This window comes from Arachis stenosperma, chromosome 4 (genome assembly GCF_014773155.1).
Source record: "Arachis stenosperma cultivar V10309 chromosome 4, arast.V10309.gnm1.PFL2, whole genome shotgun sequence".
Classification (NCBI taxonomy): domain Eukaryota; kingdom Viridiplantae; phylum Streptophyta; class Magnoliopsida; order Fabales; family Fabaceae; genus Arachis; species Arachis stenosperma.
In genome coordinates, this window is record NC_080380.1 from 118,164,446 (window position 1) to 118,236,534 (window position 72,089).

Genomic DNA, 72,089 nt, shown 5'->3' on the forward strand with positions numbered 1-72,089 from the left:
GAATCAAGGGATTCTATTCCAACCTGATTGAGAACCGACAGATGATTAGCCGTGCTGTGACAGAGCATAGGACCATTTTCACTGAGAGGATGGGATGTAGCCATCGACAAAGGTGATGCCTCCAGACGATTAGCCATGCAGTGACAGCGCATAGGACCATTTTTCCGAGAGGATGAAAAGTAGCCATTGACGACGGTGATGCCCTACATACAGCTTGCCATGGAAAGGAGTAAGAAGGATTGGATGAATGTAATAAGAAAATAGAAATACAAGAGGAGCACAGCATCTCCATATGCTTATCTGAAATTCCCACTATTGATTTACATAAGTATTTCTATCCCTTTTTATTTTATTTATCTTTATTTATCCCATCTAATCACATTTGACTTTATGATTCCACTTAACTGGGATTTACAAGGTGACCATAGCTTGCTTCATACCAACAATCTCTGTGGGATCGACCCTTACTCACGTAAGGTATTACTTGGACGACCCAGTGCACTTGCTGGTTAGTTGTGCGGAGTTGTGAATTGAATTTTAGACACCGTGATATTGAGCACTAAGTTTTTGGAGCCATTACCGGGGATTGTTTCGAGTTAGAAAAGAATGAATCACAATTTCGTGCACCACTCCGCCCACTACAAGAAACAGTGTAATTATCGACGCCAAAAATTGACGGCCAAATTTTTCATCAATTTTTTTCGATGGCTTGTCGTCGATAAAATGAAAAAAATAATTAAAAATAAAATATTAAAATTGACGACCATGTCGTCTATTATTTTGATAACCTTTTAAGGCCCTTCCTCTTATCGTCACATTGTAGACGGAGTGGTAGGCTGAAAACTTTTTTCTTTAAAATCGACACACAGGTCGTCTATTTTAATAATTATAATATAAACAGCTTTTGTCGTCGATAATTTTAAACAATCAAAATTTCTTTTTGAAATTAAATGAAGGGTATAGATTTATTAAATAAAATAGATGGCTACATTATTTAATTTTATTTTAATTAAAATCAACGAAGTTACCGTCAATTTTTATCAACAAAAAATTACACCGCCTTTACTTCCCGCGTCTCTTGTTTCACTCAATTCCCCGCTTACATTTTACCTAAAAAATTAACTAACCCCAATTTGGGCCTTTTCCATTTCACCGCTGCCATTTCACCAACCTTCCTTCTTCGCTGCCACTACGCCGTCGTGTCTCCACTACCTCTGCGCTGTCGTCTCTCCGCTGTCGCAGTGCCGGTTGTCGCTTTACTGGCCCTGCGCCCGTTGTTGCTCTACTTCTCCCGTGCTGTTGTCGCTCCGTCACACTAGCGCCGCTGTCGCTCTGTAATCGACGGCAAGGCAGTGGCGCAAACTATCAGATCTGAGATCGTGGAGGAAGTGCGCTCACTCTCTCAAAAGTACGGCAAGGTACTCAATCCCGATCCCAATCCCAATCTAACCTAATCAAAATTGGGAATTAGAATAATGTAATATGATGGTGTTATTGCAGGTTTTGAGGCTGGAGGTGGTGGTAGTAGAGAATAGGAAGGACACACAGAGTTATGTGGGAATGAAGAGAAAGGCATGTGCTGAATTAGGGATTAAGTCCTTTGACATTGACCTTCCCGAACAAGTTTCTGAATCCGATTTGATTAAGCAAGTTCACCAACTCAATGTTAACCCTATGTTCACGGTATTAGATTTATGTTACTTGTTACCATTCCAAGCTTTTGTTTTTAGCTCATGTTTGAGACAAAAAATGTATGCAATCAGGTATATTAGTTCAGCTTCCATTTCCAAAGCATATCAATAAAGAGAAAGTTTTCAGGAAAATAAGTCTTGATGAAGTTCTGTATCGTCAATTACTTGTTCTTTTGCTTTTTCTCTTGTTGTTACTGCTAATATCTTTTTTTCAACTGTAATTTTGATTACTGTTTATAGAATTGAAATTATGAGTTTAGCATTATGGAGATGCTCTAGTTTATAAAAAAATTACTTAATTTTGGTTGATGCTCGTAATTAAAATTTGGTGACATGAATGGTGACTTTATGATTATGTCTTAAAATATGAAGCTTGTAATGATATAATGTGTAGAAAATTTAATGTTCAATTTTTCTATAGCTAATTTAATCTTCAGATAACACAATCTATTATCAAGAATGGTAAATTTATTTTTATTTGCTCGTTTTGTTCTTCATCGGCACGGCTCTGGCATTCTGTGGAAGTACTACAAATTTTCTATTTTCTTACTCACAGAAAGTGCCATAGCGACTATTGAATGGCACAATATTCTCACTTGATTACATTTCAACATGCTAGTGGGGGTTCTTGTAGTCATTGGTAATACTTGTGATCCCTATGACTTTGACATCTTAACCACTTACAGATTTGGTTCCATGGTTAGCATTTTAAAACTCATCATCTGCAACTATTTAAACATGCATATCATGATACGGTTCTGAATATGAAATTACACGATTATTGATTGGACTAAATCTCTGTCTAATGGCTAAGTTACATTTTTGATACTGTTAGACTAATCTACTCCCTGATGTTTTGTTAGCAAATGGCTTATGATACAAAACATTTTCGTGTCCTGGAGATACAATGGCTTGGAACTTATCCTTCAGATGCTGAGAGATATTTTATTTCAAAGCAGTGTCTACTTTCTCTAATTGCTAAAGGTAAAGAATAAGTATATTAATTGTAGTGCATGAGGACATAGTTATACACCTGATCTAATCAATACCATGCCTACAATATACTTGGAAGACAAGAGAAAACTTGAAGCCATGTTGCTTAGATGCTACCTGCAAAGGGATGTACCATAATTTTGAGTCGGTGACTCACTCATTTGCTGTTATTGCCGGCTTTTTGTTAATTTCGAGTTTCAATTTAAAGAATGAGAGTCTTGAGGAAGAAGGCACTTGTGGATATTGGTCTGCAACAGTTCAATCCACTGGTATTGGCTATTGCTTATATGTACATTTTGCTTTCTCAATTTGTTCATATGTGGTAGTGATGCTACTAACCTTGTATAAAGTATCAACAAACTTATAGTAATGTGCATATTTCTATGTCTATGTGTATCTCATATTTAGACGAATATAAGTTTAAATTTAATTATTTATTTTATCTTAAATCTTTAAATTAAAGAATTATTTGTTATTGTTTGGATAAGTTGGTAAATTCATCATCTAATATTTAGTATAAATTTTATTTTTACATTTAAAAGTTTATTTGCATGAATTGTCTATTATTTTTCAAATAAAAAAAATAATAAAAAAATTATGGCTATTAAAATCGACGGCATCGTTGTCGTTTTTAAATTTAAAATAGACAAAAAAAAATAAATAGATGAAGAACTTGTCGATATTTTAATAATTAAATCGACGGCTATCCTATTAATTTTAATGAATCAAATATCAACAGACGTTATGTCGATTTTATATAGTATTATCGACTGCATGTTTGTCGCTTTTACTAAATAGGTAAAAATCTTAAACTCATTTTATCGACGAAAAGGTTGTCGATTTTATTAGATTTTTTAAAAATAGACACGTTTAAAAGTGACATGTCACGCCGTCCATTTTACCGTCGATTTTTAATATTATCGACGACAAATCCGTCAATTTTTCCGTTGATTTTAACAGTGTTTCTTGTAATGGCTCCTGAGGAGTGCAAGAGGTGGATGGTATATTTCTGTGCGATTATCTGAAACATTCGGCTAGAAAGAAATAGAAGAATTTTTCAGAATAAAGGAAAGAGAAATGCTAGGGGTCAACAGAATTTATAATGTATAGCCATCAATTAGCCATCATCAATATTTTTAATGGTGTGAGATGACATCTACTGGTGTAGGATTACTCATTTTCCTTTAGATGGTTAAGTGCTTGCCAAATTTCAATAAAAGTGCTGGTCTTTTAGACTTTCTCTAAAAAAAGGGATTAACGATATTATCCATCAGTCCTTCATGAACTATAAAGAGTGGCTAGATGTAGATCCCTTCTGTTGTTAATTGATGACAATGCCAAATATGACATGGAATATTAATTAGTGTTTTTTGCGTAGCTTACTTCTTTTGACTGGTAGTTATTTCTGTTTGTTGTTTTGTTTACTCCACATGTAGTGTTGAGCTTTTTTTTTAAAAAGAGACATGTATTTTTATTTTTATTTTTATTTTTATATTTTATTTAATTATAAATAAATAATAAATTCAACTTATTATCTATTAATTTTATTTAATTAACACATACATTTAATTATTTTTATATAAAATTAATAATTAAAAATTATTAAATAATAATTTAACTAAATATATTAAATTATTTAATAATGATTAACTATAAACTTTGACCAGTTGGATTGCAATTCTTTTCTAAATTAATAAGTATGGCATTTATGGCTCTCTTATTAGATTTTTGAAAGGGAACACATCATTCTCATTATTTCATATAGTTGATGTTTCTCTATATCGTACGGTTGTCCGAAGAAGAAGGCAGAAGCTGATACCGACGACCCAGTTAACGCGTTGAGGGTCCACTCCGACGCTGAAAAGTGAAAACTGATTGCCTCGCATTTCCCATATTGCCAACGTGATTTAATTCTCATTGCTCAATTAGCTTAAACTTTAAGTTTTACTATAATATTTTTCTTTTTATTTTTAATTTATTTGTTGGTGTTATCTTAATAAAAACAACGAACGTGTCACCCTCAGATACATTGATTAGTCATTAGTGCCCAACCCAGTAACCCGATTGTTCCAAGTGAGGAGGTACGCAAGTGCCGAGTGGGACAAGAAAATATTTATTACGGTATTTTATCATTATTATTATTATTATTATTATTATTATTATTATTATTAAAAAATCAGAAAGATATTGCTATAAAACTCATTCATCTCAATTATTTTCATGTCAAATTTATTATAAAGAATTGTGTATATCTACTATCTATTATTATATTTAAAAAACATTAGCATGAGTTTAGCACACATTTTTTCATATATATATATATACGGAAAAGCTTTGCATACAAGCCATTAGGGCTTGTATGCTTTACAAGCTCATTATACAATAAAATCAAAATACGCGCTACTCCACGTACGTTGATTACACGCGCTATATAACATGCCGCGTATATCTAACTACCAAATTTAAAATATTTGTTTCCTTCTTCGTTTTCGTTATTTTGAGATTTGGTTGTTCTTCTTCTCGCGCGTCTTCCCTCCTTCTTCTCCATCGTTCTTTTCCTCTCGTTTTCTCACTGGTATGTTCTTCGTTTACGTTATCTTTTTCCTTTTTTGCAATTCGAGCTTCGTTTTCTATTTTGATTTGTTGTTTTCTGAAATCAAAGTTTGAACTCGTTTTGAAGATAATGGATCATTCAACCTCAGATTGTCAGCTGAATCCAGGCGAAGTGGATTATGAATTTGAATCTAACGAAGTTCCTGAAGTTTGATTTACATAGGATTAGTATAAATTTTCTTTCAGTAATTTGTATAGCATTGTGTACTTGAAAAATTGCTGAACATTGATTGTGAAAGTAAGACGTCAATGTATTAGTTGTGATTAATTACCTGGAATTTATAGCAGACGCTCGGGTGTAGATCAATTCTTCTTTGGGTGTATTTTAGCTAGAAGTGTGGGTGTATCTACACTACTGGTTTTTTGTTATTTTAATTGAGTTGTTGTTGTTCAGGTGTATTATATCAGACATGATTGGGTGTTTTTTTAGTTTTTGATATGGTGTATTCTGCAGCCTGTGTATTTATAGTTTATGGCTTTAAAGGTCATTCTGTAGTTGAGTTGTTGCGGCTCGGGTGTATCATATTAGACATAATTGGGTGTATTTGAATCATATCTATGGGTGTATTTACAGTTCTGACACGGTGTATTGTGCAGCCTCTCTCGGTTGTTGATGACGAGCTTGTTCCGAAGGTCGGAATGACCTTTACCACCTTTGAAGATGCTGGAAAATTTTACAGGGACTACACCAAGGCTGCAGGTTTCTCTACAAGAGTTCGGTGCACAAATAGGAAGGGAAACGAGATTAAGAATCAACTGATTACATGTAGCAGAGAGGGAAAATGGAAATATAAAATATCTCCGACCGAGAAGACCAATCCGACAGCCGGTCTAAACTGTCCTACAAGAATTTATATACACACATTGAAGGATGTCGGTGCTTGGATCATTTCAAAGGTTGTGCTGGATCATTCACACCCCTGCTGTCCAAGCAAAGCAGAGATGCTCAAACAGCACAGGGAACTAAGCATGTCCATTCGTCGTACGATAAAGAATAACGAGGAGGCCGGTATCAGACCAAGCAAAACCTACCAATCATTTGTTGCGGCTGTCGGGGGTCACCGCGAGTTAAACTTTATCGAAAAGGACATGAGGAATTACATTACCAGGGAAGTGCGGAATGTTTCCGAACAAGAAGATGCAAAGGAATTCGGGAAATATTTTTTAAGAATGAAAGAGAAGAATCCGAATTTCTTTTTTGAGCTCGAACTCGAGGAGGATCAATCGATTAAGCTGGCTTTTTGGGCCGATGCAAGAAGCAGAGCCGCCTTTGAGTATTTCGGAGACGTCATTTCATTCGATACCACCTACAATACAAACAGGTAACAAACTGTCCCTGTTTATGATGCTAAATTAATTTATTTTTACGAATCCACAGCAGAGGTGTATATTGGCTGTTTCATTGGATGTATTCGAAGCATTTGTTGGGGTGTACCTAATGATTTTGCATTCTGGACCATGGTAATTTGTTTCAGGTATAATTTGGTCTGTAGTTCTTTTGTCGGGGTGAATCACCACGGTCAGTCAACACTTCTCGGATGCTCTTTGATAAAGAACGAAGAAATTGAATCATTCAAATGGTTATTTCAATGCTGGCTTCGTTGCATGGGAGGAAACGCTCCGAAAGGGTTTCTCACCGATCAGTGCGCATCAATGAAAAGGGCTTTAGAGGCCTGTATGCCAACAACAGTTCACCGCTGGTGTATTTGGCACATCATGAAGAAGATTCCAAGCAAATTAAACGGGTACAAGGGACATGCCGATATCGAACAAGAAATGAGCCATGTTGTTTGGAACTCTCATAGCAAAGACTCATTCGATAGGAATTGGAACGATTTTCTGCTGAATTTTGGTCTTGCGGACAACAAGTGGCTTTCAGGTAATGTGTTTTTAAAATCTGCATCAGAGGTGTAAATTGTATGTTCTCTCGGGTGTATTTTACAGTCTGTGTTTGGGTGTATTATGCAGATCTGTATGAAGACTGTCACATATGGGTTCCTATCTATCTGGATCACCACTTCTGGGCAGGGATGAGAAGCACACAAAAGAGCGAGAGCATGCATTCATTTTTTAACAAGTACATCACCCGGAACAGCTCGCTTATTCAGTTCGTCAAACAATACGATAATTGCCTCGGAAGCAGGGAGCAAGCAGAGAGAGAATCAGACGCTGCAGATTTTCATACGGTCATACCGTGTACAACCAAATCCTCCATTGAAGCTCAGTTTCAAGATGCGTACACTCATGCAAAGTTTAGGGAAGTCCAAGCGCAATTCAGAGGAAAGGCAAATTGCATCACCAGATTAAAGAATTCCGCTCTAGGCTATTCAATATACGAAGTCGGAGAACAAGTTTCCAGCTCAATATTCAACAAGTTCGCTGTTACCTACGACTCAGTCGCAGCCGAGGTAAAATGCCAATGCTTATTATTCGAGTCGAGAGGGATACTGTGCCGTCACGCACTAAGCGTGTTAAGCTTGGAACAAGTAAGCCAAGTGTCTCCTAGATATATACTGGAACGATGGAGCAAGAAGGTAAAGAGGCGACACACACACATCAAGAGCAGCCACGACGAGCCACTAATGGAGCCAAGAAGCAAGAGGTTCGACCAATTGGTTTTTCGTTCGCAAAATATTTGCGAATTTGCCTCCGAATCGGAGGAGCTGACTGCAATTCTACACCGTGCGTACGATAACGTCATGGCCGAGATGGAAGCATTAAAAGCCAAAAGGAAGGGGATATCTTCTTTATCCCACGAAGATGCCAACTTGGAATCCGTTAACGAGCTTCAAAGCCCGCCAAGGATTCGAACAAGAGGACGTCCAAAAAACAGGATAGGTTCAAAGCTAGAGAAACAGATTGCAAATGCCACAAAGAAGAAGAAGACGAAAGTTTTAAGCGAGGTACAAGGAAATGTTCTTTAAATTTGTGGCAATTGAGTTTATTTTTCTCGTTAATAGTTTAGCTAATGTGTGAGTGTTATATTCAGATAAACGTGTTTGATGCTGCATCAGCGGCGCATTCAAATTCCAACCAATATCAAGGACACGTTATGAATTATCAGCTCAGGGTACCAGCAGCAGGGGATAACTCTTTGGGTGTATAGTTTTATAGAATATGGGTGTAAAAGCACTGTTTCTTTTGGGTGTATTTTTGTTAATTCACAATTTACATATAGACACATATATAGATACATATAGAATAAAAGCTGTAAAAATTCGCAAGTTATGGGTGTATATTTCATTTGATGTTTTTCTTCATATTTTAGTACATGTAATTCATACATTTTGAGTATAGCGCAGACAGTTGGGTGTATAGTTTATGCAATCTTGGGTGTATTATTAGACTTGCGTTGGGTGTAACAGTTTATAATTTGCGTTTACCACCTGTAATACAGTTTTTAAATACATCACAGACAGTTTACCAGCATAGATAGTTTAACTATGGGAAAAAATATACATGGAATAGAAGTTGTTGATAATTGGCAAATATTTACATCATTTGTTTAATTTACAAACTACGCAGCAGTTGGATTACCCAGTTTCTATATCAGCAGAATTAATCTGACAAAACGGACTCAATAATACAGAGGATGGCTTCGACAGCCTTATAGCACTACTCTCTCTAATTGCCCGATCTCTCTGTTTATTCATCTCACTGAATAGTATCCGGGAAGCATACTCCACTCTATAGTGGTCCACCTCCTCCTACAATTAAAAAGTATATTCTGTTTAAACAGCAATATTAATTCAGTAAAGTAATACAGAGTTATATAGTTCTAAAGACAGTTACCTGTGGCCAATTATCCCATTCATACTTCCCCTTTTTGATGTTTTCCGGCTCAATTAACTCAAGCCACTTCATAACGTAGATAGCGCAGTCATAGCTGAAAACGAAGAAAATAAATTACAAATCTCATTTAGGAAAGTTTAATGTTTAGAGTCACAAATTTATACCTTGTTTTTTGGCCTGATATTTTAACATATGATGCTTTAATTTCCTTTTTCTTCTCGCCTTTCTCCAGAGGTTTCCCGCCGGCATATGTTATCAATCTTGAAAATACATATCCCTTAAATACCAAAACAAATCATTAATACACCCGAATGAATACACAGGATACACCCAACTGAATATAGAATATATACCCAACACAACCTTCGAAATAGACCTATCTATTAAAGTAAAGAAGACAGAGGCAACTTACAGTGAATTTATTAATGTCCTTTCTCTCATCGCTTGGAGCTTTTTTGTGTAGCGGGTCAAGTATTTGACATTTCCGCTTTGTTGTATTTATTAGCCATAACCACCAACGTCCCGAGTGGCAAACAGGAGCAAAAATCTGAAGGATTGCCACATTTCAACAGTGTGTTATTTTATTTGGCATATAAGTAAATAAATAAGCGTACTAACAAATTTAGCAAACGAAAACTTACATATGGATGCGAACTTAATTTTTTTCTATCTATGAAGTGAAAGAAACTCGGGTAGGCTTCCACCCTAAATTCCTTTTTCGTTTTCGGGGATATGAATTCCCCCTTTGGTGATCCGAAAGTGCCATGCTCTGCAAGAATTGCGAAACAAGAAATGAAATACTGAAAATACACAACTTACACCCAATCGAACCCAAAAAATACACCCAAATCAATGCAGAAAATACACCCAAAGTTCGTAGAAGTAACACTTACCACAATATCGGGGGGAGACAGTATATTTGTTCCTGAAACCTCTTTTCATTTTTCTGGTTTATGATGAGGCAGATGGCAGATACAATCTAGAAATATATGCCGAAATCAATTTTACATTAATAAACATTGCAGTTTACTTTGGTGTAAAAACATTAATGTTAGTCTAATATTACCTGAGATTCTATATCACTTTTTGCCTGGAGGGATGCAAGGTGCGATCTGATCAAAATGTATTCTCCTTTGCCAATCAGAGTGCAAATCTCCTCATACTCGTTAGTATTGCCATTTGCGTCTTCCTTCAGTCTCGTCCCCCAGATGTAGCACTTTTGTTTCATATCATCTGTAATTTGATTTATTCCCCCTGGAGTTTCAAACTTTGCAGAACTTTCTCCCCCAGTCTCCCTCTGAATTTGTGGACTTTCGTTTGTTCCCTTCGCCGCATTGCTTGCTAATTGTTCTAGCATACTTGCAGTTTCTGGAGATTTTTCCCTTTCTGTCTCCTGCGTTGACGCCCCCTCCTGGCTTGAATCAGTCAGTCCAAGGCTGAATGATGGCATCCCTGAATCTGTTTTAGGAACATAGGTTGCTGTCCGTGCCATCATCAACAGCGCAGCAGCGTCTTCTGCGGCTGGATGACTGCGTCATGATGTATAAGAATAAGAGTAAGAATAATAATATACGGATGATAAGCAAAGATTGATTTTAGTCTGATGAACTTACATTTTAGTTGGAGCTGGGGGAAGCATGGGTGTGGTTTCTTGAAGTTGTTTGGGGAATTCAGGAGTGCTGCACAGTTACACAAAATTAATCATGGCGTAAAAAAAATTGATCAGGAACAATATACACCCAAACCCTAAAGAAATATACACCCAATACTATTTCTTACGTTTCTGTAGTCCCTTCAATCCGTAGCATAGGGGTTGGTTCGAAATCTGTCTCAGGGGTTGTTTGGGATGCCGGCACAAAAACCTGGATCGGGACTCTAAACAAGAAGAAAAATGAAAGGTTAACAACGCCTTTGAAAATAATAAGGTTATAAGGTTGAAATATTCTTGGAAAACTCACATTGCAAGCGCTTCCGATGGTGTTTGTTCCCTCACAACCATCATATTCGAGTCAGTCGGACTCAACCTAAAATAACCCAAAAAAGGTAAAAAATACACCCGAACAATTCAAAAAGAAGACAGGCTTTGTTTTTTGAGAACTTACATAGTTGCAGTTTTTGCTTTTTTTTTGCTGCCTTTTTTTTCTTGAATAAAATAATAAAGGGCTTTTTTTTTCTAAAAAAAATATATACAGAATTAGAAGTAGAAGGTAATAGAAGAACAAAAGTAACGGTTATTTAAAAGAGAAATTACATGCTCTGTGATGGCTGGTTTACGCTACTCTGTTCTGTGCGTTCTTGAGAGGAAGGATCATCACTTCCCAAGTTCACAGCCGGTAGTCTAAACAGATTTCATGTTATTCAGACCAAATAAGATACAGGTATAAAATACACCCAAATGAATGCACAAGATATAACCAACCGAATGGACAATATACACCCAACAAAACAAACGAAATATCCCTAGTAAACAACATACACCCAACTTGATCCACAAAATAAACCCAAATGGTTCCACAAAATACATCAAAATCATGATAACAAGATTTTATTAAATAATAAAGCTTCTTACGTTTCAGAGGACACATAGCGACCTTCTGTCGATCGCAGGTCAGCTTGGTTCTCCCTGCGAAATAAGATACAATTATTAGCAAACAAAACACACCAAAATCTCAAATACACAGCCCCGCAAGACATACCCCTCTGCAGCAGATTTATCAACGTTTCCCCTTAGCCGTTCATCGATTTCGTCACTTGATATTTCATATCTCTCACTACATTCATAAAATAAGATGTTAACAAAAATAATTACGATGATAGATCGTAATATAGCTTACGAGGTACTGTACCCGTCAAAGTATTGATCTTCTTCAGGAGGTGAATCCTCCACAACAACTTTTTTCTTTCTTGTTGTGTTCTGGGTGAAAAAAAAGAATACCAATCAGAAATAAAAAATTAATTTTATCACAGAATATTAATGAAAGAAGTGCTTACTCTTTTGGTGTTGTTTTTGTTTTTTTCTTTTTCTTCTCCTTCTCTGCAGGTGATGATTCTTCGCTCCTATAAGTTAATAATAGACACTTCAATTAATACACGAAATCTTTATAATGAAGCCAAAAGAAAGGAGTAATAATTTCAGGACATTACTCATCACTTGGTTCAGATTCAGATTCTGAATCAGAATCTGACTCCTCTTGCCTCTGCTTTCTTTTTCTGGAGTCCATTCTGGAAGGCAAACAATCATCATTTAGAACATACTAAAAATACACCCAAATGAATTCACGAGATACACCCAATTGAATATTAAATATACACCCAACGCAGCAAACGAAACACACGCTGCTTAATAAACTACATACACCCAACGTGATCAAACAAAATACACCCAACTCGAAAAAGAAATTACACCCAAGTATGGTTCTTACTTTTTCCCCTTTTTGCTGGGGTGTTTTCTTCCTGAATCCTCTGAGTCTTCTTGAGCCTCAGACTCAGAGGTAGAAGTGTCACTGTCAGTAGTTTCTGTCTCCGAAGACGAAGTTGGACTCGCCTTCCTTTTTTTATTTTTTTGATTTCTTGTTTTTTTTTTCTTTTTTTTATTTTTTTTTCATTTTTTCTCTTGTCTCTGCCATCTTCAGAATCCCCTGAAACATGAGATATTTTAGTTAGCAGCATTCAGGTAAATAAAATACACCCAACTTATTATGTTTACTTACCAAAATTTCCTGTCTTTCTGCAGACATTCTTTCCACCAACTGCTCCTTAGTCCAGTTGGCAATCCAGGGCTTTGGTGGTATTTGAATCCTGTTCTTGCCTTTGTTTTTTGAAAGATGAAAGTAGATTATCATGAGGGCAAAGAGGCAGCCATTAATTGATTTCTTCTTCTTCTCCTGGTAGTCTGTGATGCCCTTGACCATGAAGGTCAAAACATGCCCCCCCAGTTTCTCTCTGATATGCCGTCCATCTTAAAAATTGGGGCCAGGTGCACGGGCGATATTTTGTTTATCGTCGTTGGCAAAAGGAACGCCATCTGTATGTAGAGGATGAATATCCTCTTGAACATCAGGCGTTCCTCTTCGTTGCCAACGCCGATTTCCATCATTTCATCAGTAAGACTTTTGAGGGTCTTACCCTGGAATCTTCTATAAATTATTTTGTCATCATCAGAAAGTTTCTTATACTCAACTTTCTCAGGAAATAGATCTCCTACAAAAAGGAAGACAACAAAGTATCCAAGTCGGTTCAAAAATACCCAAGCATCAACTTAAATAGACCCAAGCAACAACTTAATATACACCTATAATTTTAAGCTAGTTACCTGTTGCATTGATGCCAAGTGCATGACCTATTTTTCTTGGTGTTATTTGGAAAGAACCATATCCTGTCTTCAGTCTGTTCTTCCCAAGTTTGAAGTTGTTTGCCAGCTCCCTTAAGAGTTGGTGATCCACCCTTAGTGGTGGGATGTGCATCAACCCACCGAATCCGAGATCCCTCACAATTGCCTTCTTCTCCTCAGTCATGTTTCTGAACTTATCACTCAGGAGATGTGTGGCACACTTAAGGTCTTTTGTTTGGTTTCTTGCTGCCATTTTCTCTGAAACGAAAAATACACCCAAAGATATCAGTAAGATACACCCATATATATATGAGTCAGATACACCCATTAATAACAATAAATTACACCCATTGATAACAGTAAGATACACCCATATATATGAGTCAGATACACCCAAAGATAACAACAAGATACACCCATTGATAACAGTGAGATACACGCATGGATATTATTCAGATACATCCATATATATTAGTCAGATATCACTCAAACATGCTTCAATATCAAGCCACATTACAAGGTCAAGCAGTATACACCCCCCAATCTACGGAATATAGCCCCAAAAATCTAGAACAACAACGTAGAAGAACAGTGTAACAAAGAAACAAGAATAACAGTAAACCCTAGAACAACGACGTAGAAGAAAGGTAAAACGTAGTTTGTAATCTGGAAAATATACACGAATCTTAATGAACTTACGTTGAGTTTTGTTGCTTTGTTTTCTCTTCAGATTCTTGATGGAGAGTTTGATGGTGTTTTGATGGAGGTTTCGAACAACGAGTTGTATATTTTGAACGTCGATTTTCGCTCGAAAATGGAAGGATTTCCTTCTTTTCGAATCGCTTTGGGAAGTGGAAGAAGTGGAAGAAGTGGAAGAGTCTGTCATAACTCGTAGCATACGTAACCGTTTGAGTGTTGAGCGCGTGAATGTGACGCTCTATGTAACCTCTCTTCATGCGCATGAGTTGTATTTGGGCTGGGCTAACTTGTAAGCTTGTAAGCTTGTATGTGTAGCAGGCCCGATATATATAAGAGATCTTTTAATTAGAGTATTAAGTACTTATTATTTAAACTAATTTCATATTTTTTATTATTATACATACACCTTGATAAATAATTTGGTGATAACGAAAAGATAAAAAAAAACCTAAAAAAGTCAGATTTCAAATTCTCGACAAAAAAATTAGTATATTTTTAAAAAATCTTACCAATTGGGATGTAATTAGGTAGGGTATCATTGCATAATTTAAGAACTTTAGACTCAAAATAAAAAAAGGTAACTCTTAATTTCGTAGAAAAACAATCATGTACATATATGAAATGACGTTCTGACCTATCAAGTTGGGAGAAACAGACTATCTCTTCAGGGTCAGCAACCACAATTTTATAATTCGTCTCATCCTCCCAACTCAAACATAATTTATGATGTCTGCGAAAGGTTTTGGCATATTCGTTATCAATAATACGGACAGGAATAAGAACAGATAAATCTACCCATGTCAAGTCGGATGGGACCTTAGAAGATATACTGTGTATAACTGATCGAGACATACAAGCTCTATCTACAATACAACAAAACAAAACAAAAATGTCACAACAAAAAGTCGAAAAGTCGGGTCGTCATCAAAAGATTACAGTTCTTACATTTTCTCATACATACAAACTATCATCACATTATCAGATACAGAAATAGTACCATCTTTTAACAGATAAAGTGGCACTATTTGAGAGCAACACCAGCATGAAAATCTCAATCACCAATAGCAAATAAAGACCAGGACCAACGTAAAATTTACAAGACTGAACCTCATTTTCAAAAATATTTTCTAATATCGATAAAAACAACAATGCCATTTAAGAAATTCAAGAATGAGAAAGTAAACAAATTTTCAATCAACAAACACAAAAGTGGTAAAACAGAACGCAAGAACCAGAACAAGAAAAAGGATAAAAAACCAACCTGAATAGAAGAGTGCTAAAGGAAAAAGAACACTTCAACAGCAAAAATACTACGGTCCAAAGCCTTCAATGAACTAATGAGAACACCCAAAATTCACGATAAAGAAATCTTGAAAGAAGAACAAAGGTTGCAAAAATAATCGAGGGAGACGAAGATGATGCAATACGAAGAAAGTGAAAAAGGAAGAAAAAAAGAAAAATAAAGTATTTATAAGACACTAAAGACAAAAGTTTCACTTTGCACCTCTCATTAATAGTGTACACAGTTACATAGTTACTAAGGTAACTGAAGGAAGAACGTGTGTGATGTTATAAAAAGACTTGACGTTTCAAAAACATGTCGAGTACCCAACTTATCCCAGAAAGACGGTTTACCCAACGTAAAGGAACAAATCAACCCATGCTTAAACCTGACCTCGTAAATACATGAAATCAAGTAAGGAGACTATTTATACATATCCTGACCCAAAAACATAAAGGCAGACCCAATAAGAATAAAAGTTCACCAAAAAGGTGGCTTCATCTACTTATCCGGCCTTATAAAAGTCGAACACCAGAAAGGTAGTTCAATCCTACTTATCTGAATAAGTAACTACCTCCTAAGATATCTCCTGCTTATCTAGAAGGGAGATCTCAACAACTTTCCTATCAAGAGGGAACAGCCATCCATCATCAAAGGTGAAACTACTTTAAAAAGGTAATTATCTATTCTACTATAAATACACTAACACTCTCATGTATATTTTAGACTTAATCTACTAACACTTGCTTAAAGCTCTTACTAACTTAAGTATCGGAGTCTCTTGCAGGTACCACCCCACCTCAGCACCAATATATATAAGTTGAACGTTATCTCAAAAAAAGTCTGGACCTCATGTCTTGGCCCAAGAGCAATCCAGTTTCAGGTAATCAAGAACACTTATTATTATTATTATTATTATTATTATTATTATTATTATTATTATTATTATTATTAGAAAAAATGACAAATAAGTCCTTGACCTTTTGATCGGTAGACATTTAAGTCATCGAGGATTGGAAAATACATTTAAGTTCCTAACATTTTCAAAATCTATCGATCCCTCATATTCACTTGGGTCTGTTAGGATCTGTCAGACTCAACGAAAAAATCAAACGTGACTCCCATGGTACTGACCAGGTTGATACGGATGCACATGTGAGAGAGTTTTTAAAATTGAACAAATTAGACTCAGAGATCGATATGTGCAGATTTTAAAGAGGTCAAAAACTTAAATATATTTTTAAATTCTCAGAAACTTAAATGTTCGTAAACCAAAAAGTCAGGAATCGATTTGTCATTTTTTTTATTATTATTATTAGAAAAAAATCAGAAAGATATTGTTATAAAACTTACTCATCTCAATTATTTTCATGTCAAATTCATTATAAAGAACGTATATATCTGCTATCTATTATTGTATTTAAAAAAGATTAGGATGATTTTAGTACACATTTTTTTTCATATATACTTATATTTATAAAAAGTATATATAAATAAAAGATTTTTTAATTAGGGTATTAAGTAATTTTATTTAAACTAATTTCATATTTTTATTATTATACACCTTGATAAAAAGAAGCAAAAGTGCATATTACTGGTATATGTAAATGTTTTAATAAACTCATTCACTATATGAAAAGTTTCATATGTCACATGTTCCATGATTTTATTCATGGTGTCATTTTTTATAATCACATTGAGTGAGCTTTAGTCAGCATCCCACTAGACCTAGGCAACCTGGAAAATAGGTACATATGCTCAGCCGTGTCAGATCACACACCATTATTATTCATTGAGTCCAATTTTCTTAATTTCCCCCGCTTCTGAATTGACCAAACCAATAACTCAGTTTGAGATAAGAAAGAATATACATGAAAAAGAAGGGGCGGGGGGACATGTGATTTAAACACTCCTTGTACATATATATCATCAACTTAACCCATCATTATCATATAACTTTAGACATCCAATAAGGATAGCAATATATATGTTTCAATTATTTAGATGCAATTAGATCCTAATTGCCATATTTTCACATTTCACATTACATAATATGATTATGATAATAATTATTGTTGGAATAATAATAATCACCTAATTGGGGAAGTCAAAGATTCAACTTGGGCCTTCCCACAAGGTCCATTCATCCTAATATAAAGTCTATATTCATCATACGTCATTGGTTGATAGAGTGCTGGCCTTTCCTTAGTCACAAGCTCTTTGGCAGGTTCAATAAGCAAATCACTTTTTGGGTTGTAAAAGAAGGCTAAGGACACACGATCTTTGTTTGAGTTCACAATAACCCTGTGCTCCACACTCTTGTATATTGCATTGCTCATCACCTGTCATTATATAATATATATTAGTCAATAATTAATTAAGAACTACCCACTCCTTGATGAAAATCTGAACCTCATCAACAATAATACATAATTATGGCAGACCTAGTGGTTGGCTGATTTTTTTTTTTTTTTCAAAATGTGGCTCTTTAATTAATATATGGACATATACAGTGAGTACAGATAATGTTATTACTACTTTTCAGTCTAATTATTGTTATTGTTACCTGAATTTGGTCACCAACGTTGATGATGAAAGCATTTGGGAGAGGCTTGACAGTGATCCAATGATTTCCTTTGCGCACTTGAAGGCCGGACACAAAATCATCAGGCAGAAGGATGGTCATCCCGCCAGGGTCTGAGTGAGCTGAGAGTCCTAAGGTTAGGTCAGGTTGAGGGCATTTTGGGTAGAAATTAACCCTTAAACACCCTCCAATCTCGTTCTCTCCACCAAATGCATTCATAAGGTAATCCTCTTTTAGGCCTAGGTTTCTTGACATCAACTCCAGCATCCTTCCTCCTAGCTTCACCACTTCTTCTCCATATTCCGAGATTACTTTCCTGTTGTCAGTTACCAATTCAACTTAAATGTATGTGCAACTAACCATGATTTAACTAAAGTGAAAACTCAACTGCAATCAATTTTACGTGAAATTAATAACCAAAAACTGTTATATAAAAATCAGTCAAATTATTTAACGATTTTTAACTATCAACTTCACGTGAAGTTGACTATACCTGAATTTTCACCTTTTAACTAATCATTAACATTTTAGTGTAATCAAGTGAAACATTAGCTAATATCGCTTCAAATATAAGGAAAATTAAAAATAAAAAGGTATTTATTATTTAACATTTATTTTTTTTATGATAATAATTATGAGGTAATGAGGTCCCGGTCAACATTGTCCAAAATATAACTATGTTGCTCGTGATCAGCTTAGATGATGAGGTAGTTAAGAGAAAACTATAAATTAAATTAGTGGGTTCCTTTTGTACGTGAAGAGACAGAAAGACAGAGAGATATAAAAGGTGAACCAAGTAGTTTGTACTGGTATATAATTTAAGAAAAGTTCCAAGTATTATTCCAAAAATATCATTATTTCAATGATTTTATATATGAATTTTTTTTAAGCCAAGAGTGAAATTGAACGAAAAATGAAGATTTTTTTTTTCTTTTTACTAAAGATAGGAGACTCGAACCCGCAACCTCTTAATTGAGTATGGGGAGACTATGCCATTTGAGCTATTACTCACTAGCGAAAAATGAAGACTTTTACTTTATTTAAAAAGAACATATGTATTGATAGAGGTATATTTAATATAAATAAAAATTTTTTGAGACAAAATTAAAAGAAAATAAAATTTATGGATATTTCTAAAATTTACTTTTAATTTTATATATATAATTAATTATCTAGAAAAAAGTACTTTTTACTCTTTATCAAAATTTTCATTTTTACTATAGTATTACATTATATATATATATATATATATATATATATATATATATATATATATATATATATATATAATCTGAAATCAACTATTAAAAATATTAAAATATTAATATTTTTGAATACTTAAAAAATTTGTTTATAATTTACTTACAATTGGCCTTTATGTATAGTTTATTGCAATATCCTTGATAAGGAACCCATGCAAAATTATTTTTTATGATAGTAGATCTGGTATTTATTCAGAAAATTAAGTGCTTTAAAGTTTTACAAGTGTTTGATACAATGTAAAAAATACTCTAGCAAATTTACTTTATTATATAAAAAAAAACAGATCATCGCTTTCACTTTTTTAATTGAAAATAAAACAAAAATCACTCTCAGATATTTCATTTTAATTTTTTAAAAAAAAAACACAAATCTTTTCTAACAATTTTATAATTTTTTTGCAAGATGCCCCAATATTTCGGTAAAATTAAAAAAGGCCAATATTTTTTAATTTTACAAAAAAGCTTTCCATATATAAAAATTTTTGCCAACAAACCTAAGGTTTAATTATGTGCAAAAATAAACATTTAATACCTAAGGCATAGCATGATAAACTTGTATCAATCGATATACAAAAAAATTTTCATTAAAATATAAAAGTTTTATTACATTAGATCTACTAAAATATTAAAAAAAATTCTATATTATAGATTTTAGTAAAATTTTCCTCACAAAAGAAAAGCCTGAAGTGTTTTTTTCTTTTTTTATATAGATTTTAGTAATTTGTAAAAGCTGGCTTTGTCAAATGCAAGAGGCCATAGAGATAGAAGAAAGCGCGTCACGTTTTACATGTGGGGTTTGGCCTTTGGAGTGTACATGATGTACCTACATGCTTATTTATGCTTATTCCAAGTTGTTGAAGAAGCGTTAATTACCCAAACCCAACTCACCCAAGTGGTAGGTTTATGAGTCTCCAAAGCTGAACGTGTCAAAAAGCTTCTTTTAACTTCATTTAATTAATTAATTAATTATGAACTATCCACTTCATATGTGACATGACTTTTTCCAACACCCTCAAATTTGACAGGTCCAAACCCTTCCATTTTAATTATGAATAGGATAAGGTTTTTCCTTAGAAAACATGTTAACTTTATCAGTTTGACTAACAAGTGCTCTAAAATTATTTATTCAGGTGTTTGATATAATTTTTTTTATTAAAAATAGTGTAATTTTTAGTACATTATTTAACGAAAAAGATTTAAAAGTTTTTACTGTAAATAAACAAATAATGCTCTACAAAAACATGTGTTAGTGAAATTCTAAAATTATTAAAATAAAAAATTTGTGTTAAAAAATAAAAATATTATGTGTACATAAAAAATTAGCCACTAAATTAATAATTATATATTTTTATATAACTATCTATATTGTTTAATTCGTTTTTAGTGTGAATTTTATGTTTACCATGCATTATATATGAGTCATGATTTGATAGTTATTCTTTTTTTGTACATGTAATATGTTTGGTTAAAAAGATAAGAAAATTATCTATTTAATGCATTTAGTGAATAAGTTTTTTAAGACTACTACTTTCCACAATTAATAACTTTAACGAGTGTTTTTAGTGATTTTTTTAATTTCATACTTAGATAATAATAAGTATCCTATGAAGAAACTTTGCTTTACTAAAATTTTTAATATAAATTCTACTTAAAAATCTTAGAAAGTTTAAATTTGTTATATATAAAACTAAATCTTTATGTACTAATGGTTTATTCATAAAACTAGAATTCGTGATCTAGTCAAAGGGACAGACATATATCCAATCTGTTAAACTTGTGGAACTTTATTTATGCTCTTTTTTCACATGCTCAATTTATGTTACGTATACCTACAACTCCCCAACCTCGTTATAAGAAATTAACATAACTATGAGAAACGCCACCTTATTAATTGGTTGGTAAACAATATTAAATAGAAACAAATATTAAGTATATTTACACTCACATCTATATCATACCAAACAAGGAAAAATTAGTAAATAACTTGCAAGAAAGATAGAGTTTTTAACATACATAAGCATTATTAAAATTATTATTTATTATGTGAAGATGCATTTTCTGAAGATAAACATAATTTTAATATATAAATAACATACTTATATTTGATCGTTGGTTCAAAAGAAAGTAAGGAAGAGAATACAAGGAAAAAGAAAAGTTACCAAACAAAATTATTAACAACTTTAGCTAAATAAATAAATAAACAATTCCATGCATGTTTGGACATAAAAACGTGTTTATCATTCTTAAGGAATTATATATCTACAAGAGAAATAATTATATGGTTATATAGAACACCAAGTTAGATATGTTCTAAACTAATTACAAAAGCTTTTTAATTTTATTTATGCTAGGATACCCCTCAATTATTAACTATAATATCATTCTAGAAATTAAATAGAAGAATAATATTGTACGTCGTCTAACCTAATATTTCATAATCACCCAGCATGTTTTCTTATCTACAATAAATTAAATATGATGACAACTATGATGGTAATATTATTTGCTGTTACAGAAGTCAGAAAGGTGCTAAAGTGATATTTATGTTAGGAATATATGTAATATAATTTTCAGTAACCTACTAAGTATAAAAAAAATAGTTATTCTTATATAATACATATTAAAATAAAAAAATATATTATATATATTAATTTATTTAGTAATTATTTTTTTGTTTTCATGTAACAGTTTTATTTATTGATTTTCAGGCCAAAATAATAATAATAATAATAATAATAATAATAATAATATTATTATTATTATTATTATTATTATTATTATGATGAGACTAGTAAATTTTATAATTTATAGTTATTAATTAATAATTATTAGTGCTTTTAATAGTGTGTAAGTATATTTAATAGTGTAAAATTATTTATTTTTTTGTTGGTTAAATAGGGATTAAATTTTAATAAAAGTGTTAGTATCTTAGTTTATGTGATAATAATAATTAAGAAAAAGAAAGAAATATCATATCATGAACATACATGCATTATTGTCATACCTGAGGGACAACGGAAGTGTAGGCCACTTGTCTTGGTTCCTAAGTGAAGGAGGCATGTAATGGAGGAAGAAGTAGTCACTCCAATCCAAAATGGCACCCTTACTCACACCCAAACGGCTCCCATAACCCTCATAGGTGTTAGGAGAATTGGCATACTCCTCCTTCAGCTCATATGGTTGGTCGAAGAACTCGCGCCACAGCTCCCTTGCGTTCCTCATCAGCTCATGGCTAACGCCATGGTTCACCACCTGGAAGAAACCCCACTCCCGACACGCCTCAGCAACGCGTTGGAGAGTTTCTTCCTGGAGGGCAATATCCTCCCCAGAGGATAGAGACTGAAGGTCGATCACAGGGATATTTATATTTACATCACTGTGATCGTCCTCAGTCTGAGAGACTTGTGGGTAGGCCACAGAAGTTGTGTTGGTATTGGTATTGGTAGTGGTAGGTCTCTGTGAGCGCGGCTTGATGTAACGGGATGGGATAGAGCTTAAGCCACTTTCAGCTAAGGCTTGAACACGAACCACTGGTTCAGGCCATGCTTGGCAACTCATCATCATTTTTGTAAAATAAAACTAATTAAAAAGAAGAACAAAGATAAATAGGGATTAGAGAGGGAGAGTAAGTGATAACTTAAAGTGTGTTGTTATTGCATATAGTATACATATAGTAGTGTGATTGGTAGAGCAAAGTTAGAGGGCTATATATATAGAGAGATAGCCATGATTTTCGGCGCCGTGATGAAATTGAGTTGCTTATGTTGGTTATTGTGGTCATAAACCCATCATATTTTAGACGTCCTTTTTTTTTTCTTTAAAACAAAAAATTAAGCACGTGTTAATTTATTTGTTTTATTATGGTGATAGATTATGTCGACCAGCAGTAATACAGTGATCCAGAAACATTAAACAATTAAGCAAACCGTTTTCGCCGGAAGGCCAGGGTTGGATATATAAATATACAATGGATAGTAGTTTCTACGTATATATATATACGTGTATAATTGATTGATTATTATATTAATTATTGACTAATAATTCGCTCCTTTTTATTGTTTCCTTTTTCCCACAACAAATATATATGTCGTAGTGTCGTACACAAGAGGAAATATTAAAATTAATCTAAATATGTAGAGTTAAAAATATTTAAGTTTTAGATTTTTCATATAAAAATTTTAGTTTAATTATTTTAAAATTTTTTATAATTTTAATTACTAAATTTTCAATTAACTTTTTATTACAGTTTAAAATTTTTAATCAACGTCATTTACATAGTGTAAAACAATTGTAACATTTTTTTAGCTCCATCAACGTGCCATTATATTAAAGTCATAATAAATAAAATATTTTACAGTATGTTAGAAAAATAATAATTTAAAATTATTTTATTTAATTTAATATTTATAATTTTATATATAAAATATTTATATATTACATAAAATATTATTTAATTATTCTATTAACAATTAAAAATATAAAATAATATAATTTTAGATTATTTTAAACTGATTTTTTATTATTTACTAAAATTTTAATCTAATTTAATAATTTAGTATTTATTTACTAAATACTAAATACTTAAATTTTTTATAAACTAATTACTTGATGTGGAGTGTCTTGAATACTTGATGTGTGTGTTGGGTGCCGCAATATTTTATATTTATAATTTTTACTCACATCTTTCTAAATCATAAGGGAGACACACTATATGACAGGCAGAATATAGCGTGCCAAAACTTATTAGCCATTTATCTAACCGTCACAAATAACGAAGATAATAGTAGTTGACATTAGAACACTTTCATGTGCCGCAAAATTTTATTGATTAGCGGTTATTTTATGAAGAATTGCCGCTAGTCATGACACTTTATTATAATTTATTCAATTTTCTATATTTTCTAACTAATAACCTCCACGGCAGAAACCCTCAAACTGAGAGTAGTAGCACGTGAAACCTCTATTGTTTATTCCACCGTGCGCCTCTATTTTTCATCCATCCTTTTCTCTTTGGTGTTGATCTTTTGCTTCTCCTCTACAGTGTGTGAAAACACTACTTCTTCCTTCACGGTGTGTGAAATTTCTATTCTTTGCTCCACCATATCCCTTTATGTTGTCGTGGAGTCGATTGCGTGGCTGCCATCCATCCTTCTTTCACTGACATTGACCTTTTCCCTCTCTTTTACAGTGTATGAAACCCTTACTCCATTCTCCACAGTGTTCGAATTTGAACTATCGTGGTCTCTCCCCTATCATTGGTTCGTTCTTCCACATTCATTATAAGAAAATCGTTGGATACTAACGAATTTATCAAAAAATCGGCCGGTAACCTGTTTACCATCAGATTTAGCGTGGGAATAAATACAACAATATAAACCTCGTTGGTAAATTACCGGCGAATTTTTTGTCCACCGCTAATTACCGATGAATTTAGCGGCGGATATAAACTTTTAATTGTAAAATTCTGGAATTTTTACCTTTGAATTTTTTTTCTCAATAAATCCGATGATAAAATTATATTTTTATTTTTTCTAAATTTGTTTGAAAATTTAATATATAATTTTAAATATTTAAATTTAATAATTTATAAACTAACAAAATCCAAAGTTTTACAATTTCTTATAATAATTTGTCTATAATTTTTCGGTTAAAATTTACAAATAAGTTTAAATATCAAAGTTTATTATTAAAAAAAAGAATTCAATTAAGAAGAAAAATCATATTTAAAATACACTAATTAACTAACAACTAATAATTAACTAATTTATCGTCTACAACATCAACCATGCATTGTCATAATTAAGGCAATATAATAGCCAAATCAAATAGTAATTCATAACCAATAAAAATTTTATTGTCAACTATCATTAATATTAATCATCCGAGACAATTCTAAAGTTGAAAAATAAATAAAGAAATTGAGAACTCGAGGATGGGCCTTGGTTTTCCAGAGATTTTTCAAGTTGGGTCTTCCAAATTCTGCATGTCACTGTTATGCCTTTTTCTTGTGGCTGTGATTGGATAAGGTGGTAAGCACTCTTCACTTTATATTTTGTATTTATGTTGAATTTTCAGTTAAATTTGTCTTCTTGAGCTGGAAAATCAATAGGAAGTACTAGAATCTGTTCTGTTTCAAAGGTTAGGAAAATTTTTCTTACTAGTTGTTGCTTCCATGTTCTGTTTTTCTGATCAACGAGTGTTTTTGCCATGGCTTCGTGATCAAAACTTGAGTAGTTACTCCAAGCCTTGAAGTTGTTTTGATTAGGAAGCCATGAGTCTCTCCAAATTTTCGTATTTTTGCTGGATCCTATCCTCTAAAGCCCCTTTTTTTTTCAACACCCCTTTAGCTCCCCATATGCTCCTCCATGTGTAGATGGAATTGTACCCCGTGTCTGATTATAGAAAATCTTTTTTCTAATATTTTTGCTCTTAGCGTTCTAGTCGCTAAAGACTCTGACTCCTTTTAATTAATCTCCAGCCCTGTTTTACTAAGAGTGTTTGGTTAAAAGCTTCAAAGGTTCTAAATTCCAATGCAAGTCTCCACTAGCTTTGAATTTGTTCAGTTTTTTCTAAATCACCCAATGAATCTTTCTCTCTCTGTTCTTGCTTTTCCAATAAAAACTGCTTATCATGCTCTCTAAGAGGTTGCACAAATTCTTTGAAAGAGAAAAGTAGTTCATAATGTAAGATGGAATTGATTGAACTACTAACTTTATCAAAATCTCTTTCCCAACCTTTGATAGAGTACTTTCTTTCTAACCTTTCAACTTTTTCCATACCCTCTCTTACACAAATTCAGAAACCTGTCTTTTTAGGTCTTCCCACAAAAGTCGGAAGTACTAGGTATTTCGAGTGATTCTCTACTGCCTTTATGTTTGACCAATCTTGGATAAGCATTTGTCTAGTAGAAGGCACGTTTCGGCTGAAGGAGATCTCATATTTATTCAAATTGATTCTCTAGCTTGACGTTAATTGGTTAGAACTTAGAATATCAATCATTTTTGAGATGTTTTGATCTGTAACTCTTAAGAAGATGATGTTGTCATCTGCAAAAAACAAGTGTGAAATTTTCGGGGTTGTTCTTGCTACTTTAATCCCTTAAATTGTCTTCCTTTCTCGTGCTCTTCTCAAAAGACCTAAAAAAATTTTCGCACATAATATGAAGAGGTAAGGTGGTAACGGATCATCTTACCTAATACCTCTGATGGGTTTAAGCTCCTTAGTTGGATTGTGGTGCGATGATTTAACACCCACAGACTAACCAGCAAGTGCACCGGGTCGTAGTAATACCTCAAGTGAGTGATGGTCGATCCCACGAGGATTGATGGATCAAGCAACAATGATTGATTGATTGGCTTATTTAGACAAACAGAAAAGAGTGTTTGAGTGTTCAAAGAGCATTAAACAATCGTTCAGAAAATAAAATAGTAGAGTAAATAAGTTGGGAATAAAATATGGAGACGACAGTTAAGGCTTTAGAGTTATCTATTTTTCCAGATTACTTTTCTTACTAACTATTTTAATTATGTAGGATTTAATTTATGGCAAACTATATGTGACTAGACCTTAATTCCTTAGGCCTTTCTAGTCTCCTCTAAAATTTATTAACTGCCAATTCCTTGGTCAATTAATTCCAATTAGAAGCTGCATGATCAAATTCCAGTTTATATGCCACAAAAACTCTAATTACCCAAAAATAAAAGGATTATATGTCACGTATCCCGTTAAATCTAGATAATTAAAATTTAGGAGAATATGTTTTCAAGCTGTTGTTGAAGTAAAGAGCTTTTTCAAGTTTTACAAGAACTCAAATAGAAAGAGGGTCATACTTCCGTTCTACCTAATTCATAAGATAAAGAGCGAAAACAATTATTAAATTATAAATCCATAAATGAATTAAAATAGAAAAATCAATAAAACCAATCCATACAAATAGACAGAGCTCCCAACCTTAACAATGGAGGTTTAGTTGCTCATGACTCAGAGAGAAAAACTAGGATTCCAGAATGTAAATTTGTATAGAATTGGAAGTTCTCCGGGACCTCTGGGACCTCTTAAATAGAAGAAAAGTCTCTCCTTTTTATAACTAATCCTCATTAATTTAAAATCTAATTTTTAAAATTAAAATAATATATTTTCCAAAAATTAATATTTGAATTTAAATCAGAATAATTAGCAAGTCTTCAGTTGATAGGTGGGAACCACTTGTTTTGTCCATTCTATAGCTTCTAATCTGTATTTTCTGGGCTGGAAACTGGGTCAAAACAGCCCAGAAATCGCTCCCAGCATTTTTCTGCGTTTTTTGCACGTGGCGCATGTCACGCGTACGCATCAGTCACGCGTACGCGTCACTCTTCGCTGCCATCTCCTTTTGTTCTTGTGTTGCAGAAACTCCATCAAATCCAGCCGAATGCTACCTAAAATAAACAAAATTGCAAAAGACTCAATGTAGCATTCATATTGGATAAAAGATAATTAATTCTTTATTAAACTCAACAAATTAGATGCAAATTCACTAGGAAAAGATAGGAAAGATGCTCACGCATCACAACACCAAACTTGAATTGTTGCTTGTCCTCAAGCAACCATAACTAACATAGGTTTAGGATGTGAATTTGTATGAGAAAGAGAGTCCGATTAAGCTCATGTCTCTTCTTATAGTGGGGTTTGCAACTGCAATCCTGAATAGTTTTGGCATCTCACTCTCCTTTGAATCAGAAGGATGTCACTGTCATTCAGAATTAAAATCCGGATAATATTATGAATTCTCTGATCTTTTATAACTTAATTTATTCCTTGAACACATCAATTTTTTCTGGTGCTTTGCACCTTGAGCCTAGCCGTGACTTTAAATTTTTTGTCTCAAGTTTTACTTGACATAGAAACACCACAAGCACTTAACTGGGGAACTCTCCTTAAGTTCTAAATATTTTTTTTTATCCCCTGACAGTGGTGCTCAAAGCCTTTGGCGTACTCTGCAATTGATCTCGACTCTAAATGTTTTGTCTCAAGGATTACTTGACACAATAACACCACAAGCATGTGACTAGGAAAACAACTCTTTGAGCTTTTAATCATGTCTGACCTCCCTAGTCATTGATGCTCAGAGCCTTGGACCTTGCTTTTATTTTTCTTTTGCTGTTTCTTTTTCTTCAAGGATTAAACTTTTCATTAATTTCAGAGAAATCATAATAATTCTCTAAATTCCTGTTCTTTGTACATCAACACTCTTTGATTCAAATTTAAATATGCACTGTTCATGTCATGCATTCAGAATTATAATTAATACCACCACATTTAAGTAAATAAGACTACTCTTAAAATTAACTCAATTTCTCATGCAATACATCACTTATGTATTTTTTATTTGAATTCAAGCTCAGTGAGTAATACATAAGACATATTTTCAGAATTAAAGCAATTAAGAGAAAAATAAACTAGTCCTAGGATTCTAACTAATAAATGATCATGCAACAAACAAAGCAAAGTAGCAGAAAGTCGGAACATAACATAGAAAAAGAGGGGAGGAATAAAAATGAAAGGAACTCAACCACCTTAGTTATCCTAGTGGTCGCTTTATTCTTTAGGTTGTGCTCCTCGGTGAAAATGATTCGCCTCCCTTTCGGTGCCATAGGAATAAACATAAAATGCTTAAGCAAAGCGTCAACACCAAACTTAAAGGTTTGCTTGTCCTCAAGCAAAGAAGAACTGAAAATAGAAAGAGACAAATATTATGATGAAAGAAAAAGAAAAGGATGAAAGAACAAGAGAGAATTAGGATTGGGAAAGGGGAAAAGAAAATTAAAACTGGGCGGCGAACTAGTGTAGTTGTGCGGCGCAGGCGACGCGTACGCGTGGAGCACGCGTACGCTTGGGGCGCGAAAATTTCATAATGATGCGTAAGCATCAGGCACGCATCCGCGTGCCCTTGGTTTGTGCGGATCGCGCAAAGCCAACCGCGTGCTCGCACAACTCTCTGTTCGCGTGGCATGGGAATCAATATTTTCATACGACGCATGCGCATCATGCACGCAGACGCGTGGATGGTCATTTGTGCAACGGACGCGCAGGCATCAGCAACGCGTATGCGTGATCAAGTTTTGTGCTTCTAGCACACTTCCAGTCCCAAGCTAGCACAACTCTATGCCAAAACACTTATTTACGTCGATTTTTAAGGTCACGCGTACGCGTGGAGTGCCAAAATCACCAATGACGCGCACGCGTGGGTTACGCGTACGCATGGGCTTTTTTGTGCGAAAGGCATCATTCCTGCGCCACTCCCGTGTAACTCTCTGTTCATTTTTATTTTTCATGCACACCCATCTGACGCGTACGCGTCAGTGACGCTTGCACGTCGGGTGCTCTTCTTCTCTTTTTTTTAAATCCGGTTCCTGTTCAAAAATAGCTGCATGATCGGAAAATTAGTAAAAATTCAATAAAAAATAAAATAAGTAAGAAAACTACTACTACAAAAAACAACTAAGAATGAAAAGGAGCGATCATACCACTGTGGGTTGTCTCCCACCAAGCACTTTTAGTTAAAGTCCTTAAGTTGGACATGTGGTGAGCTCCTTGTCATGGTGGCTTGTGCTTGTACTGATCCAGGAATCTCCACCAATGTTTGTAATTCCAATGGGCACCAGGATTCCAAACTAGGCGCATAACGCCTTCGAGCAAGTTGAAGAAAGTGACAAGCCCCCATGAGTGTTGATTGCGGGAATGAATTCCAGGGTCCCAAACCTTACTTTTATACCCGTCTCCTTGTGGATCACCATTGTTCCCACCGGGTGGCAAGCGATCTGAATTCTCACAGAGACATCCAAATAACCTTCTAGACCCATTCAATTGAGCTCTACACCAATCCTTGCACTTCAATTTGGAGCATGCAACCATATTGAACCTTGCATGACAACTCTTACCACTAACCATCTTCCTCTTACTCTTAATGCCACAAAGAGATCTAAGTTGACCATCTATCTCCAGTAGCCCATATTCAAGTGGGAACGTAAAGGTTAAGGATAGAAATTTTACCCACTTGAATGTTGTATTGGATAGTGATGGCCTTGGGAGAGGTCTTGCAAGCTCCACTCCCTTGTGTTCTTCTTTGAATTCTTCCACTTCTTTGCAAGCTTCCTCAATTTCAACCTCTTCCTCTTGGTAGCTGTCTTCTAATTCAATCTCTTCTTCATTGCTTACCAAGGGCATGGGAGGCTGTGCATCTTCCTCCTTTGTGGGTGCATCTTCCTCCTTTGTTTTTGCATCTTCCTTTTCTTCCATATGTGAGGATGAAAAGTTGTCTAGTTCACTAGAGTGTGAACTCCTTTGATTGATTTCCTCACTTTCTTCTATAGGATCTTGTATTATATCTCTTGGGAAGGAATTTGCTTGCTCCTCTTCCTGTGGTTTGATAATCGACTGCACATGTTTCTCTACATTTTTGACACTCGTCTTTATATCATGTAAGAATTCTTTCATGAGAAGCTCAAGATCTAATGGTATTTGAGATGAATAAGGAGGGGGTGATGGTTCTTGGTATGAATAGGGAGATAGTGGCTCTTGATATGGATAGAAAGTTGATGGTTCTTGATATGGATAGAGAGGTGGTGGTTCTTGGTATGGATATGAAGATGGTGGTTCTTGATATGAATATGGAGATGGTGGTTCTTGATAGTTGGAACATAGAGCATTGAAGTTTCTTTGGTTTTGACTTTGCCAACGAAAATTGGGGTAGTTCCTCCATCCACAATCATATGAATTACTACTTGGGTGGGAGTAGTAACCCATGTGATCTCTCTTCATTATTTTTTCTTAGCACAACACACCAAACAGAATTAAACGCACCATGTGGTAAATAGGAAAGCAAAGAAGACAGAACAGAATTCTAAAAATTAAAATAAGAAAAATTAAAATAAAACTAACTAGAAAACACCAAACTTAATTTCAGAAATTAAGAAAAATATTAGTGCTATTTATTTATTTAAAATATTTTTTTCGAAAATAATAAAATAAAATTTAAATAAAATTAAAATTAAAATGCCTAATCTAAGCAATCAAACAACTGAGAGTTGTTAATCACTATCAATCCCCAGCAACGGCGCAAAAAACTTGGTGCAGTGATTTAACACCTACAGACTAACCGGCAAGTGCACCGGGTCGTACAAAGTAATACCTCAGGTGAGTGAGGGTCGATCCCACATGGATTGATGGATCAAGCAACAATAATTGATTGATTGGCTTAGTTAGACAAACAGAAAAGAGTGTTTGAGTGTTCAAAGAGCATTAAACAATCGTTCAGAAAATAAAATAGTAGAGTAAATAAGTTGGGAATAAAATATGGAGACGACAGTTAAGGCTTTAGAGTTATCTATTTTTCCGGATTAATTTTCTTACTAACTATTTTAATTATGTAGGATTTAATTTATGACAAACTATATGTGACTAGACCTTAATTCCTTAGACCTTTCTAGTCTCCTCTAAAATTTATTAACTGCCAATTCCTTGGTCAATTAATTCTAATTAGAAGCTGCATGATCAAATTCCAGTTTATATGCCAGAAAAACTCTAATTACCCAAAAATAAAAGGATTATATGTCACATATCCTGTTAAATCCAGATAATTAAAATTTTGGAGAATATGTTTTCAAGTTGTTGTTCAAGTAAAGAGTTTTTTCAAGTTTTACAAGAACTCAAATAGAAAGAGGGTCATACTTCCGTTCCACCCAATTCATAAGATAAAGAGCGAAAATAATTCTTAAAAATTATAAATCCATACATTAATTAAAATAGAAAAAGCAATAAAATCAATCCATACAAATAAACAGAGCTCCTAACCTTAACAATGGAGGTTTAGTTGCTCATGACTCAGAGAGAAAAACTAGGATTCCGGAATGTAAATTTGTATAGAATTGGAAGTTCTCCAGGACCTCTGGGACCTCTCAAATAGAAGAAAAGTCTCTCCTTTTTATAACTAATCCTCATTAATTTAAAATCTAATTTTTAAAATTGAAATAATATCTTTTCCTAAAACTAATATTTGAATTTAAATCAAAATAATCAGCAAGTCTTCAGTTGATGGGTGGGGACCACTTGTTTTGTCCATTCTGCAGCTTCTAATATGTGTTTTCTGGGCTGAAAATTGGGTCAAAACAACCCAGAAATCGCCCCCAGCATTTTTTTACGTTTTCTGCACGTGGCGCATGTCACGCGTACGCGTCAGTCACGCGTACGCGTCGATGGTCTTTTTTGCAAGTCACGCGGACGCGTCAGTCACGCGAACGCATCCCTGAGCAAATCTTCAAATCATGCGTAGTGTCAGTCACGCACATGCGTCGCCATGGAAAGCTCCAAATCACGCGCTCCCGTTAGTCACGTGTACGCGTCGCTCATCGCTGCCATCTCCTTTTGTTCTTGTGCTGCAGAAACTCCATCAAATCCAGTCGAATGCTACCTAAAATAAACAAAATAGCAAAAGACTCAAAGTAGCATCCATATTGGCTAGAAGATAATTAATCCTTTATTAAACTTAACAAATTAGATGCAAATTCACTAGGAAAAGATAGGAAAGATGGTCATGCATCAGATTGCCATTTACGAAAATTTGGAAAGACATAGTGCTTTTACACCCCCAAATGAGCTCAATCCACCTTTGAGGAAACCCCATTCATCTCAAAACCACTACAAGAAACTTTCATTATATTCTATCGTAAGCTTTAACCATGTCAATTTCCATACCCATATAGCCCTTATTTCCCCTTTTTTTTCTCATGTAATGAAAGGTTTCAAAGGCAACTAACCCATTATCGGTGATCAATCTATCCGGTACAAAAGCGCTTTGGTATTCTCTCACTATATCCGGTAGGATGAGCTTTAATCTATTTGTAATAGTCTTAGTTATAATCTTGAATAGCATATTGCATAGAGATATGGATCTAAATTTTCTAGTATGGTTTGGATCTTTGACCTTTGGAATTAGACAGATGAAGATTTTATTGTGTTCGGTTGGATCACCACCATTGTTGAGGATATTTAGGGCCCACTTTGTTGTCTTGTCCCCCACTATGTTTCATATGCTTTGGTAGAATAAGGTTGGTATTCCATCCCACCCTGGAGCCTTTGTTGGGTGCATTTGGTCAAGGGTTGTCTTCACTTCCTCCTTAGTAAAATTTGTTACTATTGTATCCATCCTCTCATGATTTATTCTCTCCTTAACCACTTATGCTACTGCTTCTTTATTTTCAGTGCTTTCTGATCTGAATAGCTCTTCCAAAAAATTCACTACAACCTTTTCAATCTTCTCTTCTTCTTTATGGATCACACCGGTATTGTCCATAATCCTTGAAATATTGTGTCTTTTATTTCTTTACGTTGCTTTTCGATGAAAAAAAATTGTATTATGATCTCCCGCTCTGAGCCAATTGACTCACGATCTTTAAGCCCACCGAATCTCCTCTTACTTCAAAATCTCGTCCAATTTTACTTGATTTTTTGTAGTTTCTGTCATAACTTCTTCTGTTTGCAGGGAGGAATGTAGGTTGTCCAGTTTTTTCAACTTATCTTGGACTACTATGGATATGCTGCCAACTTCATTTTGATCCAATTCTCTAAGAACCTTTCTGTAGTTTTCAGTGCTTCCATTAATCTCTTGGTTCTCTGGAAGCCACACCCTTTTCACAATATCCTTGCACTCTCCATTTCTGAGCCACGCTTCTTCAAACCTGAATAGGTGTTTCCTTTTCTTCCTTAAGTTTTTGAGTCAATTTGTATCTAGAAGAATCGGACAGTGATTTGACCTACAGTTTTGAAGGTGTTGAATAACTACATCCGGGAAAACTTTTCTCCAATCGATGTTTGACATTGTCTTGTCGAGCCTCTCTTGAATGTTTGTGTCACCAGTTTGGTTATTTGACCAAGTAAAATTTTTTCCCATAAAACCTAAGTCCAACAACTCGTTTTGTTGTATAGACTCTCTAAAACCTCTCTTTTGAGTGAAAGTCACCGGAAGTTCCCCTATCTTCTCTTTCTACTCAAGTACTTGGTTGAAATCCCTGAATATCATCCACAACATGTTGTTTGATTGGCCAAGAGATTTTAGCAGTTCCCATGATTTTTCTTTATTTTCTGCTTCTGGGAAACTATAAAATCCCGTAACATGCCATGGATGTTCATCATCTTCTTTCTTAATCACCATGTCTATGTGGTTTGGTGACATAGAAATAATATCTATAGTTATAGACTTTTTTCATAATATAGATAGTCCACCCGCTCTACCTCTTCCTTCGCCCACGCAATCCACCCATACTGCATTGTTCAAATTCCCTCTCCTTCTTGATTTGCTGATATCATCTGCCTTTCTCATTGTTTCCATGAGAAAAATGAGGTTGAAAACTTTTTCACTAGTGAGCTTGTTTAAATCTCTAACTGTCTATGGGGTCCCAAGTCCAAATTCCAACTTATAAGTCTCATTGATCTTGATAGAGCTGCCCTGCAGCCTCTACCTCTTGTTAGGTTGGTTCTGTTAGGTACCTCTTGGTTCTGGTCTCCTCTTCATACTCCTTCATTTGGGTGTCTTCATATTGCTTTCTCCTAGCCTTAAGAATATTTTCCAGCTCTGTTTCTTCGCTTGCACTTGCTCTTTCTCTCGCTATTCTTTTCCATTTCCACCTTACCCTCACTTTTGTCCCTCCTCCTTCTGCCCCTTCTTCTTGTGCCTCTCTGGATTCAGTCTTTTGCGTAGTTGGCATGAGATTTTTTGTTTGGTGATTCTCCTCCTCCGATCCTGAACATTTTTGTTTACATTTCTCCTTTTCTTGCTGTTCCAGCTCTCCGATTTAACGTCTGCCTCTATTCCTCTCTGGCTTTCCATCAAATCCTCTGCTGCATTCTTATTATTCAGTGCTCCTTTATGTTTTACTATGCTTCCGCAATTCCTTAATAGGTTTGTTAGTTGTTTCAAGAGTTTTTCTTGTCTTTTCTGGTTCCCTCTCCGGTCTCTTCCTCCCTTTACTGCTTCTTCTTATGTTCCCTCTTCTGTACTTATATCTTTCACCTTTGTACCCATGGTCTCTGCTCGAATCCATGCTCCCAGTTCTTTAGACTTCCTTTGATTCCATGCTTTCTCTTCATCTACCTTTTCACACAAATTTTCATCATAGCCTATGAGCCCACAAAAGTAGTAAAGAGTAGGGAGCATCTCATATCTGAAATCAACCCAAGTTATTCCATCTACTGCACTTCCAATATTTGCTCCTTTCCTTACTAGTTGATATATTTTCATCATCACTAAGGCTTTAATGAACTTTTCTTTCTCACTGCCTCCTTCAAAAAGGTTGCAGTCTCTAAGCTCTCTTACCAGATTTGTAAGCTTTTTCCCAAGCTTTATTGTTTTGCAATGTTCAGGTAGATTCCATATCTGTATTTTCACTTTCACTTGTGAGAAGTTCATGTGTTCTGCGTCTATGTTTCTCTCCCACTGTTTCACAATCAACCAAGAGTTCCTAAATAACCATGGGTTACCTTTTAGGGCCTTTTTCATGTCCTTCTCTTTGTTGAAAAAGAATTGGCACTTTTTGGTTTGTATTTTTTTCATCTGAAAACTCTCAAATTTTTTCATATGTTGCACATTGCGCTTTACACCCAATTAGGTTGATAGATTTTTTCATGATTAACTTTTCTATGAGACTATGTTTGCATTTTAAGATTCCTTCTTCAACATCTTCTTCAACATAAACAATCAGTGCTTCCTCTTCTTCTTCTAAATTTGTGTATGGATGGATCTTTCATGTTGTTGGATGTGTTCTCTTCCATTTCAGGACTCAAGAAGAGCAGATCTATGGCAATACATACAGGCATTTTGGCGTGATGAAAACGGATTGGACACTACATTTTAAAATACCGTTGGGGTCAAAATTCTAGCAGAGACGTTAGAGAGAGGCATAACAAAAAAGATTATTTTGATATAGAATATACTCTTGTACTCTTCTTTTTTCGTCTTTTAGACCTATTTGAATGAACTTAAATATTAAATCATTTAGTCATACACTACAAAAAATTTTGGTAAAAACGGCGGTTTTTTTTGGTATTTACGGCAGTTTGAACCGTCATTATTACCAAGAATGGCGGTTTTATAAAGTGATGTAATTCTGGGCGCCATTATGGTTATTACGGCGGTTTTTTAAAAACCGCCACAATTTCCTGAGTTAAAACGGCGGTTCAAACCGCCGTTATTTCCAGGGTTAAAACGGCGGTTTTTGGATAGGTTAAAACGGCGGTTCAAACCGCCGTTATTTCCAGGGTTAAAATGGCGGTTTTTGAAGGTTAAAATGGCGGTTTGAACCGCTATTATTACCCTGACAGAATGACGTTTTGGTTGATTAAAACGGCGTTTTTAAACCGCCATTTTTACCTTGACAGTAACGTTTTGGTTGGTTAAAATGGCATTTTGAATCGCCGTTTTACTCTGACATTGGCATTTTTATACCAGTTTAAACGGTATTATTACCAGGTAAAAATGACATTTTTTATCGTTTAAAAAAGCAGTTTTTATCAACATTTTTATCGCATTAAATAATTTTGTGATTAAAATTTCACAATAACAAAAGATCATAATCCATAAATGAAATATTATAACTCATAAACAAAGTATTAATATAATATATAAGTTTTTTATTATTAGAAATCAAAAGTAATAATTCTTATACAAAAATTTGTCTTATTAAACTTACCAAAATACAAGCATTGCAATAAGCACTAATTATTCCAATCTACCATCCAGTTCCCTAAACTATGTTAATATCTAATAATGTATTTAAACCATCTAATAAGTGCTGTTTTTACTTCTTAAAATATAAATATTCAAGAAAATAATAAGTGCCTTAGTTTCTTGGTCTCTTGTGTGAATTCCATCCCAGGACTTGCTCCAACATATTTGTTTCTTGCTCCAATACTCCAACTTCATTATCCAAACTCATCTCTTACATTCAAATTAAAATAATCAGTTTTCATTCAATCATTGATCACCCCAATAATTATAAGTATACCTTAAAATACAAAGGAGAAAGTAAGAAGTGCTGAATTACATAGAAAATAAATACCACTTAACACATTCAATTTAACTTCAAAGAAAACTTACTTGATTCATGTCTATGGTCTGCAAGGCTTCACCACGAGTGAATATAATGGCATGGTTTTGATTTTCAGGTTTCCCTTCACCAATCTCAACTGATAAACCCGAAAACTTGATGCGATATACTTCCTGTTAATTCAACATAAAACCATTTCTTAACCAGAAGCTTGTGCAAACATTTTTCAACTAGATCCTTTTATCTAACTTAGTTTATCCTTTTCTTAGAAAATTTAGGTGAATCATAATTGGAAAATGAGACTTCAAACTTGGAACATTTGTCCATACCTCATCATACTTTTCACCTCCTTTGACAAGAACTGAGTAATAAACTTTCCGTAATTTCTGTTCCTTTGCCTCTTCAACTTCATCTATGTAGGCGACACGAAGCGCTGAATTCCTACACAGATATTCCATTACTTCTTTGAGAATTACTTTGTTATATTAAGTACATCTATATAGTTTGGAAAATGGTATAGTTGACTCACTCTAACATCAGGCCAAGAATGTTCCAATCATAGTAGCATCAATTAAAAATAAACAAACATTATGTGCCTTTAATATTTAAGAACTTAAGAGAGTTGGCACTTGCCATTTTTCAATATTCATTCTATTTTTTTCACTTTCATGTCATTAAATCAGTTAATCATAATGACTAACCTGAAGGACAACATGTTTCAAACTTTGAGAGCCTTCGGCATATTCATGAATAAGGAATTTGCAAAGAATGTGATACGGCGGTGAGCATCCAGATTTTGAGGAACATTTATGGCTGACTCCTTTACTGTTAAAAGCAAATGAAGCCTAATAACCTACATAAAAGAAACAAAGACTTAGTAAACAAAATCACAAAGAATAATGCAGCGAATCAACCGGAGTTTATTTGTGAAGACTACCTTCTCTTTCACTGATTTGTTGACAGAAAAATCGGTGTCTATGTTGACAAATCTCTGTCCTCTTTCTTTGGTGTTGAGACGAAGATTTTCCATGACTCTGGAGAAAGCAAAACCAGATCAACATCATAATGCAGCACTTATTGTGATGTTTAATATATATAAAGTTTTGAACATAGAAATGGCCATCAAGCATAACATCTTGTAAGATAATTTCTACAATATCTTGCAAAACATTGACTATTTGGGGCTTCAGTGTCTCGAGTTTGTCGTCTTCAGCTCGCTGCCAATGAGAATGAAAAGCCAGTGTTATAAAGACTTCAAAGGGTCTATATAGGAAACTGAGATATTCTGAGAGGAAAGAGTTACCAATAGAGTTAGGAATTTCTCCAATTTCTCACTAAGTGAAGGCAAACCACTCATCTTGAATTCCTTGACAAATGTGTGTTCTTATATGCTCCATTCAACTTTATCACAAATATGGCTTACAAACCTATCACAATACATGGAAGACCTTGAATAATCAAGAGGATTCCGGTAAAAGCAGAAAGAAAGTTACTGTTTGGTTTATGTTTTCACATTTTCAGAAGAAAAAAGTTGAAAACAATAAAATCATGTTTTCTGATTTCACAAAATCCTAACAGAGAATACTAAAAATGAAATCAGAAAATAAAAATAGATACTAAATATGTAAGCATACAAGATAGTGATATCTTTTTTTTCCTTACATCTTATCTTCCTCATCTTGCAGGAGGTTATAAATGATATCCTTGAGAGTTTCATAGCATTCGACTACTGCTGAATACATGTAGCTATCATTCAAGCTAATAAAAGAATTTGTTGATATATCTGAAAAAGAGATATATCGCATACAACAATGATTAAATAAATGCATAGACAAAAAAAAAAGATTTTCAAGTTCAGCATTATTTTCTCTTTAAATCAAATATCTTTAAAACTTAAAAGTACCTGCTGATATATGTAACAAAACCTAGAAGGCAAGCAGCTTCCTTGAGCGGTTCCCGGTATGCAAACGCCGCCCCAGCTTCCGATGGATCAACACCGCAGAACACCGGCACAACCTTCTGACCCTTGCTTGCTGCTACGACACTCCATTATCTTCTCCGATTCCTTCAATCACCACGTCGAATTCCCATAGCTTTTGGAGAAAACCACATCGAAATTCTAGAATCTTCGATTGCCTTGGAACAAAAAAGATAAGCATTCAAACAATTCATCAAACACGTGCTATGCGAATCAGTAAATCACCAACCAAAAGCATATTTACAAATCAAAACCGCGAAACGAATGCAAATTTGTATACATGCATGTAAGAAAAAAATCGAAGGGATTTCATGAAGACCTTACCCCCAATTTCTGCTAACAAAGAGAAAATCAAAACCTAGCATTAAAGATATAGAAGTAGTAACAATTAGCAAATACAAAATATGAGTAATTAAAAGAAGAGAATGTGGATTTGTATATAAACCTAGTTCAACGAAGATGGAGAAGGAGAAGCTTCACAGAGCACAACACGATGGAGCAGGAAACTTTGATGGAGGAGATCGCAGCTGGAAGAAAAGCGTTGATGGAGGAGCTTGCCGCCAGAGGAGAGCGTCGTGGATGAGATCGCAGATCTCACGCTGCGATGGAGTTTCTTCCTGGTTCTCTGCCACAGAGTTTCGATAGATTGAGTAGCACAGCGTTTATTAGTAAAATAAGAATTAGGCCCTAATATAAAAACCTGAGATACTGGCATTTAAAACCGCCAAATTCACTAAAAAACCGTTGCTTTTCACCAGTAAATTATGGCAGCCACACAAACTGCCTTAATTTATGAATATAACGGCAGTATTTTAAAAATGTCATTTTGTTGATGCCATTTTATACCAATTTTTTTGTAGTGATATAACAATATTGTTTAAATTATGCATGCTAAATTAAATATTGTGTGAGATTAAGACTAATTTTTTTTAATATGAAAAAGTTTTTGGTGTAATATTTTATGGTATTTTTTAAAATTTTAGAAAAAAAATAATACGATTTTTACATATTCTATATTTTAATTAATAAATATATATACAGAAAGTGTATTATTTTGTCCCAAAATTTTAAAAAATATCATAAAATTTAATAATTGAATATTGTATCAAAATTTTACCGATATATATATATATAGAAAAAATAAACTTGAGATTAACACTAAATTTATTGACTTACTATTATTTAACCTTTTTTGTTGATCGTTTTTGCAAGGCCGTCTCATCAGTCATCGCATTTAAATCGTCAAAACTCTATCCGCACCGTTTCCGTGCTTTGAGTTATTGTCTGGTTACAGTAGTTCAGCTTTATCTGTATCTAAAAAATTTCCCCCTTAAACATGACTGCGTCGCATTCTAGATTTGTCACTTTCTGACATTTAAAAGAGAGAAGGAAAAAAAAAAAAGAGAGAGGGAGAGGCTCGTATGTTGGATAAGCACTTGATTAGCTAATTTAATTAATAGTAATAATATTATATATTTTGGAAAAGTTTTGTATACAAGTTTAAATGTTAGTCAACACTCACCACTTAAAAGTTGATTTAATTAATTGTATATCAAATTAATGAAATCTATTTTTATTATGTATATTTAAAGAAACTGCATTAAATTTGACCTTTTATTTGTGTAAACTTTAAAACCAATAAAATCAACATAGTAGCCATTCAGGATACAAAGTCATTGGTTCACTATTAAATATAATTATTTATGTATTTTTATTTATTAGTTTAAATTTTTTTAAAAAATAATTTTATAATATGATATATAAATTAAACGAAAAATTCTTGCATGACAAAACATATTAAAGATATAATTATTTACGTACATTTTCTATTAATTTATGCTTTAAAACGAAATGATTTCATAACATTAACATATTTTGTTGTCTAACAATTATTTTCTCACACCAAGTATATATGTATTATCACTACAAAAAAAAGTTTTTGCTACACTTTTAAAGTGTACCAAAAAGTAAGAAAAAGCATAGCCACAACTTGTGGCCACACTTTTGCAGGAGTGACATGCGTAGCGTGTGGTTGCTCTATCAGTACATTTTTATTAAGCTATGGACATGCTTACTTTATTGCCACACTGTTACCTATTGTCACACTTTAAAAATGTGGCTTTATGTATAACTTTATAGCCACGTTTTTTAAGCATATTCTCTGGTGGACATATACCCACGCTTGAAAAGCGTATCAATAGTTGAAAATATGACTACGTGTTTGAAGCGTACCGATAGTTGAAGATATGGTCATGCTTTTAAAGCGTGCTAATATTTAAAGATATGATTATGCTTTTGAAGCGTGTCAATTGTTTGGTTATAGCGACATTTTTTTAGTGTGGCTGTTGACGACTACTGTACAATATGATCACTCTTTTTAAACGTGGCTATAAATTAACTCAAAAAATCTATTATTCTTCTTTTTTATTAATCTTCCTAATAAAACCTTTCAAAATTCATATATAATTTTAAATCATAGTTTAAAAGAGTAATTCAAATTATGACAAAAAAATTATATATATAATTTTAAATCAATCAATCCAACATACATAAACTTGTCACAAAAAAAAGACTTTAATCACATGACAGCATTCTAACAAAGTACTAGAAATCAAAATCATAACAACTACTCTTAAATTTTTAATATATGAATATGAATTACAATTTCAACAACTATCACATATCTATTTTCTTTACATATTTTATTATAAAATATCAAAATTCATGATTAATGTGATCATCCATTATGAACATTAGGTGTTGCCAAATAAAAAAAAAAATTAATGATGAATGGTTTAATACTCTCCAGTTTAGCAATTATATCAATAATTTGGTTAATTCAGTTAAATAAAGGATAATAAACTATTCATAAAATTAAGGTATTGAATAATACATCAAACAGAACACCAATGTTCTCTCTAATATATCTAAATCAAGTTGTAAGGTTTATTATTTCTATTGATGCAGGTACCTAAAAACTGACTTCATCTTTAATTTTCTTGGATATATGTCTTGGGATATCATATTCAAGCATGACAATAAAATAGAATATTTGAAATAAAAAATTTGTATCAAAATCAAAATTGTTATAAATTATAATTTTTTTGTAACAATAATTAGTTATTGTTGCAGAATAAAAATATTTTTTAATAATAAAAAAATTTGTTACAAAATATTTTAATATTTTGTAATAACATGATTTTTTTGTTACAAATTATATTGGCTTTTGTATTGAATTGTTATTTTGTTATGAAATGTTATAATATTGTTGCAAAAATTTAAAATATTTTATAACAAAATATCTATTTGTTTCAAAAACTCTAAATATTTTGTCACAAAAAATTAATTTGTCACAAAATACAATATTTTTGTAACAAGTTATTTATGTACAAAATTTAAAGATTTTTTTGTAACTAATAAGAAATTTTGTTTTAAGATATTAAATGTAAGTTTCCGAATTTTTGAAAATTAAAATAATGATGAGTTATTTATGATTTATTATATTTGTTTAGAATTTTATATTCAAAAAATTATATCACTAAAAATATTTAAGTCAAATTGATGATACTTTGAGTTTAAAATTATTTTGGACTCATAAATTCCATAATAATTAAGTATTTTTTATTTAAAATTTTAGAAATTAAGAAATAATGAGGATTTGATAATTTAATTTGAAAAATTAGAATTTAAAATTTAATTTATGAACTAAAAACACTAATTAAATTATCTCTAATTTAAAATTAAAGTAGTTATTTGAAACCAATTAGTAAGTTGATAAATAAATAGTGTTCTTAAAGTAGAAAACAAAGAAAAAAGAAGAAAACAAAGAAGAGAAAGTGAACGAGGGTGAATGAAGAAGAAGGGAGGAAGGAGGGGAAGGCGCCATCGTGTTTGGTTTTCCGCGTTCACACTGCTTCGGCATCATCGCCAAGCATCTGTTCGGCCCTTGTTTGTCGTGCTTCTGCCTCTGTTTTGCCGAGCTTCCGCCTTTGTTTTGCTATGCATCCACCGCCGTTTCGCAGTGCTTCTTCTACCGCTTCTCCAGTCTCTGCTCAGTCTCTATTCCGTCACGTGTTCGAACTTCTGTTCAATCTTTGTTTTGCTATTGTTCAACCTCTCTTCTGCTGTTGTTCAGTCATTTGTTAAGCCATCTCCTTCGCGTGTTGAAGTTCAAACTCCTTCTCCCTCTTCTGTTAAATTTCAGAAATATGAAACCCTCTTGTAATTTTAAATTTTCTAAATTTTTAGTGTTTCTCATTGTTAATTCTTTAGAGCTTTTTTTTAATTTGTTTTTTTTATTATGATTTTGGTTCTAATTATTTGATTTTAATTTTTTTTAGCATATTTCTACAATTTGGTAAGTAGAATTCTTTTAATTTTTTTTTATTTTATTATCTCTTTTAGTTTTATTCTATTACAGCATTGAAGCAGCATGTGCTGCTTATCTTATCTTATTGCTGACGTGTTCATCAATTTTGCATCATTTAAAAGGTAAGTAGTGTTGTTGTTTTAAAATTTCAACATATAAAGTAGCATTTTATCATTCTGATTTAGGTAGTTAGGGTTTATGATTTATTGATTTAAGATTTTTGTATTGATTTTAGTAGCACGAGCACAAGGTGACAATGGGGCACCAGAAGCACGCTCTTTTCTATATATGTAGTGTAGGATCAAATAACTTCTTGACTGCTCCCTACATGCCTTGACGAACTCCAAGCTTAGCAATTTCTCAGGGTATGCCCATATCTTCGTGGTGAAACAATAATACTTCACATGCAGTCAGCTGGTCATCTTTTCTTGATTTAACTATTCCGCACATGTAAAATATATGCAAATAAGTTTTATTGTCTATATAAGAATGCAATAAATGAGTATGCAAAATTTAAATAAGTCTTTGGCATCCCATGTAATAAACCCTACCTTGACAAAAATAATGTTCTACAAAATTTCTCTGATTGAGTCACTACTGGATTGTAAATTTAGATAGAACACTTTTTCATAACATAAGGCCGTGTCTAAGTTAACTATTGGAATGAGTAAATTTAAAAGTTGAACCGTGGAGAGGAAAATTTTGGAATATGCAAGTTTAGTAAGACACATAAGTTAGCAATATCCGGGAAGTGTAAACTGGGATTACATCATACAAGTTGAATGGTCGATTTAAGACAACACCTACTACATGCCCTATGATTGTTAATAATGGACAGTCTAATTTGATAAATACCAGATAGGAGCCAATAAATGAAAAAGGTATATGATGATATTATTCACACCTTGGAATGATATCACTAATTCAAACAAAGAAGAAGAGAAAGCAATGCAAGAAAATGTAGAGAAAAAGAAACTCTTCAACGTAACTTTAGAGAGGCTCTGTCTGTCCCAAAAGACTAATAATTATTCTAGCTTGATAAACCTTCCTCATAGATCCCCCGTTCTACATATAGACTCACAAGTCATAAGAACCTGGGTTTGTTTTTTGTTTTTTGTTTTTTTTTTATCTTCATATGAGAGATCCAAACTGATATATACTTTGATTATGTTTCTAATTGTAATTTGTGCTATTTTATGTTTTTAATTTTTAGTTTAGTTTTTCATATTTACAGAAGTGTCAAAATGATGACAACATGCTAACTACATGACTCAAAAATATTTTGATTCGTGAAAACATTAATCTATATAGAATTTTTGTATTGTGGTTGAACTTGTAGAACTAACTTTAATGCAATTTTGCTTTAAAATAATCTTAATTAAATGAAAGATGTTTGAATTATCTATGTTATTATATATTATATAAATATTGAAGCCCATACCGGTGATTCTATCCAAACCTAAGCTTCCAACTTAGTCTCTAACTAAGTGAATTAATTCCCATTTCATTTGAAAAATTCACCACACCACCAAAAGCCAAATCTTCTCTTCTCTCTCTTCTCTTTTATTACATCACATCACTCTCTGAAACAAGAAAAAAAAAAGAAAATTCTAAAATTAGGGCAAAGGGAAGAACGAAAAGCAAGCTAACGTTCTCAAGCAAGAAAAGAAAGAAGAAGGGCTACAACAAAAGGGAATATCTCATTAGAAAAGAAAATCACAAAAAGGTGATTTCTCTATTTGTGCTTCATCAAAGAATGTTGAAGAAATCTTCTATGTGCCAAGCACTGTTCTGGAAACTATAAAGAAAGTGAAGTCAATGGTGCTCTGCTGGATATCTACGGTCAAGAAACAAACTTGGGACCAAAGTAAAGATGCACGACCCATATTCAAGAAGCATGAAGAAAAAAGATGAAAGAAAAAGATACGGTTGCATGTCACTACTTCTGTCTTCTCTCTCATCTGTGAACACCGCTGCTGATTTTGATTGATTGGAGAAGAAGACAAACAAAGTGATGAAGATGGTTCAAGTCTTGAAAGCTTCACTCCTCTATAGTAGGGGTGAACGACCAAGGATTAAGCAAGAGAGAAAGAGCACTAGTTTTTGTTTCCATAGCTCCCTGAGCTATTATGTTCTTCTCCTTTATGGTATTCATTTTGTAATTCTTTTTCTCAGTTTAGTCTGTCTCAGTTTCAATGGTAAAAGACAAATGGTGAGATTTGTTTGTAAAAGCTATTGAGTGGAAAAAGGTAGTGAGCTATACTTGGAGAAAAAGCCTAAGTTGTCTCAAAAATTCTTTGTAAGTTTTTCTATTTTGTGGTCATGATCCTCAAGGAATTCCCTTGCAAGTTGGGTTAGCATTTTGCAGTTAAAAACTAGGGTGAGTCCTAGTCAAGTTCAGGTTGGGTTAGAATCTGAATTTGTCCTAGATAAGATTGGATAGATCCTAGGGAGAATTGGTGATTGTACTCTATTGAAAAGATAGTGAAATTCCATCATTGTTGTGATGGAGACTGGATGTAGGCTACATTGCACTCGGTAACCAAACCAGGATATATCTGTGTGTCATTCTCTATTCTCTTCTTTGTTTTTGGTTCTTTAGTATAGGAGACAAAAATAAAATATCTTCTAATTTCTCTACTCTGCAACATTTTACTTTAAGACTTCTTGCAAGCAACTCTGCTCTGGATCCTTCCTCATTAGGAGACAAAACCAAAGTCGCTCCTGTATTCTAATCACAGTCTCAATAGAACATAAGGTTACAAGCAGAAGTACAAAGGAGGCAAGATTCAACTCCCATTCTCTTAGTCATTGATAACCATCATATATTAAAATAATTTGTTACAAAATATTACTTATATTGTAACAGTTTTATTTTTTGTTACAAAATTTTTTGTAACGGGACATACTACAACAACTTTATAACAATTTTTTTGTTATAAATTTCTTTCATTTCAAAATTTTGATTTTTTGTAACAATTTTTTTTGTTACAAATACTGCTTTTTCTTATTGTGAAGGTTCTAGTTCTTCTCCCAACCCAATTTACCTTAGTTAGCTTCAGCAGGAAAAGACAAGCCCCTTAATTATGTCTAAATTCCTAAAAATGATAAAGATGAATGGCATCGCACGTTTATTTGGTTAAACAATTTATCTCCTAATAGCAATGTTTCAATTTCATAGAGTAATTAATTTTAGCATATCAATTTTTGCAAATTTTGTAGGGCCAAAGTGTATGTAACACAACAAACAAATTTGCATACATTGAAACAAAGAAACAAAGAATAAAAATGAGTACCTTGTGTTATAGTGAGGGTCGAGTGGTAATAAGAGTTACGAGAGACAACGACAAGTGCTGATGACGGAGGAGCCTTGGCGGGAGGAGCGACGATTGAGGGAGAGGCAGTGACCGATTACAAGTTGTTAAGGGAGGAGCAAAACAGAGTAAGTGTCGATAGAGGTAGGGTTTGCAAGAGAGAGTGAACTTTGAGGGAGACCTTGCAAGCGAGAGGGCATACCGATGAAGGGTGCGCCAACGGAGGCAGCTCCGATGGAAGGTTTCGAGGGTTGCAAGAGAGGGTTATAAGGATGATCAAGCTCTGGGTTTTTTTTCTCTGGGTTTCGATGATGAAGAGGCCATGGTTGCGAGGGTATTTTATCTGAGGTTTTTCAGGGTTCTCTTTAGTGAAAAAAAAAATAGAAGTGTATTGGATAAAAAATTGGTGGAAAATATAATTTTTTTGTGGGAACTTTGTTGCCATGCTTTTTTAGGGTGCCCAAATAATTAGAGGATATGGTCATGCTTGAAAATTGTGACGGAAAGAAAACAAACTAGCCACACTTCAAAAGCGTGCCTGTTTCTTTCTATGGCCACCCTTTGGCTAGCGTATATCTAAAATGTGGCCAAATCACTAATCAATCACCACCCTTATAAAAGTGTGGCCATTAATCTCTTTTGACCATGCTTTTGAAGCATGGCAAGAAAAGCATGTGACGACATGATTTTTTTTTGCAGCATGTACATTTTTTTTACGAAGGCAAGATATTGTATTCCATTCATTGATGAAATCGACTACAAGATTGGTCCAACAAAGGACAACAACAAGGATAATCTAGTCCAAAAGAGGACATTAATAGGCTAAAATAGAAAAACTAAAAAACAATACAATTTCTAAGAACCAAATAAATTAAATCAACTCTATCAACTTTGGTGAGAGAAAAAAATGAGCTTTTTCTTCGGTGAGATTGACTATAGAACTTGCGACCTCCATGGGCGAAAGGCGTTTATCTTCAAAAACAAAAAGTTCCTAGCCTTCCATAACTACCACACAAGACAAGTCACAAGATGCAGTTTCTTCTTTGCATTAATACTTCTGCACAAAAGACCAGTGAGATTTTCAAGAGGTTCCGGAATGGGTAATTCGGCCAAACTTCAAGCTGCAGTTGAGTCTGGACAAGATACTAGTAGGTAAGTCATTGATTTATCTGATTGTTGGTATTTTGGGCATACCGAAGTTATTCCATAAATTTTCTTATGGAGCTTTTGTTGAAATAAGATCCCTTCATGTATAGAAAATTTTTTTTCAGTTAACATCTTAGATTTTAGAGGGATATCTACAGAAATTTTTGCTTACACATATCTGGGAGCTTTTCTACTACCGCAGAAAATTGCTAGTATACCAGTGGATAAGTTGAAGACACTGAATATTAAAGATTTTCTCTCTATGATGATGTGTGGAAAACGATCCAACACAAAATTCACCGCCAAGTGTACCGGGTCGCATCAAGTAGTAATTACTCACATGAGTGAGGTCGATCCCACAGGGATTGAAGGAATGAGCAATTTTAGTTAAGTGGTTAGTGGTGCGCGAAATTGTGAACAATACTTTTTCACAACTCAAATAATCCCCGGTAATGGCTCCAAGAACTTGGTGGCTCAATACCATGGCATTACACAACTTCGCACAACTAACCAGCAAGTGCACTGGGTCGTCCAAGTAATAAACCTTACGTGAGTAAGGGTCGATCCCACGGAGATTGTTAGTATTGAAGCAAGCTATGGTCATCTTGTAAATCTTAGTCAGGCAAACTCAGATGTATATGGTGATGAACGAAAATAACATAAAAGATAAGGATAGAAATACTTATGTATATCATTGGTGTAAGAGCTTCAGACAAGTGTATGAAGATGCCTTCCCTTCCGTCTCTCTGCTTTCCTAATGCCTTCATCCAATCCTTTCTTACTCCTTTCCATGGCAAGCTCGTGTAAGGTTTCACTGTTGTCAGCAGCTACCTCCCATCCGCGCAGTGAAAGCTAATGCACACACTCTGTCACAGTGCTGCCAATCACCGGTTTGGTTCCCTCCCCTACCGGAATAGAATAACTCTTTTGCGTCTGTCACTAACGCCCAGTAGGTTACAGGTTTGAAGCACGTCACAGTCATTCAATCATTGAATCCTACTCAGAATACCACAGACAAGGTTAGACCTTCCGGATTCTCTTGAATGCTGCCATCAGTTCTTGCCTATACCACGAAGACTCTGATCTCACGGAATGGTTGGCTCGTTTGTCAGGCGAGCACTCGGTTGTCAGGCGATCAACCATGCATCGTGCAATCAGGAATCCAAGAGATATTCACTAAGCCTCAGATGCTTGTAGAACAAGAATGGTTGTCAGTCACCTTGTTCATGGGTGAGAATGGTGATGGGCGTCAATCATCACCTTCATCATGTTGAAGAACAAGTGATATCTTGGATAAAGAACAAGCGAAATTGAATGGAAGAACAATAGTAATTGCATTAATACTCGAGGTACAGCAGAGCTCCACACCTTAATCTATGGTGTGTAGAAACTCCACCGTTGAAAATACATAAGCATAAGGTCTAGGCATGGCCGAATGGCCAGCCTCCCAATGATCTAAGATAGCATAAAACTCAAAGATAGCTACCAAGATGTCCTAATACAATAGTAAAAGGTCCTACTTATAGAAAACTAGTACATAGATGAGTAAATGACATAAAAATCCACTTCCGGGCCCACTTGGTGTGTGCTTGGGCTGAGCAATGAAGCTTTTTTCGTGTAGAGACTCTCCTTGGAGTTAAACGCCAGCTTTAGTGCCAGTTTGGGCGTTTAACTCCCAATTAGGTGCCAGTTCTGGCGTTTAACGCTGGAATTTCTTGAGGTGACTTTGAACGCCAGTTTGGGCCATCAAATCTTGGGCAAAGTATGGACTATTATATATTGCTGGAAAGCCCAGGATGTCTACTTTCCAACGCCGTTGAGAGCGCGCCAATTGGGCTTCTGTAGCTCCAGAAAATCCGCTTCGAGTGTAGGGAGGTCAGAATCCAACAGCATTTGCAGTCCTTTTGAGTCTCTGGATCAGATTTTTGCTCAGGTCCCTCAATTTCAGCCAGAAAATACCTGAAATCACAGAAAAACACACAAACTCATAGTAAAGTCCAGAAAAGTGAAATTTAATTAAAAACTAATAAAAATATAATAAAAACTAACTAAATCATATAAAAAACATACTAAAAACAATGCCAAAAAGTATACAAATCATCCGCTCATCAGTTAGTTTAGTTAAGCGAACGGTTGATGATTTGAGTGAATCGTAACCAACAGAAGCTAAATTGCATGAAAATAAAAGGGAGAGGGGAAATTGACAGTAAAGTAGAGTGCAGAAGAGATAAGAGAGCTGAAACTTAAATTGTAAGAAAAGTAAATTGCAGAAACTTAAATTGCAAGAAATGTAAATGGTTGAAGCTTAGAGTGCAAGAAATGTAAATTGTTTGAATCATAAAGGGTTTTAGGAGCTAGGATTTCAGAAATTAAACAAGAGAAAGTAAATGACAATCAACAGAGAAGTAGAGGATGAATTAAACTGCAGTAGATCTAAATAGAAAAGAAAAATTGCTTGAAGAAGCAAAACAGAAAGTAAATTCAGTTCAATTGCAATAACTATAAAAGAGAAGTTGAAGATCTCAGGGGTTGAATGAGACTAGAGAACAAGTCTAGATCTCAATTCCTTCCTTGATCCAACAGAGAACAATTGCAGAAGAAGTAGAGATGAAAACAGTAAAGGACACTTAGATCCAAATCACAATTCTTTGAAATTATGCAGAAAGTAAACAAATAGAGATCTCAGATCAAGAATAAAACAGAATTTCTTCAATTCTCAATCCAAGATTCAAAATAAAGCAAGAAATGTATAAGGATGAACTAGGAAGAAGAGAATTCAGCTCTCAATCCCAATTTAAAGCTAAAATATCAAAGTGAGCTAAAATAAAACTAAAAACAAAAGAGAGTTCAAAAGTAAGCAAAAAGGTCCTCTACAAATCAAACTAACTCCTATTTATACACTTTCTATTTTTGATCTTCGAGCCTTGAATTGGGCTTTTGACCTTGATGGAATTGGGTTGAGGATCGCTCCAATTAGTTGCCCTTGGTGTTGAGAAGAGATCTGTGCAAAATTTGAATACTGATGCTTCAAGTTTGAGTCAACGTCTGAGGACCAACGTTGACTCAAACGCCACTTTGAATCAAATCAGCAAAAACCAGAAAGGTTTGCTGTCATTGGCGTTTGACTCAACGTTGGAGGGCCAACGTCAGCGAATCCATGCGTACGCGTACCGCGCGCTTAAGCGCCCATTGCTTTTATTGTATCCACGCGTGCGCGGCATTGACGCGTGCACGTCGATTCTAATTTTTCCATTCTCAATTCTAGGCTGAGCATCGCGGATGTTGGAGGTAGCGTTTGAGGTAACGTTGGACCTCCAACGTTCAGTTGTGGCACGTACGCACACCGTACGCTTCCGCGCGGATGCCAAAATTTGCTGCTTTTGCGCGTACGCAGAATGTATGCACGCGCGCAACTCAAAATTCCTTCATCCCCAGAAATGATCATTTCCTTATTACGTTGGGGTTAACGTTGGACCCCCAACGTCACCTCCAACGTGAGCATCAGCCATGTTTACAACGTTTGAGGCAACGTTGGTGGTCCAACTTGGCCACCAACGTTGCTTCCTCTTCATCCTTTCCATGCTCTTTCTTCAACCTTCCTCCATGCTTCCCTTCACCTATCTTCAACCAATAAATGCTTCAAAGCCTTGCCAAAGTCATGAGAATTCTAATCATTCTTAGCATACAGATAATTATAGCATAATTCTCATGAAATTGTATCAAATTACTCATGGTTGAATGAATATAGGCATACATGAATTTCTATCCAAATGGCTTACTTATGACTCAAGAAAGTGCATAAAAGCTATCAAAAACAAAAAAAAAGGCTCCCTGACATCATATGCTAGGTTAGTTTATCTTCCTCTTGAGTAATTATGGTCTGCAATATGGCATGTGACAAATTCTATTCAAATGTCTATTAAATCAATTCATAATGCTATTGTCTATTTTCTATGATTAGTTCTAAAACCCATCTAATTTGTTGATTTAGGGTTGGAAAAAAGTGATCACTAATAGGTTTAAGCTATTTGATTCAAGGGTTTTCAAGGATTCTAACTTAATTTCCTCCACCTATATTTCATAAGATATTTTTTTTTCAGGTACTATTCTACCTTCTAAATGGTTTCTCTACCCCCAGAAAAATTTGCATGAATTTTAGCTTTTAGGAAGGCTAAGTACTTGAAGTACTTACTTTTATAGACTTTGTGAATTAGTGAATATTCTTTTGTCTATAATCTCCATCTTTGCTTACCAAGAAGAGCTAAATTAAAGGCTTTTTGGTCTTTGAAATTTATACCCCATTGATGTTTTGGTCTGTGATGTGGAATTTTTCAAAATCACAATTCGGTAAGTGCACTGAATTGTATCAAGTAATATCACGGTGAGTGAATTTTCATTTCCACGAGGATTAAAGTACTAAGCTACAATAATTAATTGATTTTTCTAATTACATGAATCAAATAAACAAAGGAATGAATATGAAAGTAAGGCAAACATGTAACAGAGGCAATAAAAGTAGCAAACAGTGAAATGTGTAGACAATAACGGTGAGAATGTTAAGGTTTCAGAGATGTTTACTTTCTAGGGGAAAACAATCGTTGTATTCATTTATTTGAGGCATGCAAAAATTAATCATGACAAATGACAATTAATAAAATTCCAATTCTTTGGTAATTCAATTTATCTTTAACCTAATTAATCGCTAATTCCTTAGTCAAATATTTTAGAAAAGAGGTGAAGCACAATTCTGATTAAATTTCAGATAAGATTCAAGAATAGTCCTTAGGTTGAATTATATGTCACTTATCCAAGTTAGTCCTAAATAATTAAATCTTACTAAGTGTTGCACATTCTTTGAAAGTCCTAGTTAAGCCAAAAAATTGTGAGAAAGAGTTTTCAAGCTAATTCCAATATTATTTTTACCAAAACAATATTTAGAATTCAAAACGGAGTTAGAATATTTTCCAATAATTCTAAATCTTTAAGGATGAAGAACAAAAACTCAATCATGAAATAGATTAAAGCATATACCTCAAATAAAGTAAACACTTAAATTAATAATCCATAAAAAGATGAATAGTGCTCCTAACCTTAACAAAAGAGATTAGTTGCTCATAATGCACTAAAATAAAAACTATGAATTCTGAAAATGGCTAGAGGAGAAGAGAAACCCACATGAGTGTCTCACTCCTCTTTAAATACTAACCCTAAACCTAATCACTTTAGAATTCAAACCAAATCAAATTAAAAAAAATCAAATCTAAACTAATTAATATTCCTTTAATAGTTTTCCATCTCAAGTCAAGCTGTAGATAATTCTTCATAATGGTCCATCAATACTCTAAATCACGAGCCTTGTACTCTTGCTTCAATCATCAATTAAAGTTCTTGAATAATTGAAGGATTAGTGAAGGAACCAAAGCCTTGGAGGCGTGAAGCGCAACCCAAGCTAGAAGGAATTGAAGGCCTCTGTGAAGCATACGTGAGGCACACCAAGCCATGTGTGAGGTGCATGCCTTGTGCTTGAGGCGTAAGGCAAGGATGGCAGCCCTTGGAGCTCTCTGGATACATACGTGAAGCACATGGAACCACAAGTGAGGTGGATGGCCATGTGTGAGGTGTAAGGAGAGGGACGTGAGGCACATGGCTTGAGGTGTCCTCTGGGAGTGGACTTGGATGCTCCTTCTATCCTTGTCTTGCTTATTTCTTGTGCTTGCTTCTCCTTCTTCTTATTTTTGCTTGACTTCTTTTAAGATATCCTGTAACAAAAGAAATTCACACATTTCAAAGTAATATGCACTAAACCATGAATTGATTACTTGAAATAACAAGAATCATTCGCTTATGGAATAAAATTAAGAGGGAAAACTAATAAAGATGCAGATGCATTAGTCTACTAACAATATTCCAACTAATACACTGTATCTTCTTCTTCGGACCACATTATCATCCCTACCAAAAGTATAGAATCGCTCGTTGGATTTTACTAATTAAAGTCTCTGGGAGCTTGAAACAAACAGTCGTACCGATGATGTTGATGAGAACTTCCTTCCCACTATTAGACAGTAGAGATTTCTTCCTGTGTTAAAGCTTTTAAGTTACTTTGTTCTTATTGTAACTAAAAGTTACTATTTTGAATTTTGTACCGTTGATAGGAGTCCGAGATATCTATCCTGATTTTTAACATGAGAGATTTGTAAAATTTTAGCAAGCATTTTTTTAATAAAAATAGGAGTGTTTTTGCTTAAAAAGTATAAGATTATCTAAATTCATCATTCGATTACTGATATTTGTAGTAATATTTTCATAAAAGTATAGTATTCTACCTCTTTGACTTTTCAAAACAAAATAAAATCATCTGCAAACACTACAAGAAAAACACACTAGTACCATTAGATTTATCGTCAGATTTAGTGTCGCACATTAGTGTCGGCTTTACTGACGGATTCACTGACAGTTTTGATGTCGAATTCGTTAAGTCAAATCGTTACTGGTGAAATTCAGTATTCGACAGTAAATTCGCCGGTAATACTTGGAGGGAAAATGGAGAAAATAGGTACAAAATGTTGTGTGGGATTTACCGTCGGAGAAATCCGCTGGTAAACCCATTTTAGTGAAGCGCTGCATTTTGGTCATCCACAACGAGTTACCGTCGGATTTATCCGCCAGTAAATTTGACAGTAATAAGCGCTAAAATTTAAAGCGCGAACCCCTCTCCCCCTTCAATTCAAAACTACTCTCTCTAACTTCTCTTCTCCCTTTCTTTCTCTAGCCGCTGAACCCTGCCAATGCCGTTAGTCCCACTGCTGCCGCCGTTACCGACGCCTCCTTCCTCTCCTTGCATCTCATATTCGCCATGACATCTTTATTGCAGCCGCCGTTGTAGCCGCCACGCTTCTCACCATTGACAAGCGCCGTTCTTCGCATCGCCAACTTTGTCATCCGTTGCCAAGTCCAGCTTCGTCGTCGTCCGCTATTTCCAGGTTAATTTTTTTTCTTGCTTAACTTTTGTTCTATTTTTAACCTGTTTTTCAAAAAAAGAAATGTGATTTGGTTAACTTATCTTTTTTGGGAGTGTTGGAGATGCAATATGCTTTAGCAAATCACAGCTTGTAAGTCACACATACCTTTTGGTCAATATATGAACATTTTTAATTTCATATAGTCTTCATTAATCATTTAGCTAAGTTAAACAAAATTATCAAAGCATGACAAAAAAAATACAAGATTGTCAAATAGGATAACTCTAAGTGTATGTCACATAAAATTGTTTTAGAAGTTCATAAATTGGAATTGGAACACTACTAAATCTCGGTTGCTCATATACTACTATGTAGGCAAGCTTCTTCCATTTTTAATGGTTTTTGAATAATAAAGCATATATACATCAGGTTGCAAGGTTTAGAATAGAGAATATTGTGATGAAAATATTTGTATATGTTAATGCATATATGATTTTTTTTACTTTGAGTGGTGGAGCTTTGATCAAAGGAAATGGGCATACAAAATGAATAAATTAGTAAGGTTCCTTAGTTGGTTCTAAGTAAATGGTTTAGTACTTTAGTAGTCCAAGCTAAGCTTGTAGTTCCCACTCCTCAAACTTAATAAAAATAGTTAGAGAAGGTGATGGACAAAAAGATGAAAGCAGTGAGCTCAATATTAATCACATTTTGCATCATTGCAGCCTTGTTAAAAGCAAAGGCAGCAACTAGACTAAATGGATCACTCTTCGTACTATATTTCTTATTTTGTTTTCCCTTTTATAATAGATTTTTGTTTGCCTGATCTATTCTCTGTTCTTTCCAAGATGCATTGTCTTTACTTTTTGTCTGTTTTATGGGTTATGGATAATTTTGTCATATTATATTTCCTAAGGTTATGGGAAGAATAACTGAAGACGGAAATAGAAACAACTGATGCACACTTATATTAGATAGTTTTAATTCATAAGCTTTTATTCAATTCTCTAATTATCTATGGTATAGGATCTGTTAATATTCAATAATTAGTGTCATGGTTTGATTAATCATTCAATAATAAGTTCTGCTTTTGTGAATCTACTTCAAGTTTTGCATATTGCTTTGCATTGATTTATGCATGTCAAATCTTATTGCCTTGGATTTGAATCATGAAAACTCTTTTTTTAGTTGAGTTTAATTCTTATAAAATTTATTGTGTGTTGACTGATGCTGTGGGTTGAGATTGGTTGGATTTGTCGAAACCGTAAAGGTGGTTATATGTCCAATTTTAGGGAAGATTATGTTCAATTTTTTCGGGGAGTTTTGTTGACTGATTTGTGTAGTTAATATGTGGCTGATTAGTGTTAATAATACATTATTTTGGCAGAAATGTTGACACGTAGCAGAGGTAGACCGTGTGAATCTCATGGTCATGGTAGAAGGAGAGTTTTCACCAGATCTCCTTGGACTGTTCAGTCATCGCCCTCTACCCCGACTAGCTTGTCGACTCTGTGACATCACAGGCTAGACCAGCAGACCAGTAGATCAGTAGTTCATCATGGTCCCAAACCTGAATTATGTTCATCCTTCTACTATGCCCCCTGCAGATCCAACGACAAAGCCTGCGGTGGGTGAATCCTTCAGTGCCCCCAACAAGATGTCCCTCCACCACCGTCCATCATCCGACTGAGGATTTGGCCTGATGGCATGCAGGCGTGAGTACATACAATTTTTTAATCTTAAGTTTATGCATTTCTATATGTTTGTTAATATTAGGTTTTTTTCTCTGATAAGTTTGCACCAAATCCCAATACTTGTATACAGAAGATCTCCGAGGTCGCTAAGTCGATGTACGGCCACTTGTGGCCAACTTACACGCAGATCTCGGTTGAGACCTGAGATCAATGATTTCAGAAGTGGGCGGTAAGAACCCAATAATATTGAATTAATTAACTGTATTTAAATTGTATTTTATTCCGACTAACTAATGTTGTTAAATTACTTTGTGCAGTTGAAATTCATATGGGATGTGGAGTATAATCTCATGATCAGGAAGATCTACGACTACCAGGCAACTAAACGACTTCAGCAGATGATGAGCGATGTTCGTAAGGGGTGCGACCACCTAACGTCGTGGATCCGTCCAGCCATCAAGAAGGAACTGGTGGCCTATTTTAGGAATGATGAGGGGTTCAAGTGTCACCTTCTGATGAACGCTGCTAATAGGGCTTTGCCCAGTCGTCGAAGTATACGGGTGGGTCGGCGACCTTCATGAAGACGAAGAGCAGCCTGGTAAGAATTTTCTCATTGTTTAATTTTTTTAGTAGTTACTTGAATTAGTTGATTAATTTGTTCATTTATTTTGTTGGTTGATATATTAATTTGTAGTCTAAGTCGTTGGACTATGAGTGACACTGGCGGAGACCTTCAAGTATACCCATATTTTAAAGGCCAACAAGGAGAGATTTGCTGATGAGCAGTCTGCTCCCATTATGTGAGTTTAAATTAATAATAAGTTTCGAATTTATTTAGTTTAAAGTCAATTAACTGTTATCTTAATTACAACGTGTGTGACATAGGAGGATTATACGTAGAGGTTGGAGGCCGCAACCCAACAATCTTAGCTGCCTAGTGGAAACAACGAAGCCAGCACCAAGACCTTAGTGGTAGATCTTGATAGGATTTGACGCGAGACTGCATCTGAACCCTACAAGAATTGCCGCTTTGGGTTGGGGTCGTTCTTCGCAGTGACCTTCGCTCCTCTGCGTTGGCAGCTTCTTTTATCTCTGCCTCTGTCACCAGTCCTGCCGATCATCAGGAGGCTGTCAACTTGAGGGAGGAGGTGCAAAAACTGACACAGGAGCTTCACCAGCAAGTGGAGCTGTTTGAGCAGAGGTACGGCCTTTTTGCATGCGAGAGAGTTGTTGCAATCAGCTCGGACCTGACGGAGAAGCTATTTCGATTGTAAGAGCAGATGAAGACGTACAACCAACAAATGCACGCTAGAACCAGCGGCGCTGGAGGCAACGACACTGCTGGTTCCAGCGGCAACGCTGCTGGTAGGGCACCAACATCATCACCTACTCCGCCGCCACAACAGGGAGACCATGACGATGACGACAACGATGACAAACCGGGATCTATAAGGGTTAGGGTTTTATTTTTGTGTTTGTCTACTTCATTGTATTATACTTCTATGATTTTTTATTGTATTCAGATAATTTATTTTTAATAAAATAATTTGTTAATTTCTGCTAATTTTATATTTCTGTTAATAATTTTGTTAACAAGAGTTTTAATTTGACTATTAATTGTGGCTTAATTATGCCAAAAAAAAAACTATTGACGGATTTACCAATGGATAAATCCGACGGTAACTTGGTGCCTAAACATGTAAAATGGCGCCAAAGTTACCGTTAGATTAATCCGACGGTAATTATCAACTCAGTCACGATAAATTCTTTTTAAAAAATTGACGTAAAATCCGTTAGTAATTACCGTCAGACAAAAATAATCCGTCGGTAAATAGTTTTTGGTGCCATTTATACCGTCAATCTACGACGAGATGATAAATTAATTATTGGCAGATTTATTTAATGAATTCAACAATAAATTTGACAGTATTCAACTTTTTTTTATAGTGAAAGAACAAATGACTAATTTTAGACCATCTATGATTAAGTAAAGGAATTAGTTGGGTAAGATGGTTATAACTTTGTTTCATAGCATGCATAACAGTGTAATACTAGGATGATTATATCCAAATAAAGGAATTAGATTAATCAACTTGATAATTGATTTCCAATCAAACTATAGTAGCTATAGCTCGATGATTAGATGATATTTATATACTTCGGCTGGTTTTGTTGATGGAACTTGGAAGGAAAATGGACGAAAATACTGTGTCCTGCGCCGAAGGAAGTGCGGCAAACACAATATGCGTTGAAGGGTCCACTAATCGCGTCTGTGCTTACCTACATCGACCTATTTTTATCCAATTAATTATAGTCTCTCCTCGTCATATAAAATGTGAAAAATAATGTTCAATTACAGTATACAACTTACATGCAATCATGTTGTGCTGAAATAAAATAATTATTGATAATATAAAAAAGTAAAATAAAATAGAATATTCTAGTGATTCCAAAAAATTTTAACAACTAAATTAATCCTCAAATTTTTATTTCTTAAACAAATTGGTTTTTAATCATTTTAAATTTTTTTAAAGATTTTTACATCGTTGTCAAAATAAGAATTGAGGTTGATTTGTCTAGCTAATTTTTTTAAGCAAAATTTGTCATGAGGCGAACTTGTTTTTTAACAAAAGAAAAGGTTGATGGCTAATTTAGTAATTAAATTTTGTTGAGAACTAATCAAGTGATTGACCAAAATTTTTAAAGAATAATTTAGGTATTATCTTTAAAAAGTTTAATTTTAAAATACTGTTAATGTAAAATAAATTTATACATATATTTAATTACTTAGTACATAATAAAAATAATTATTTTTTATATTAATTATATAAATAATTATTTAAAAAATAAATATAATTAGATAATTATTTAAAATATTTTATATTATTAATGAATTAAAATTAAACTCTTAATCTAAAATAAATTATTGGAGAGGATGGTTCTTCTAAATTAATAATATAACAATAATGATATCAATAATCATTATTTTATATTTTGAGTGATGTTGCTGGGATTTGATAATTTAAAATTAATAACAAAATGCCTGAGTCACCCTATATGTACTCTGTGGAAAACCAAGTTTTTTGCCAAGTGGAGAGATATGGCGGCGGTTTTGGTGAATGGTGATTGATGGAAATGCCGAAATGCAAATTGCTCATATGGCTGCCAGAATAATAGTATCACATTCAGCAATCATGCATGCATCGTATATATACATCTTTTAGCCAATATAGGAACAGTCTATTTCCCACTCAGTAGTGACACCCATTAGCCCATGTGATTCATTATATTATTCGTATATATCGTTCTAATTATTTTTTCAAATAGCAATTTAACTTTTCCTTTATATATATATATCACAGTCATTTCAAGGATTCGTTTAAAGATAAATACATGGTTAAGTATAATTTTAGTTTTTATCATAGAGATCGAAAATTTATTTTGTTTTTGGTCTTTTTTTATTACAAAATTATCCCGAAAATTCTAATTTATGTTTTAAAATCGTCTTTTTTTTACTAAAATTTTAATTTTTATTCCAAAAATACCTCTAACTAAAAAAGAAAAAAAAAACGTAAATAAGGGGGAAAGGGGGAAGGGAATCACAGATGCTGGCGGGCGGGCGGGCGGGCGGCCGGGGGGAGGGGGGAGGGGGGAGTTGGTTCAGAAGAGGGGAAAGGAAAGGTGGGGAAAGGAAGGAGAAGAGCCACCGCCACTGATCCTCGCCGTCGCTGCTGATCCTTGTCGCTGTTGCCGCTGCTCCTCTCCCCTCTTTCTTCCTCGTCCTTCTTTCTTTCTTCTGATCTTCTTTCTCTTTTCCCTCTCCCTTTTTCTGTGCCCTTGCCGCAGCCAGTCCGTCGTCGCCATGCCGCCGGTGAACCCATCACATTCCTATTCTCTTTTCTTTCTGCATTTCATCTCTGCCCTACTTCTGTTTGGCCACTCCCAGTTCTTCGTGGCTTTGACAAGTGAAACAGGGCGCAGCCTCTATTTTTAGTTCTCTAGCCACTCACAGTCGCCTCTGGGCCAGCCACCTCTTCTGTTTTGGCTAGCACATTCTTTGGCCACCTTCAGCTCCTTCCTGTCGTGTCCTGACCGCCGGTGCTCCACCACTGTCTCCTCTATCCCCACTTTTCTGTTTTCTATTTTCATAATTCAGATTACCATTTTGTTTTCAATTTCTGTTTTTAATTAGTGTTAGTTTCTTGATTTGATTCTGGATTTGTTTAGCTGAATTTTGATTTTCTGTTAGTTGATTTTAGGTGGGTATTTAATTGCTGAAAGTTACTGTTGAATTGTTGTTGTTGTTGAATTATTTTAGATTTGATAGAATTAGCTTAGGTTATTGAATTTCTGTTAATAGTTAACTGTATACATGATTCATTGTTGTTGTTATTTTTCTGCGTCTGGTTGTTGTTGTTGTTGCTTTTGCTATTCTTTCGCTTCTGGTTCAGTTTCAGCTTCAGCTTCTGCTTTTGTTTTTTGTTGATTTTGAGAAAGAAGGAGAAGGGTATTTTCATCCAAAGGGCAATTTTAAAATAAATTGAAACTTTTGAGATTATTTTGTAGTAAAAAAAGGCCAAAAACAAAATAAATTTTTGACCTTTATATTAGGGGCTAAAATTGTACTTAACCCATAAATATAATATAACAAAGAAAATGTTACAAGATGATGATGATGATATTAATCATAATAATAATAATGATAAAATACTCATAAAGATAGATAATTTAATTGGACTCTTATTGAATAATCTGAAGTTGACAGGCGATACAAATTAAAAGAAGTTTTAAGAGATTACAAAAAAAAACTCAAAGAAAATACAAATAAAAAATAAGAGAGAATAAGACGGTCGAATGTCTACAATTGAAATATAGCTCTTTTTATAGAAAAATATTACTATTATTTGAAGGTTTTCAATGATTTAAAAAAGGGGTTACGTATGATTTTTTTTAATATTTTTTAAATTTTAACACCAAAAATTATTTTTGTTGAGTATGCAAAAAGAATTATGTAGGAGTCAAAATATTTTTGTCTCATAACAATCAAAAGAAAAACAAAGCAGAAAAAAGAGAAGTACATAATTATATATTTTGATTCATCTATCTTGTGCAATGTGATTTATATTTAGTCTCCATCACAACTATGATAGAATTTTCACTATCTTTCTAAAGATTTACATTCACCAATTCCCTAAGATTCTTCTTAATCCTATATGGGATAAACCAAACTTCCAACTAAACTTGATTTGGCTTGATTCACTTCCTAAACTTTCAACTACTAGGTACTTACCCAACTTAATAAAAGATGCTTTTTAGATACAAGAAACAAAACAAAAATAGATTATAAAAGAGATTGATACAATTATTTGGCTTTTCTCCAAGCTAACTCTCTTTGTCTTTTTTCTCCGTGACTTTTTCTTAATACTTTACTTAAATACATTTTTTCATTGATACAATGAAAGATAAAACTGAAAAAAATAGATTATTCAATAATGAACCATGAAAGAAAAGAAAATATAGTTCAAAAGCTATGAAAATCTAAACAATGTGCTCACTCTCCTTGCTTGCTTCAATTTTTGGCCGTTTACCCTTTTAAATAAGAGTTGATGTGAATTTTTACAAACCACAAACTATCAGCAAGTGCACCAAGTCGTATCAAATAATACTACAGAAGTGGGTTATCGTTCTCATGAGGATTAACTGTAATACCTCATTAACCTAAGTCTTACCTCTAGCCGTAAAGTAAAGGATAACAAAGTGCCACGACAATTCTAAAGCTTATATTATATAATATATGTCCAAGAATTTATATAACTAGAAGCCGGATGAAAGAATAAAGCTCAAAGTCGTATAAAGCGGAATCACAAAACGCGAAGAGTTCACACACGATAACTAAACGCATAAGCCCAGACTGAACAAAACATAATATATATAAAACCTTATAGATAGCTCCAGGATACACAAGGTAATATGTAAATTAACCATATATATATATATATCAAAACCTAAGGTTCACAAAACAACTAAACACAAGGATTTAGTGAAATCTTACTTTACCCAATGATATTAGGGGCAAAATCCAACAATATCCCAATTCTATATCACCCCTAAACAACCAAAACCATGAAAATCTCAATCTAACAAAGCCACAACCCGAATTTGTTAAAGAACAGAAAATCGGAGCTTGGGATTCGAGTTGCTTACCACTTTGTTTAGATAGAATTAAAGAGCTTGACGAGAGTTTTGCGTGACCGCAAAGGACTCGTCAATCAGAACTCCGTAACTTAAGTTATGGCTAGAACAAGGAGAAGGTGAATAGTGTCATCGCTCTTCTCCTTTCTTCACCATCAGCGTCCCCACTCTCTCTTTAGGTCAAAATGAGCTGAATGCTCATTAAATGGCCTTATATATGTTGAGCCTTGGGTCTGGTTTAGGTCAGGTCCAACCCATTAGCGTTTTTTGGTTTGTTTGGCTTACTTTGGGCCAAAACCTTTAAGATTAGCGCCCAGTTTTCGATTCTAAATTATTTTTGTCCTTTCAAAACAATAAATTCAATTTTCAAAATCTTATTTTTTCTTAAAACACGGTACCGAACATATTAGAGCCGGTACTGCTGGTTTAAGTGCCGATATGCATTTTTACAAAAATTTGCCGCAAAAGATACATTTTACCACTCAGAAAAATTCATTGAAATCAAATTTTACCTTTTTATTTCAAAGTATCATTTCTATATTTTTAAACCTATTTCAGGCAATTAAATTATTACTTTATTAAAGCGGTTAAGTCGGTTCTTACATTCTCTCCTCCTAATTAGGAATTTTCTCCGTGATATTTTAACCATATATATCAAAATCAAAATCTAAGGTTCACAAAATAACTAAATACAAGGATTTAGTAAAATCTTACCTTACCCAATGATATTAAGGGCAAAATCCAGTAATATCCTAATGCTAGATCACCCCTAAACAACCAAAACCATGAAAATCTCAATCTAACAAAGCCACAACCCGAATTTGTCAAAGAACAGAAAATTGGAGCTTGGAATTCGAGTTGTTTACCACTTTGTTTAGATAGAATTACAAAGCTTGGCAAGAGCTTTGCGTGGTCACAAACAGCTCGTCAATCGGAGCTCTGTAGCTTAAGTTATGGCTAGAACAAGAAGAAAGTGAATAGTGTCATACCTCTTTTCCTCTCTTCACCATCACCGCCCCCACTCTCTCTTTAGGTCAAAATAAGCTCAATGTTCATTAAATGACCTTATATATGTTAGGCATTGGGCCCGATTTGGGTCCGATCCAACCCGTTAGCATTTTTTGGTCCGCTTGACCCACTTTAGGCTAAAACCTTTAAGATTAGTGTCCGGTTTTTTATTCTAAATTATTTTTGTCCTTTCAAAACAATAAATTCAATTTTTAAAATCTTATTTTTTTTTTCAAAATACGGTACCAGACGATTAGAGACAGTACTGACGGTTTAAGTGCCAGTACGCATTTTTACAAAAATTTGCCGTAAAAGATACATTTTACCACTCAGAAAAATTTATTGAAATCAAATTTTACCTTTTTATTTTCAAAATATTATTTCTATATTTTTGAACCTATTTTGGGCAATTAAATTATTATTTTATTAAAGCTGTTAAGCCGGTTCTTACATCAACGGATTAAGCAAGCAATGGTCAATTCATTATTCTAGTTAGACAATAAAAAAACTAGGGTTTCAGAGGCAATTTTGCATGAAAATAATAAATTAAACAAAAGCAAATCGTAAATGGGTTGAAAGGTAATATGATTAAAAGAGTTAAGGTTTCAAAGATGTTAATACTTCAAGAATAATATTTTTCATGCTCCACGTTGATCACACATAATGTATCTTAAGGCAAATCATAAGTAACCAAACCCCAATTTCTTGGTAATTCAATTTTTCTTTTCTTAATAAACTTTTAATTCCTTGAGCAATTGATTATGATAAGAGGTGAGGAACATGCACTGATTCAAAGCCACACAATTCTTAATTACTAAACCTAGTTGATTCGATGTCATTTATTAATTTTAGTTTTAAAACTTAGAGAACCATGAGAAGGAGTTTTTAAGTTTAATTCCAAAAACTAAAATTTTCAAGATGTTAAGAGAAATCAGGTTAGACTAGAATTGTTCTCCAACACATACATTCAAAACCTTTATGATGGAGAATGAAAACTTTTTCTTAAGATAACATCAATGCATTAATCAAAAGTAAAATAACTATAACATTAATACATTGAAGTCAACAAAACTCCTAACCTTAACTGAGGAGATTAGTGACCCATAGTATGCTTGAAAATCCAAAATTACGAATTGAAAACGGCTACCAAAAGAGAGCCACATGAGTGTCTCTCCCCCTTTAAATACTAACCCTAATTTAAGATTCAAAACAAATCAAAATTAAAATAGAATCAAATCTAAACTAATTAATGTTTTTTAAATAGTTTTTCCTCCTAAGTCAAGTTGTGAATAATTCTTTTTAATTGTCAATTAATGTTTAAATCATGAGCCTTGTGCTCAAGCTTTAATCACCCATTCAAATGCCTTAAAGGATTGCGGATGAACAGAGGTTTAATAAGAAATCACAAGTCCCTAGAGGTATCCCAACTTGGTGCGTAAGGCGCATGAGGCCTTGCATGAAGCGCATGTCCAACAAAGAGGAAGCGGAGGCCTCTATTTTCAAGCGTAAAGCTCACCATCACATGCGTGATGTGCATGGTTGGATGGCAGCCCCTGGAAGTGAATAATTACCATGCGTGAAGCTCATGGATGCAAGCGTGAAGCGTATGTCCATCAAAAAGGAAGTGGAGGCTTTTGTTTCCAAGTGTGAAATGCACCATCACCTGAAATGATGCTGATGAGCAGATAATTTATACGGTTTTTGGCATTATTTTTAGGTAGTTTTTAGTATGATCTAGTTACTTTTAGGGATGTTTTCATTAGTTTTTATGCTAAATTCATATTTCTGGACTTTACTATGAGTTTGTGTGTTTTTCTATAATTTTAGGTATTTTCTGGCTGAATTTGAGGGACCTGAGCAAAACTCTGATAAGAAGGCTGACAAAGGACTGCTGATGCTGTTGGAATCTGACCTCCCTGTACTCGAAATGGATTCTCTGGAGTTACAGAACTTCAAATGGCGCTCTCTTAATGGCGTTGGAAAGTAGACATCCAGAGCTTTCCAGCAATATATAATAGTCCATACTTTATTCGAGCTTTGACGACGTAAACTGGCGCTCAACGCCAGTTCCATGCTATATTCTGGAGTCAAACGCCAGAAACACGTCACGAACCAGAGTTGAACGCCCAAAACACGTCACAACTTGGCATTCAACTCCAAGAAAAGCCTCAGCTCGTGGATAGATCAAGTTCAGCCCAAGCACACATCAAGTGGGCCCCGGAAGTGGATTTATGCATCAATTACTTACTTCTGTAAACCTTAGTAGCTAGTTTAGTATAAATAGAACTTTTTACTAGTGTATTAGACGTCTTTGGATTGTTTAGTCTTCCTGGATTGTATTATTCGGCCTACTGACCACGTTTGAGGGGGGCTGGCCATTCGGCCATGCCTGGACCTTCATCACTTATGTATTTTCAACAGTGGAGTTTCTACACACCATATATTAAGGGTGTGGAGCTCTGTTGTACCTCAAGTTTCAATGCAATTACTATTACTTTCTATTTAATTCCGCTTGTTCTTATTCTAAGATATTCGTTGCACTTCAACATGATGAATGTGATGATCTGTGACACTCATCATCATTCTCACCTATGAACGCGTGACTGACAACCACTTCCGTTCTACCTTAGACCGGGCGCATATCTCTTGGATTCCTTAATCAGAATCTTCGTGGTATAAGCTAGAATTGATGGCGGCATTCATGGGAATCCGGAAAGTCTAACCTTGTCTGTGGTATTCCGAGTAGGATTCCGGGATTGAATGATTGTAACGAGCTTCAAACTCGCGATTGCTAGGCGTGATGACAAACGCAAAAGAATCAAGGGATTCTATTCCAACATGATCGAGAACCGACAAATGATTAGCCGTGCTGTGACAGAGCATTTGGACCATTTTCACTGAGAGGATGGGATGTAGCCATTGACAACGGTGATGCCCTACATACAGCTTGCCATGGAAAGGAGTAAGAAGGATTGGATGAAAGCAGTAGGAAAGCAGAGATTCAGAAGGAACACAGCACCTCCATGCACTTATCTGAAATTCCCACCATTGAATTACATGAGTAACTCTATCTTTATTTTCTGTTAAATTTATTACTATTATTCGAAAAACCAATAATCTCTTAATATAGTTAAATCCACCTGACTGGGATTTACAAGATGACCATAGCTTGCTTCATACCAACAATCTCTGTGGGATCGACCCTTACTCAAGTAAGGTATTACTTGGACGACCCAATACACTTGCTGGTTAGTTGTGCGGAGTTGTGACAAAGTGTGATTTATGTTTGAGAGCACCAAATCTTTGGAGCCATTGTTGATGATCACAATTTCGTCCACCAAGTTTTTGGCGCCGTTGCCAGGGATTGTTCGAGTATGGACAACTAACGGTTCATCTTGTTGCTCATATCAGGTAATTTTCTTTTTGTTTTAATTTCAAAAATTTTTCAAAAAAAAATCTTTCAAAAATTTTTTCTTTATTTTCGTTTTTCTAAAGAATATTTTCGAAAAAAATTAAAGAAAATACAAAAAAATTAGAAAATCATAAAAACCAAAAATATTTTGTGTTTCTTGTTTGAGTTTTGAGTCAATTTTCAAGTTTGGTGTCAATTACATGCTTTAAAAATCTCTTGCATTTTTCGAAAATTCATGCATTCATAGTGTTCTTCATGATCTTCAAGTTGTTCTTGGTAAGTCTTCTTGTTTGATCTTGATGTTTTCTTGTTTTGTGTCTTTTGTTGTTTTTCATATGCATTTTTCATTTGTTAGAGTCCAAGCATTAAAGAATTCTAAGTTTGGTGTCTTGCATGTTTTCTTTGTATAAAAAATTTTTCAAAAATATGTTATTGATATTCATCATGATCTTCAAAGTGTTCTTGGTGTTCATCTTGACATTCATAGTGTTCTTGCATGCATAATGTGTTTTGATTCATAATTTTCATGTTGTGAGTTATTTTTTTATGTTTTTCTCTCTCATAATTAAAAATTCAAAAATAAAAAATATCTTTTCCTTAATTTTCTCATAATTTTAGAAAATTTGAGTTGACTTAGTCAAAAATTTTTAAAATTAGTTGTTTCTTACAAGTCAAGTCAAATTTTCAATTTTAAAAATTTTATCTTTTCAAAACTTTTTCAAAAATCAAATCTTTTTCATTTTTCTTATTAATTTTTGAAATTTTCTATTTAAAAATATTTTTCAAAAATCTTTTTCTTAATTTTATCTTTATTTTCGAAAATCATGATAACAATTAATGTGATTGATTCAAAAATTTGAAGTTTGTTACTTTCTTGTTAAGAAAGGTTCAATCTTTAAATTCTAGAATCATATCTTTTAGTTTCTTGTTAGTCAAGTAATTAATTTTAATTTTAAAAATTAAATCTATCTTATCTTATCTTTTATATCATATCTTTTTCAAAATTTTATCTTTTTCAAAAATTTGATTTTAAAATATCTTTTCTAACTTCTTATCTTCTTATCTTTTCAAATTTGATTTTAATATCTTTTTTCAACTAACTAATTAACTTTTTGTTTGTTTCTTATCTTTTTCAAAACCACCTAACTACTTCTCCCTCTCTAATTTTCGAAAATATCTCATCCCTTTTTCAAAATTCTTTTTAAATTAATTGATTGTTTTAAATTTTAATTTTAATTCTATCTCATCTTTAATTTTCGAAAATCACTAACTCCTTTTCAAAATTAATTTTCGAATTCTCTCTCTCATCTTCTTCTATTTATTTATTTATTTACTAACACTTCCTTCACCTCTCTTCATCTCCAATCACTTCCTCTATCCTTACCCTTGTGTTTGGATTATTCCTTCTTCTTAATCCTTATCCCCTTTCTTCTTCTACTAATAATAAGGATCCTCTTTACTGTGACATAGAGGATTCCTCTTCCTTTTCTTTTTCTCTTCTCTTTCATATGAGCAGGAACAAGGAAAAAGACACTCTTGTTGAAGCTGATCCTGAACCTGAAAGGACTCTGAAGAGGAAACTAAGAGAAGCTAAATTACAACAATCCAGAGGAAACCTTTCTGAAATTTTCGAACAAGAGAAGGAGATGGAAGCCGAACCCAACAACAACAATGCAAGGAGAATGCTTGGTGACTTTACTAAACCCACGTCCAAGTTTGATGGAAGAAGCATCTCAATTTCTGCTATTGGAGCAAACAATTTTGAGCTGAAACCTTAATTAGTTGCTCTAATGCAACAGAACTGCAAGTTTCATGGACTTCCATCTGAAGATCCTTACCAGTTTTTAACTGAGTTCTTGCAGATTTGTGAGACTGTTAAGACGAATGGAGTAGATCCTGAAGTCTACAGGCTCATGCTTTTTCCTTTTGCTGTAAGAGATAGAGCTAGAACATGGTTGGACTCACAACCTAAAGATAGCCTGGACTCCTGGGATAAGCTGGTCACGGCCTTCTTGGATAAATTCTTTCCTCCTCAAAGCTTAGCAAGCTTAGAGTGGATGTTCAGACCTTCAAGCAAAAAGATGGTGAATCCCTCTATGAAGTTTGGAAAAGATACAAGCAGATGACCAAAAAGTGTTCTTCTGACATGTTTTCAAAGTGGACCATATTAGATATATTCTATTATGGTCTATCTGAGTTTTCCAATATGTCATTGGACCACTCTGTAGGTGGATCCATTCACCTAAAAAAAATGCCTGCAGAAGCTCAGGAACTTATTAACATGGTTGCAAATAACCAATTCATGTACACTTCTGAGAGGAATTCCGTGAATAATGGGACGCCTCAAAGGAAGGGAGTTCTTGAAATTGATGCTCTGAATGCCATATTGGCTCAGAACAAAGTGTTGACTCAGCAAGTCAACATGATTTCTCAAAGTCTGAATGGATGGCAAAATGCATCCAACAGTACTAAAGAGGCATCTTCTGAAGAAGAAGCTTATGATCCTGAGAACCCTGCAATGGCAGAGGTAAATTACATGGGTGAACCTTATGGAAACACCTATAATTCATCATGGAAAAATCATCCAAATTTCTCATGGAAGGATCAACAAAAGCCTCAACAAGGCTTTAATAATGGTGGAAGAAACAGGTTTAGCAATAGCAAGCCTTTTCCATCATCTTCTCAGCAACAGATAGAGAATTCTGAGCAGAGCTCCTCTAATTTAGCAAATATAGTCTCTGATCTGTCTAAGGCCACTTTAAGTTTCATGAGTGAAACAAGGTCCTCCATCAGAAATTTGGAGGCACAAGTGGGCCAGCTGAGTAAGAAAGTAACTGAAACTCCTCCTAGTACTCTCCCAAGCAATACAGAAGAGAATCCAAAGAGAGAGTGCAAGGCCATTGATATAGTCAATATGGCCGAATGCAGAGAGGGAGGAAAGGACAAAAATCCTAGTGAGGAAAACCTCCTGGGACGTCCTCTGAGCAAGAAGGAGTCCCCTATTGAGGACCTAAAGGAATCTGAGGCTCATATAGAGACCATAGAGATTCCATTAAACCTCCTTCTGCCATTCATGAGCTCTGAAGACTATGCTTCCTCTGAAGAGGATGAAGATGTAACTGGAGAGCAAGTTGCTCAATATTTAGGAGCTATCATGAAGCTGAATGCCAAGTTGTTTGGTAATGAGACTTGGGAAGGTGAACCTCCCTTACTCATTAGTGAACTAGATACATGGGTTCAGCAAACATTACCTCAAAAGAGACAAGATCCTGACAAATTCTTAATACCTTGTACCATAGGCACCATGACCTTTAACAAGGCTCTATGTGACCTGGGGTCAAGCATAAATCTTATGCCACTCTTTGTAATGGAGAAACTAGGGATCATTGAGGTATAGCCTGCCTTATTCTCATTACAATTGGCAGACAAGTCAGTAAGTGATGATTGGATTTTTTTTACGGTTTAGAATTTCACAAATGAATTCTCGTTGCAAGTATAGTTTATAAACCAACAATAATCCTTTCATACAAAAGATTGTTTGTCACAAGTAACAAACCCTTAAAATTAATAACCGAAGTATTCAAACCTCGGGTCGTTCTCCCTAGGAATTACAATAAAGTGTCTTGTTATTGGTTGTGATATATTTTGGGGTTTTAATAAGAAGCATGAAAGATAAACGGCAAGAAAGTAAACTAAAGCCTAAAAAGGTCTTGGCAAGGGTTGGTGGTCAAGGATCTCTATCCTAATCACTAACCACAATATGAGAATTGGCAAGGATTAATCTCATTAAATCATCCTCTAACTAGTAGTAAAGGAAAGTCAAATGAGCTATATCAATCCTAGTCCATAAGTCCTAACTCTCCACTAATTCAATTAGTGAGAACTAGAGTCAATGGCTCCCAATCATCAATCACTTGGACATTAGTAACTCAAGAGGTCCTAAGTTACCTTTCCAAGCCAAGAGTATAAAATTCTACTCTAAAACCCAACCAAGCATTTCATCAAACACTTGGAATGCATAAAAGGAAAGCATAGTAAAATTGCAAGAAAAGTAAATCTACACTACTCAATTGCAAGGAATTAAACAACAACAAATCAAATGAACACAATTATTATGAATTACCTCTAATTGAATTGAAAGAGAATAGGAGGAACAAAAGTAGATCTACAACAAAACACAAGAACAACATAAAGGAAATTACAACAAAAGAATAGAGGAAGATGAATGTATCAACAAAGAATTGAAAGGTAGAAGTAGAAGAAAGCAAAGATTAAAACCTAGATCTAAGAACTAATCCTAATCCTAATCCTAATTCTAGAGAGAAGTGAGAGCTTCTCTCTCTAGAAACTACTTCTAAAACTAAACTATGACTAATGGTAACTAACATGTGTTTTCCTCTTCATTCCTTGGGTTAAATAGCATCAGAAATGAGTTGGATTGGGCCCACAAGGCTTTAGAATTCGCTGGCCACGTTTTGCTTTAAGTGAACCAGGTGGCAGCAACGGCGCGTGCGCGTACTATGCACGTGCGCGCCACCATACGTGTAGCAAATATGGCAAATCTTATATCATTTCGAAGCCCCGGATGTTAGCTTTCTAACCCAACTAGAACCGTATCATTTGGACCTCTGTAGCCGAAGTTATGGTCGTTTAAGGGCAAAGAGGTCGGCTTGACAGCTTTCCGGTTCTTTCAT

General features: G+C 34.2%; 2 protein-coding genes across 2 annotated transcripts; both read right to left on the reverse strand.

The window, feature by feature from the left end:
* Window positions 1–12,915: 12,915 nt before the first annotated feature.
* On the reverse strand, window positions 12,916–13,603 carry LOC130975376 (uncharacterized). Its single transcript, XM_057900183.1, has 2 exons — window positions 13,402–13,603; window positions 12,916–13,289 (listed from the first exon to the last, which is right to left on the reverse strand). Exons 1-2 carry the CDS (start codon window positions 13,601–13,603, stop codon window positions 13,006–13,008), a joined length of 486 nt encoding a protein of 161 aa, XP_057756166.1. The 3' UTR covers window positions 12,916–13,005.
* A 3,695-nt stretch (window positions 13,604–17,298) lies between these two features.
* On the reverse strand, window positions 17,299–22,924 carry LOC130976030 (jasmonate-induced oxygenase 2-like). The gene is made up of 3 exons (XM_057900768.1): window positions 22,251–22,924; window positions 17,967–18,300; window positions 17,299–17,742 (listed from the first exon to the last, which is right to left on the reverse strand). Exons 1-3 carry the CDS (start codon window positions 22,808–22,810, stop codon window positions 17,491–17,493), a joined length of 1,146 nt encoding a protein of 381 aa, XP_057756751.1. The 5' UTR covers window positions 22,811–22,924; the 3' UTR covers window positions 17,299–17,490.
* Between the last annotated feature and the right edge of the window lie 49,165 nt (window positions 22,925–72,089).

Coding starts and splice junctions, on each gene's coding strand:
- LOC130975376 (XM_057900183.1), bottom strand. CDS start 13,603: ATGACTGAGGAGAAGAAGGCAATTGTGAGGGATCTCGGATTCGGTGGG. Junction 13,290..13,401: donor ACTTGGCATCAATGCAACAG/GTAACTAGCTTA, acceptor TCCTTTTTGTAG/GAGATCTATTTCCTGAGAAA.
- LOC130976030 (XM_057900768.1), bottom strand. CDS start 22,810: ATGATGATGAGTTGCCAAGCATGGCCTGAACCAGTGGTTCGTGTTCAA. Junction 18,301..22,250: donor ACACTTCCGTTGTCCCTCAG/GTATGACAATAA, acceptor AACTGACAACAG/GAAAGTAATCTCGGAATATG. Junction 17,743..17,966: donor ACGTTGGTGACCAAATTCAG/GTAACAATAACA, acceptor ATATAATGACAG/GTGATGAGCAATGCAATATA.